Source organism: Sabethes cyaneus, chromosome 1, assembly GCF_943734655.1.
Source record: "Sabethes cyaneus chromosome 1, idSabCyanKW18_F2, whole genome shotgun sequence".
Lineage (NCBI taxonomy): Eukaryota > Metazoa > Arthropoda > Insecta > Diptera > Culicidae > Sabethes > Sabethes cyaneus.
The window spans coordinates 30593353-30665441 of record NC_071353.1 but is presented as its reverse complement, the minus strand read 5'-3'; the positions used below and the strand labels follow the sequence as shown (position 1 = coordinate 30665441).

Below are 72089 nucleotides of genomic sequence, written 5' to 3'. Positions count from 1 at the left end.
GATGCTAATTTGACTTTCCACAACCATTTCTCGAACATCATTGCTAACGCAAATCGCAATCGTTTTATCATGCGTATGGCTAATGGATTCCGTGATCCATATCTCTAGCATCACCTTCAGCCATAGAATAAGCAAACCATCGATCTGATCATTTTCGTATCCTTATGGATTAAAAACCAACTGGACGGCAGAGCTCGTAAATTCGCGAAATCCCACGTGATCATTTCAACTCAAAAGCTTTTATTGCATATATTCGGCCGCGCAACAGATTCCTATCCTGTCCCAATAAAATCTTTTCGGAACAGGCCCCTTATGTTTTATGAATTCCAGTTTTCGTGCATAAATTACACGATTTGACGATTTGTGTAACGCGGTTTCGTCACATAACCGGATAAAACGGGTTTATCACGTTTTTGACATTTTTCAAAACTTATTGCCACTCGTGCTATTATGCAAATTTTACAGCAGCATAAATTCCACGAACAAGTTACTAATTCTCAATCAAATTTATAGATGTGAAACGAAACGGATTCAGGGCGGTTTGCTTCTGAAGAGCAAGAATAGGAATAATTCCAATACCGACCGACCAGCGAAAGAAAATTAATATTTTCTATTCCAATTGCAATGCAGGCAAGTCGAGGTCTGGGTTTTCACTTTTTCGCCTGTTTACATTTATTAATTCCAGATTATTCCGACTTTAAAATGTAAACTGCGAAATCTCATTATGACCATCTTTAAATCAAAATGTATCAAATCAACTGTAGAATGTACTTTAATTACATATTTGATCTTTTAAACGAATTTCAGTAAAATACAATTCTTATTGTCCATCCTTTTTTTCATCCATGCACACCTACTTTTTAATCAAAGACTTCAGCAAATTTGAAAAACAAAGTCAAGAGCATCTCTAAAACGAATTTGAGTTGAGAAGATACAGATCCAAAAGTTTCAGGGCCTTCTAATAAAACATTTTCCCTGTAGGCTCGTAAGAAAAAAGAAACCCGAGGCTTTAGAATGATGCATAATTCAGCGATAAGATTTTCTTTCAAAGTTGTTCTACTGGACACGCCACTCAAAGTTTTTCAATAGGGCCATCCCCGTATCCTACTCGTTTAGGCGATTCCGGTTCGAGATAAATGCGATACAGTGCGTGTTGCTATGTGGATACATTAAAAATAGCTGCAGAAGCTCCTCCTAGTGACGGACTACATCAATACCAACGAGCTGAAGGATGAATGATGAATCCACTGTGCTGCTGTTTCAAAGCAACAATCAAAGAAATACGGCTAAATCTTCCATATTTAGATGGCAGAGAGTAATCTACTTAGTAATATTTTTGGACCTAAAATAAAAAAATTTGTCAATCAGAACATTCAATCAAAAAATCTGAACAGCACACACTAACAGGCATTATACTTTCTAGCAAAACGTCGCAAAGCGATTCGCTATAAATTTTGCTATGCCATGCAATAAATTCACTCGTATTTCATCTGATAGCAGCGCCAGCGCAGGTGAACTATTGTTTGAGTCTTGGCTAGAATGGAAATTTGAAATGATCGTTTTTGTTGGCGATGAACCTATGCTCCAGTGTTACGTCTGTTAGTCTGTGGTTTGAGCTATCAGTTCGTGTACATTTAACCACAATTTCTCTCTAAAAGGAAGCCCACAATTCACTACTAAAAAGTGCCATAAACGTGTCAATAATTTGTTCATAATTCTATATGCCAAGAATTTGTCGGTTGATTGTTGTTCCGAAGGTATCATTTTCCTCCCCGAGAAATCACGCAGTTTCAGTTGAATGCGCCTGAGGTAAATAAAAGCAATTAAAATAAGCAACACTCTGACTACTAAAGTTAGTTGACCTACGGGTCCTAACTGGTTCAACAAAAGGCTGAAATTAGCTACAGGTTCATTAGGAAATGCTTATTAACACTTTCATTTTATGTTTGACGTCAATTGGACTAGAGACAATAACAGTCGTAATAAATAGGTATATCGGAATGACGTACAAAGTGAACTGCATATGGTTCAGGTACAGGTCTTTCCAATTAAACATTCTGTATAGATATATTACATCATCCATTCTCTGCTAAGCATTTAGATTGTCAAACCGTCGAAGAATGTGTTTATGTTTACTATCCGATAACTTCAATGTCTGATTTTGGACTGACTGTGATGCAGTGGTGCAAACTACAACATGACAAAATTGGTCATAAATTAATTTTGATTTCAGTATATCGCAGATGCATGCTATCCGTGTGATTGCATGACTTGTAAAACCAGTTAGTTGGGCCAAAGTTGCTCTAATAAATGTGGGAAAAAACCATTAGTCACCTAACGGTGAAAGGAGCCTCTGTTGTATGTTATCAAAGTTTTCATTTTTGGGCACTGGCCTATATTCCGAACAGAATTCAACTTTCTGTATACTATTACTATCTAGTGACCTTTCAAGGTCATAACATAAGTTCACGATAGCAAATTATTTTACTTGCAAAACTGCTCTTTACAATTTTCAATAGGGTTTATTACTAGTTCCCGTTGTAGTAAGGGAAGCCACTTCAATTTTCATCATTTCTTGAATGGATTCTATTGAATAAAATAAAAGTTATTGTGCTGATTTGATTCAAACACACTTACCTTTCCATCCCTGTACTTTAATTTCACTAAAAAGCGATTACTATAAGCATTTTATTGAAATTACGCAACTGACATTATTTTTGAAATTCGACGAACCGTTTTTAAATCCGTCCATCTAAATTTCCGTTCGTCCTAATCAAATATCACAACAATGCATGTGGTTACTGGTACAGTATATAAGCGCGTAGTAATTACAGATTATTTTTGTAATCTTTTATGTGTTAATTAGGCCATTACAAATATTTTAAAAAGTTTTTGTCCCTCCGGTGTTGGGCACTGACAAAAAGAATTTTTCAATGGAGCAAACAAAATATGGATTTTAGGCATTTTTATTTATTTATTTATAAGTTTAAACGTGAAAAACAAATCTATTTTGTTTTTAATATAGATGTTGCTATTTTCCATGCAAGAATCTACGAAAAAAGACAAAAACGAAAGAAAACTTTTTTTGACCGATTTTCGCTGTTTGAATTTCCATTCCTATTTCATACTAGAAGCGATAACTCAACTCGTACACTCATTTTTCAAGTTCTTCAAGCTGTAGAGCCCACAGACAATTGATTTTATAAAAAATTTAACTCATATCCTACAAATTATTTTTTTGCCCCCCGATTTTTCAAGCCTATTTCCAAAGGGGGGAGGGGGGTGACATAAAATGATTTGCAATGGCCTTACGTAATCAATTAAGTATTTTTCGTGACGTCTAAGACCATCTGCTTTTTGGATGTTTATGATTTTGACACTTACTGGTAACGACAACAGGTACTAGTAGAAGAGAGGCAGAAATATATTTGCTTTTGATCACAAATTCTTTGACAATTGCTTACGCGATTCCGTTGAAGTGTGAGCGGGTACCAGAAGTTTTTATTTCTTCTTCTTCTTCTTTTTCTTCTTCTTCTTCTTCATAACAATGTAAACAACAACAAACTACACTATTTGAATATAAATAACTAGCTGAGCCGACAAACTTCGTATTGCCACAAATTGCAAGCCCCCCAGTGGGCGGCGCTTCCGACGGCGGGTCACCGGCAACACTCGCGACCGTCTCGTCCTGAATAATCTAGTGTTACTATACAGTAGACCCCCGTTCGTTTGAACGATTCCTCATGCAAACTAACGGGGTTAGTTTTTAATTTGAACAACTGGTAACCCTAAATATGCTGGAACTTGTGTGAACTGGCTGCCCTGCTCTTCGTTATTGTTTTGGTGGTTTGATTCAGTTGGTAGTTGCAAGCAGCGAATATTTCATTCTCCGATCGGATTTCTACCATAATCGTTGGGAAAACGCAATGTGAAACAGTTTAAACACGGTAGATCAGCACAAACAAATCGTGTTTATGTGCATTGTCTGCATTGACAACATTTGCTATATTGAGAATGACGTTTGAAACATTTTTAATTTGCACGTCGTGCAAACCAACGGGATTCAAATTAAAAAGTGTTCAGATTAAAAACGGTCAAACAAACGGGGGTCCACGGTAGATAGTTTTTGTGGTTTTGTATTGACTAATGTTTTATGGAAGAGTCTCGAATTTCTCGAGTTCGATTAGTTTTTGAGTTTCGCCAAAATTTCTGTTTTATTTGTATGAGAGTCCATATCCCCCTACCACAGGGGTGAGAGGTCTCTAACTATCGTAAAATAAATTCAAGACTCCAAAATCTCCCACATACCAAATTTGGTTCCATTTGCTTGATTAGTTCTCAAGTTATAAGGAAATTTAAATTTCATTTGTATGGGAGCTCCCCTCTTAAAAGGGAAAGGGGTCGTAATTCACTATAGAACATATTCTTGCCCTCGAAAACTCCCACATGCCAAATTTGGTTCCATTTGATTGATTAGTTCTCGAGATAAGAGGAAATTTGTTTTTCATTTGTATAGGAGCCCCCCCCCCCTCTTAAAGTGGGGAAATCCATAGAAAATATACCATAGAAAATATTCTTACCTACAAAAACACCCACATGATAAATTTGGTTCCATTTGCTTGATTAGTTCTAGAGTTACGAGGAAATTTGTATTTCGTTTGTATAGGAGCCCCCCCTCTTAAAGTGGGGAGGGGTTCTTATTCACCATAGAACATATTCTTGCCCTCGAAAACTTTCACATGCCAAATTTTGTTCCATTTGCTTGATTAGTTCTTCAGTTATGAGGAAATTTGTATTTCATGTGTATAGGATCCCCCCCTCCTAAAACGGGGAGGGGTCCCAATTCATCATAGAAAAAAATTTTATCTCCAAAAACACCCACATGCCAAATTTGGTTCCATTTGCTTAATTACTTCTCGAGTTATGAGGAAAATTGTGTTTCTTTGGTACAACAGCCCCCCCTCTTAAAGTGGGGAGGGGTCCTAATTTACTATAGAAAATATTCTTGCCCTCGAAAACCTTCACATGCCAAATTTGGTTCCATTTGCTTGATTAGATCTCGAGTTATGAGGAAATTTGTATGGAAGCCCACCCTTTTAAAGAGGAGAGGAGTTATAATTCCCCTTATAAAGAGGGGAGGGGTCTCAATTTACCATAGAATAAATTCTTGTCACCGAATGCCAAATTTTGTTCTATTTGCTTGATTAGTTGTCGAGTTATGCAGAAATTTGTGTTTCATTTGTATGCGAGCCCCCCCTCTTAGTGGGGGGAGGGGTTTCTAACCATCACTAAAACCTTTCCTGGCCCCAAAAAACCTTTACATGCATATTTTCATGCCGATTGGCTCAGTAGTTTTCGATTCTATAAGGAACATACGGACAGACAGACAGACAGAATTCCTTCTTTATAGGTATAGATAAACAATCGCCGTATATTGCCTTATAGTAGTCAGTAGGTGCGTTGTAATTATAGTTGTTGGAAACCCCTTGGCATCTACCCACACGGAAGTTAACACGGCTGCCAAATTGATAATGTCATGGTTTCCAAACTTTTTTTCATTTAAAATATATTTTGTCGAAATTTTTTGTGTTGTCAGTTAAATAATATCTTTTACCTTTGTTAAAGGTTTAAAAATTGGTCGAAAAACACGAAATTGATCCGAGGCCCGGAGGGCCGAGTCACATTTACCAATCGATAGAGCTCGACGAACTGAGCAATGTCTGTATGTGTGTATGTGTGTGTGCGTGCGCGTGTTTGTGTGTGTATGCGTGTGTGTGTGTGCGTGTGTGTGTATGTGTGCAGTTCATTTTCTATTCCTGTTTCTCTGATATGGCTGAACCGATTTATGCACTATTAGTCTCATTTGAAAGGTATTATTGCCTAGTATATCACTATTGAATTTTTTCGTGGTCCGATGTTTCGTTTAAGAGTTATAGGCAAAAATGTGAAAAATACGTGACAAGCTTTTCTTCGGAACCACACAACCAATTTCAATGATATTAGTACCAAATGAAAGCTTTTGATATCATAAAAATATTTCGGAAGTTTGATTGAAAACAAACAAGTAGTTTAAAAGTTATGCTTAAAAACGTGTTTTGACAAGGTAATAATTATCGCCTGTTTCTCAGAGATGGCAAAGCCGATTTATGCGCTATTAGTCCCATTTGAAAGGTAATAAAGCCGGATAGATCACTATTAAATTGTTTATTGATTGGACTTTTAGTTTGAAAGCTATGAACAATTAAAGTTACACGTTAAAATTTACAATACTTTATAGCGATTTTGACCAAGATAATCTATCTAGTTTCAATTGTTTAAGTATTAAACGAGAGGTCTTAACACTGCAAATATTTCTGCTGGTTCTACTGGTCAAAAGACATTTAAAAATGATTGATGAAATTTATTCAAGAAAACTTTAATGACTGGGAACAAACCTCAAAAACAGAATAATATGGTACAAATGTGTAATTTTTCAACGGGTGTTTCTTTGGAGCGGTTGATTAATAAAATATAGCACATTTTCCTACACTTTAAGGGTGACCGTGAATCCGTCTAAAAGGGTGACACAAATTTTTGTTTTTTAAACGCGTCCAAAAAAATAGCGTCTTCACAAAAATTGTAGAACACACTAAAATAAGCAACTTCGATGCATATAGTAACTATCTATCCCTTACTGGATGCGAAATTTAATGATTTGTTTAAAGAAACCACTCTTAAAGCAATTCTGCTCAAAAAATTTGCACACGATGTTTTCATTGCTTTGAAATGTTCTACAAAGTAGGTTATTTAGTAGGTCAAAATACACTCTGAAGATTGTTTATAGCTAGGATGCATAACTTATGATAACTAGAACAGCGTAACAAACAGTTGAATAAGGTACCGAAGACGTATCGATTTCTATATGATCATTTCCAGCTCAAAACGCTAAAAAAGCCATTTTTTCTCGACTATTTTCGATTGGAACTGGAATGTGAAAATAGTTTCTTTATAAACCTAATATTTCCATGTTTATCTATAAGTAAATGAAAATAAAAAGATTTGACAAAACGGTTCTTTCCTTTTTAAATGAAGGTACTACCACTAATCGTGAGGGTATCAATCGGCACCAAATTTAAGATTTTTGCTTTCTGACCTAAAATGACCAATCGGCAAAAAAATTTTTGCCGGTTTTCGGAAGCTACATTATTTGTACTTCCATTTTTGTTTCGTGCTAGAAGCGTTAACACTCTTTTTTCGAGTTCTTCAGGCTGTAAAACCCACAGATAATTGATTTTGTACAAAAAATTTTTACTCAAGCTTGTTTGTTGCCCCCTGATTTTTAAAGCCAATTTTGAAGGGGGAGGGCGGGGAGACAAAAACTTTAGAAATAATTGGCAATGGCCTAACTTGAGAACGGCTGGGCCTAAAAAACAGTTTAAATGAGAATTTAGTTCAAAATGATGCGTATAGAATTTGACATTGTCAGTTTTATGAAAATTACAAATTCAAATACAAATCAAAAGCAATATTTGACCTCGAAATGCCCATATCAAATGACATATACGATGGTATAACAAAGGTTCTTTTCACCACTAGGTGGATTAAATCGGGTTTTATTTTTATGAATAAACATGCACCGGTGATTTAATCAACTAATTACAGTAAAATAAATCTGTTTTAGACTTTCAAATTGCCAATAACTCTGTAAATAAAGTGGTAGATTTATTTCACATAATTTGCTGATAGACAAACTGGCAACAAGGATGGCGACATAATTGTTTTGATCGAAGAAACAAATTGTGAGAAAAGAAGGATGATTTTAAAACGTTTAAAAAGTAAATTTCGGAATCATGCACTCAACAGTGATGTGAGATTGTGAAAAATATGTGATCAGAAGAAAATTTTGATACCAAATTGTGATTTCAGGTGATGGTTTCAGAATATTGTTAAAGTGAAAATTTTGAAAATCAAAAAATGCTATAGGAACTGTGGGTAAAACCGACACCCTAACAATTTTCAGAGACATCTCATGTCGATTTATGTCAATTATCGACTAGCAAACATCACAGAATCTTAAATTGACTCTTGATTCTTCGTTCTACAAGGTCTGTTAGCTACATAAAGGGTGTCCCATATCAAATTGCACCACGGAAGAAACGCTGTAGAAAATTACCCAGTTGACCGATCTTTTCAAACTTTCAGACAATAAAATATAACCCATTACTAAGCTTTTGGCATACTTATTTCATTTAACTTTAATACCATAGCCGTATGCTCAAACCTTACGCTTAACTTCTCTCATAAGGTTCTGTACGACATCTGGCTGCAGCTTCTTCTGTTCGGAAACCCACTTTTTCTTCATGCCTTGGTCCGATTTGACCTCCTTGGGGTGCTTCCGTAGTGCCTGTTTCATAATAGTATTTGTCGATGGGCCTTAGTTCCGGTCCTTCTTGACGTAAGTCTCATCATCCATGGTGAGACAATGAGGCCTCGTCAGCATCTGGGTGTACAGTTTCCGGGCCCGTGACTTTCCCACCGTATTCTGCCATTCGTCACGCTTTGGAGCCTTCTGCACTTTGTGCGTATGCTCCGAAGTAACAATTTGGGTTTTATTACACTCTTATTATGGCACTTAAGACCAAAATTGGTCTTGAAGACCGTCATAAGAGTACAATAAAACTCACATTGAAGCTTGGGGCTGTCCCTCCCAGTTCTTGGCACTTTGAACGAAAGACTTAGACAGATTCAACCGAACCATTGGGGGTATGAAATGGGGAAGACTAATGAGGAAGCGTCTAACATAACTCCAGCCATCCCAAGCCCCTACTTAGCGCGTGCACGTGGGTTTTCCCGGTAATGCTCTATTGAGTAGCCAAGCTGGGAGGTGCTATGGAAGGTGGTTCCCGGCTACCCAATCTCAAAACTGCGGGTTTGGATGACGGCTGAGCCACACGAGCTTGTTAGTAGGTAAGCTTAACATAAGTTATTTTATTTATTTGTTTCGTTTTAGCTCATGAAGCAAGCACCTTCTACTATACAGTGAAAACTCGGGCCGAAGAGAGTTTAAATAATGCTCATGGAAGAGGAAATGGAAGAAAAAATTAAATTAATAATGCAAGCACTCATGTAAACTCAAATTTAGCAACTCTATTCCATTCGAAGGACTGCTGGTGAGATTGTTCTATTTTTGTCCATATATCTTCATATAATGTATATACACACATTTTATTACATTGCCATATACCATCATTATCGTAAGGGGGAAGGAGCATCAGGGTATCGAATGAATCGAAGACTGGATGAGGGATGTGGTAACCAGTCATATAAGGTCGGAGAGGATTTTGACGCGCCCTTCTAGCACACAAATCATCACGCAAGATAAGTTTGCACGGCGAAGTTATGTATCTAGAAACCGGAAGTCTACGCTGGAAGGAGTGTCTTATATTCATATAAGCAACATTGCTTATAGATCCACTCAACCCCTTTTGGTCCTTCACGAACAGCATTGACATGAAAGTTGCTGGGTAGATAAATTCGATTCTGCAGTAATTCTACTTGCATACAATGGGAAACCCTTGAGGTGATGGTGGCTATCCCTATACATACATACACATACACATCCCTGACCGAACCATTGGGATTCCGCTTAAACACTTTCACGGCACGCTTGTGATCCTGATCACTAATAGAATATTCATTATGACCGCATTTCTTCTTCCGTTCGATGCTCAGAGTTTCGTAGTTACGTTTAACCACACGATTCACAGTTATGTGCTTGATTTCGAGTGGCTTTTCGGGTGACACCATTTTTTCCAATTTTCGAAAAACTGACAGCGATAAAAATGCAGTGTAAACAATACACTCTAAACTACTTCTACCATAATTTTCAAGAGAAAATACTCAATGGGTAATTTTCTACGGCGTTTCTTCCGTGGTTCAATTTGATGTGGGACACCCTTTATTTTGAATGTTTTTGATTTATCATGAAAAAGCAAACTTTATCTCGTCACGTGTAACAAGCAGTAGTGCGGGTAACATCGACAGCCAGTCAGGGAAAAGCCGACACCTCATAAATATTAAGTGGAAGTTTTTGCTAAATAAACATCCATGATTCTCGGAGAAGGTGTCTTTTATATGGCAAGTGACAGTGTGGACGAATCCCACATACTATCTAGACATGCTATCTAGAAGTATAATGTCAGTTTCGGTTTTACCCTGACTGAAAGTGTCGATTTTGCCCCGAATTGACATAAAATTGCAAAACAAAGTTTTAGAGACTCAATAAACGCAAAATATCGCCTACCTATTTACACAGCAGACTAAAGAATAATCTGTGATGAATTAGGCATGCAAAAAATATCGAATTTTGAAGATTTTTTCGACTAACGCTTTTAATCCACCTGCGAAGTTTTACTAGGACTGTTTCTTTAAAGCTGATTGGTTATGTTTTGTTGTTTGTTTTGACAACGGTCTTTAAATAACTCGAAACGTAAGAAATAACATGTGTAAACAAGATGTGTTGGAAAATTTGCAAAAAAAAACAGCAGGGGTGTCGGCGTTACCCACAGTGTCAGTTTTACCCTGATTACCCCTACTGCTATAGTCAGGTGGAAAGCACATGAAGGCTCGTGGTTAGTATATTTGGTTAGTAACACCGTGTTGTTAGTGCCATCATTAAATACGATCGAAAGTGACAAAGTGACCGACTAGAAATCCCAGGTCAAACAAGAACTGTATTTACGGCGCGCTGTTGCGCTAGTTTGCGTTTGAACTGGACTGTGCCAATATTAACCCTGGAAATTTATCTTCATTGTCATGACGACGTGATGAGAAGATCCCCGTACCTAGTCAATATTTGAGCTACGACCTTCTTCGACTTGCACAACCGATTTTGCAGTTTGCTGAGTTGTAACTTGAGTTCTCAGTGAATTATTCTATTTCCATATATGAACTCAGCTATGTCGCTTAAGAACTCCGGTGAGCTAGCAGTTTCACGAATGGAACCAATGTAATTATTGTATGGCACTAATATTTGATTGAAGGTCTCTGATGAAATCTATTTGCACTCCTGCGCGGCGACTCTTAACATGTTGCAATACGTCATTGTTACTTTAAACTCCTTTGTGATTTGCGACAAAAATCAATGGTAACGACAGAATTTTCTTTTGTCAATTTATTAAACCTTATTAAATTAGATGTTAAAGTAATATTGACAAATAGTTGCCAGCTACCAAATTTAATTCAACTATAAACAGCCGCACTTATTGTGTAACATCATCTTATAGACGCATTTTACGCTACTTTGACGACGGCCTGGTTCTTCTTCAAGGCGTTCCTTGTCTGACAAGACGTCCGAACCAGCCAAGTGAAAAGCTCCGAAACATCTGCCATCATGGTTCAACTCTTGGCCGTCCAGCGAGGTCAGTGCGCTGTGGTGTTTCCCATCAGCCACGCTGGTTGCCGAAATGCGGTTTTGGCCCGTTTGACAAAGTTTAGCTGCTCTCACTATGTTGCATGTTATGTAAATCCCGCAGCTCGGATTTGATTTTATTTCGGCCAGCCAGCCAGTCAGCCAGTTTCTCGTATTTACGATTCTCTAGATCGGTTACACCTGAAATGGTAATCAGAGACCTTCGAAGCGAATGGCTTTAGCAGCTGGGACTCGATTTTACTTTGTGACTAACGCGATAGATTGAGATTGGCTAAAACGAATGCAACACTGTTTTTGAAATTAGTTGACAAAACAATGTATTGTTTAGCTTGTAGACTTTCAGATAGATGACATATTTTTTATTTTTTTACTAATTACACTTGTTTCATTGATTTCTCCGTGCGTTGAGCATAGATTTGCTACTAGGTTGTAAAGGTCGCAATTTGTGCGGAATAAGAACAGTGGATTCGTAACGCACATCACACGCCCTTCGTCCCAGGGATGGATAGTTTTCCATTTTCTCTTTTCAGATGACCATTGCATTCGCCAATATTCACAAAAACAGTTCTGCAAGCGCTGATTCTCCTTGAGCAGCCGTGTAAAAGTGAGACTTAAGGTGAATGCTATCCTCGTTGCGGCTACGAACGAAGGAAAGTTAATACACATCACTTTCCTTCGGTTCAATACCCATCCGTTCTACCGGATTTGGGTGGTATTAGATTAAAGTTACAACTGCGAGCTTACTGAATTGTTGCCGTTTGTGATCGTACATTCGCGCCACATACTGCACTTACAAACAGTGGATTTCAATGCCGCCGGTGCCTAGCCGTGTCGATCAATAATTCCCATTTTTTGTTTGAATTAAAGTGATCAGGTAAAACTACACTAAAATTGCTTACCATTGGGGGAACCTCGGCTGCTTCCAAGGCATAGAGCGGTACGACCGTCATCACCAGTACCATCAAGTTTAAGATCAAGTGCAGAAAAAGTTGATTCGAACGTACCGGTACGATCGTCTGTGGCCGGCTGGTGGTCGGAAGCGAAGGTCTCACCGTTAAGATCTTCTAACGCTGCCTGCGTTACAAGTGGTCACTTCTCCCAGCCGCATGCTGAGCAGCTAAATTGTTTATAATTAGATGATTTGGAAGCACGCGGAGTGGAAACAATAACAACAAGATGTTTGCAAAGACGTACCGAAAATGTTTCTTCGCCAAAAAAATTTGTCCGAGTTATTCATGTTTTACGATTCAAAATTGGTCTTAAAACGACAATGTTTCACAGGTTTGTTTTACTTTATGAAAAATAAAAAATAGCTGTCAAAATCGCAGATTTTATTTATTTTAAAAATCAATTGATAAAAAATGAACACACCACAACAAATTGCACCACGGAAAAAACGCTGTAGAAAATTACCCATTCGGTATTTTCTCTTAAAAATTTGGGTAGAAGTAGTTTAGAGTGTAATGTTTACACTATATTTTTATCGCTGTCAGTTTTTCAAAAATGGGAAAAATGGCGTCTCCTGAAAAGCAACGTTGCGAATTTATTTTACTCAAGCACCCGGAAAATCCTAAACTCTCTCATCGGGACATCGGAAAACAACTCGGAATCATGCAGTCAATAACGGTGAGACATGTGTCACTACGAAACTCTGGGTATCGAAAGGAAGGAGAAATGCGGTCAGAGTGGATGTTTTATTAGTGATCAAAATCACAAGCGTGTCGTGAATGCGTTTAAGCGGAATCCCAATGCTTCGGTCAGAGATGTGACCAAGAAGTTGAATCTGCCCAAGTCTTTCGTTCAGATAGCCAAGGACCGGGAGAGACTGCATACGTACAAAGTGCAGAAGGCTCCAAATCGTGACGAACGGTAAAATACGGTGGAAAGTCACAGGCCCGGAAACTGTACACCCAGATGCTGACGAAGCCTGATTGTACGGCAAAGCGGGCTTCCGGCAGCTTAGGGGCCTCTGTTCTTTACAACCCAGTACAAATTTGATGTTCCGGAGGAAGTAAGGAAGCAGAAACTTTCAAAGTTTGCCAAAAAATACATGATTTGGTAAGCGATCCGCTCATGTGGGAAACGGGGTGTGCCCTTCGTGACTACCAGGACTGTAAACGGGCAGATCTACGTCAAGCAGTGTCTACAGAAGCGTCTGCTACTGTTAAAGCAACAAGAGGGCCCTACGATCTTCTGGCCAGATCTAGCTTCGTGCCGCTATTCAAAGGATGTCCTGGAGTGGTACGAAGCCGACGGTGTCACTTTCGTATCTAAGGCCTGAGCTCCCCGAAAGCCCATCGAAAAATATAGGTGTTATTGTGAAGCAGGCACAACGGAAGCATGCCAAGGAGGTCAAATTTGAGCGAGTCATGAAGAAAAAGTGTGTTTCCGTACAGATGAAGCTGCAGCCACATGTTGTACAGACTCTTGTGAGAGGAGTTAAGCGTAAGGTGCGAGCATACGGTTATGGTATTGAAATTGAATGACATAAATATGCCAAAATCTTACTAATGGGTTATATTTTATTGTCTGAAAGTTTGAAAAGAATCTGTCAACTAGGTAATTTTCTACAGCGTTTTTCCCGTTATACAATTTGATGTGGGACACCCTTCACAGTTCTTTTTGCTATAATCGATACGATGAATAATGGGGTCTATCCTTTCTTCTAAGCTTGCTCTGCTTTACCCACTCGTTCATCGGCTTGAGAATAAACCCATGCTAAAGACAGTTGACATCGAATGGTCTGATTCTAGTAAGATACGAACGCACCACCACTCGCTCGCACTCGCGCACAGCCTTCAGGTCCCCGTGGAGTATTGTCCTCATTTCGTGCCCGTAAAGGGCTACCGGACTTATCAGCGTTTTGTACATAATGCGTGCAAAATATAGGAGGGCGAAGCTTACCTTACTTACCGGGGTCTTGTGAATTTCGTAGTCAACGCGACTTCAGGTAAGAATGTGTCTGCGTAGTTCTCTGCTACAGTTCCGACGTCATCAACAACCCGAAGTATACAAATTCGTCCCCGTCGATTACAACAATATGCAAGCTCAACCGCGTTAGTTTCCTTCTCCTAACAGGCACTTGGGTTTTGATGTATTCACCACTAATCCAACTTTCTCTGCTACACATTTCAGCATTTCAGCTTGGTATACTGCTCAGTAACCACTTGGCACGTCATTCCGACAATGTCCAACAATGTCAATGTCCGACAATGCCCCCTCAAGCTTCGCTCAAAAAGCGTCCTTATCGTCCTCGTCTCTTCCTAGGTATGATCTATACGCACATTGAAGAAACGTCATCTAATCCTCAACTTGCACATACAGCTGTCGTTTAGCCATTGAGCTTGTGTGTATTGCCGCAGCTCTGGTAAATGGTATATTCATTCCTATACGAATGTACCGTGGACCTTTCCCATAATGCGTCATGTAGCACTGCAATATCGAACTTCCGGTCCCTCAATAAGTTGGAAAGAATTCGGGTACTTCCTATAAAATTGAGAGGCTTGTAGTTCCATGTTCCAAGCTTCCAATCGTAAGTCCATTTTCGTTGCCTTAATCAATGCCGAACGTTCCGGCATTATGTACATTATGTACATTACTGGCATTACTGGCAAAGTACTGGCATTTTTTACGGATGGCTTGTAAGGCCTGCCAAGAACTAAGAACCACTAGCAATGGCACTTCACTGAGTAATTTCAAGGATTCAGAATGAGGGGAAACTACCGGAGGACGCTGATCAACGTTGCCTACAAGGTGCTCTCCCAGATTTAATAACGTCGTCTAGAGTTCATAGGGCAGTACCAGGCGGGTTTTATAGAGGCCCGTGCTACTACTATGAATCAAATTTTTGCTCTCCAAGAAATCCTCAAGAAATGTCAGGAGTACAAGGTGCCCACGCATAATATTTTCGTTAATTTCAGGGCAGCATACGATACAGTCGGACAGGTAATGCACGAGAACGGCTTTCCGGACAAACTGACGCGACTGATCAAGCTACCATGGTGCGAGTAATGCATTACATATCTGTTTCGGAGGCATACTCGAGTCCTTTTGAATCGCGCAGAGGGTTGCGGCAATGGGATGAACTACCCTGCATGTTATTCAACATCACTACTGAAGGTGTGATCCAGCGAGCGAGCAGCGAAACGAGAAAAATGATCTACAGCAAGAGTAGCCAATTCCTAGCATTCGCAGACGGCCTCAACGTCATTACTAGAAAGCTTGGGCAATCTTCGCCAGACCAAAAATGGAGGCTAGCAGTTACTGCGTTACAAATCAATACGTCGAAAGCCAAATATATAGCAGGCACTAGCTCCAGAAAAAACAACGTTGGCCTCCCACGAACAGTGACTATTGACGGCGATGAACTGGAAGTGGTTGATGAGTTCATATACCTATTTGGGATCTCTGGTTACTGCCAACAATAATACGAGTAGGGACGACGCATTCAAGCTGGGAGCCTACTTTTCCGCTTCGATCAAGAAGCATAGGCCGCCGTATAAGGCTGAGGATGTACAAAACGCCAATCAGACCAGTAGTCCTCTACAGACTTGAGACTATAATTTTGCTTACGGAAGACATAAGTGCACTTACCGTATTTGAACGAAAGGTATTGCGGATTACTTTTGCCGGACAACAAATGGATAGCGGTGTGTGGCGTAGACGTGACCATAAGTTACAGGCACTATTCGGAGAGATTCCCATCGTGTACCTGGCGAATGTTGGGAAATTACGGTGGGCCGTCCATGTCGCAAGGATGCCGGAGAACTGTACCGTGAAATCCATTCTCTTTGAGAACCCCACCAAGAATAGAGAGGCCCAACGTGCTAGATGACGCGTCCCGAGTGAAGCCGACTTGCGTGTGTCGAGACACTCAACGAATTGACGACGAGTAACCCAAGACCGAATACAGTGGAGAGGAATTCTTGATACGACAAGAGCTACCTGGGCTCTTTGCTGGTATAAGGAGATAAACGGGGTCATTCCGGTGGTGTAGTGATTAGCATTCACGCCTCTCATGCCGGCGAGGTTCAAATCCCGGGTTCAAATCCCAACCCCGAATGACCCAAGCTGTTAAAGTGACTATAATCTAAACAAAAAAAGGTAGGTAAGTTGTAAGGCCTGCATCAAGCCCCTGTGCCGCCGGAGGATCATCGTGGCAGTCAAACAACTGTTAAGCGAAATACACTTACACTGTCAGCATACGACCTTAGTTTCCATCGGGGTTGGTTACCCCACTTCCACTAAGGTTGCTCGTATTACGGTTGGTAAAAGGTAAAGAATTTTTCCTTCATTATTCAATACGATCTAGCAAAAAAGGGACGACTTGGACCGATGCGATCTCAATTAATTTCGGTGGCCAATATATTACTAAACATCTACAAAATTTGATTTGCTGCTTTTGAGCAGTTTTTACGTTATTGACATTTGAAAAATGCATATTTTTTTAGAAAAAATGCCTTCAGCTACAGAACCGAACGAGATAGCGACTTGATTCCTTCAAACAAAATGTGCATTTTCATGGTATGTGAAAGTGCTCAGAAGGCTAGATTTGTGAGAAATAAACACGAGAGGAGATATTAAGACAAAACGGATTTTTTAAGTCCACCCCGTCCAAAAAACTTTAAATTGCTCCATCCTATCAACCATAAGAGATAGGACTTTCATTTCTTTAACAAAGTATTTCAAAATTTAATGTTCTTTAACTTTGCTGAACATTTCATTCAGCTAACTTAAGCCATAAAAAAGTTTATATTTTGCACTCGCTTACTATGATATCCACCCTAATGTCATATACACCAAAAATGCAGAAGTTCAAATAACAAATTTTCTCCGAACATACTATATACCTAGGACTAACGGTTTTAGCGTAATTACTTTTGTCCACCTAGATATGAGTTTCATCTCGAGGTGCGACGGTACGCATTATCCAACCGTTTACCAACCACATAATCCAGCCGCTTACGATTAATCCTAGACAAATATATTTTGTGCAGGGTGTTACCCCTCATATTGGCCGGCGCTTCCGATGCACAGTGGTTCAAAAACGAAAGTTAAGTGGAAAGTTACTTTTGCGGCAGCAAAGTTGTTCAACTCTAAAAGACAATTAATGTGAAATTAATGGCCTAGTTCCAGTTTGGGTTGTAAGCATATAACACATAATAACTTTTTATAAAAAAGAGATAGAAGAATAATTTCTTCGACAAAATTGTAGCTAAAGAATATATAAGTAACTTTGCCAAAGACATAGTAGGCGTATCTTTCATAGTTGTTGACTCACATGGTGTTTTATCTAAAGACCTACCCAAAATCACTTTTTCGCTAATTATTTCCAATTTATTGGTTTTATTGCATCATAATATTTTACAAACTTCTCTTATCAAAAGACATATTTTTGTGGAACATTGTAGTTAAAGAAAAAAACAGTTTTTTATTTTAATAAATGTTTGAGATAAAAATTCAAGCTTTCATAAACGGCCAAGTTTGATTTTTTTCGTTTGCCCCTTTTTAAGATATTCTGTTCTAAAAAACACTGGCAAAACGTTAGAACTCGTTATACGTATGAGTTTTTAACATACAATGTTCCACAAAAATATGTCTGTTGATAAGAGAAACAACTTTGTAAAACATTATGATGCAATAAAACCAATGAATTTGAAGTAATTAGCGAAAAAATGATTTCGGGCAGCTCTTTAGATAAAACACCATGTGAGTCAACAACTATGAAAAATACACCTACTATGTCTTTGGCAAAGTTACTTATATATTTTTAGCTACAATTTTGTCGAAGAAATTATTCTTCTATTTCTTTTCTATAAAAAGTTATTATGTGTTATGTGTTTACAACCCAAACTGGAACTTGGCCGTTAATTTCACATTAATTGTCTTTTAGAGTTGAGCAATTTTGCGGAACATTATGGGAAGCTATTTTGAACCACAAAAAACTTTCCACTTAATTTTCGCCTCCGGACCACTGTGCGATGGTGGGTCGCCGGCAACACTCGCAGCCTGCGCCGTCTTGCCCAGGATAACCTATGAAATGTCATAAAACAATTCTTCAGAAATTATGCCAAATATCTTTATGCCAAGTGGTTCCTTAATGGTTAGGGCAATGTTTTAAGGCCAAACGGTATTATGTCAAACATATTGTAGCTTAAACATTAAATCGATAAGCTTCTTGTTTCAAGACAAAAAGAAGTTAGTTCGCCTCTTCAAAGCGCAAAAAAAATACGGAGAGTAATCATTTCTAACGATTGCTGTGTTGAAGTTGGTGTTGGACTTTGATGTTTTATTCACATGCCAGTTGACGTTCTTTGAATAAAAAATAGTAGATTACTTACAGTCTTGAGAAAATAGTTATAACATATTAAAATTGTATGTCGGAAAAGTATTTTAATTGGCGAAAGAAGGCAAATAGGCTGAAATAGGCTCGTGGCTCGAGCAACAAGTTCCTAATGCATAAAAGACAACAAATCACATGAACTTTCTGGGTGTCAAGTTCATCTTCGCTTTTACATCAACAGGGCAGGCGATTTTCAGAACTTGGCTATAGCGTTGGTTTAATTAAGCACTTCATAATTAAAGTCATTTGTAGAACATCAATTGTCCCTGTATCCGTGATGGCACGCGAACAGCGGCATCCATGCATGCAAACATCTCTACATCGCTTTCCGTTCGTAATGAAACGAATTCATCCATTCATTTAGCACCGTATAGGCGTCACGACGCCGACAGACCAAACGCAAAACAACGTTGTCAAGTTCATTCGTTTCATTGGTTGAAGAACGATTTTCCATCTATACATGAATTTGGTAGCGCTTTCTTGGGTCGGCTTTTGGTGACCCCTCCGGTTTGAGGAGGGCTGAACACGTGAATCTCTGCCATCGCTGCCGCTACCACCGGCGACCGCAACGACGACGACGACTGCGATGGCGACGCCGACGACAATGAAAGTGGGTAGGTATTCATCATCCGGCAGCGGCAGGGTTCGTCGCGTGTGCATTGTTTCGCTGCGTACTGTTGTCTCTTTTGGAAGCAACTTCGATCTAACAGACCGCCTGTTCCTTTAGTAATACTTTAGCCGCTCAACGGCACGGCAGCATTTCGAGTTTCGGAGAATCGGAATATTGGCAGCGGTCATCTGCTAACCGGGGGTCCTTTTCGGTGCTTAGTGCTCTTATTGTGTTGGGAAGATCTAACACTTAATCCGTTTGTGACGAAAAATAGGAAAAAAATCTCTCTTTGTGAATTAGGTATTGAAACAAGAAAACTGGTGAATACTAAACTCAACTGTAGAGATCAACAACTATGCAAACGAGTGTTATTTAAGTGGATATTGAACAAATAATCAATCAAACATAAGTCTTCGACAAACAAGCGGATATTACTTTTCAGAAGCAGATCATACTCAAGTGAGTAAGGTTTTTATTAATATCACACGAGAAAAAATATATAAAAGTTTAAGTGCAAATTGCAAATGCAACAAATTAAAACAAAAACAGTGACTGTGAGAAAATGCATAAAGTTGACATTAAAGGAGCAGCTTGGTGATTTTCAACTGATGATGTCGGCTGAATTGACGAAATATTCGGCAGCTCCAGGACTCTTGATCTAGAAGAATTTAAACTGAAAAGTACAGTGAAATGCCGCAAAATAAAGTGACATGTGAAATTTCTAACATTATAACTTGTGCAATATCGTCTGTAATTTACGCTCTAACGTTCAAAAGGTCGTGTGTACTGTTGCGGATAGTCATGAGAAATCCTCCACCAAAACAATGGCTTCATTCAGAGTAGTAGAATGACATACACGGATGGGCTTGGTATTTAGCCCATCTTGAAATTACTTAATTCATCGGATTTTGGGTCAAATTTATTATTGAAATAATTATTTTTTAGAATGAGACACAAATTAAATGAATACACCTTGTACAAATTTCAATTTCCAATTACAAGAAGTATTGATGGTATTTTTATTATTCAATTGCGTTGTACGTGCTCCCGCCATCTTTCTGCTATTTACATACACAATCAGGCACGTAAAAACACAATTTAAAACAGTATGAGTCAGATCAAATCATCAGCCCCGCATAATTCTTGTTTAATTCAGACACGATGTTACAAATAGCGCATAGGTTACTCTCAATAGCACTAATGACTGCCTTTTGCGAAGTCAATATTTTACACAATGGCGTACATTATTTTTACGCGACTTTCAGAATTTACACGATTTTTGTCTAATTTTGGAATTAAAGGGACTGTGCTCTACGTGGCTATTTTTAATAATCAAATCTAACAAAATCAATGGATTATGCAAACATCTTCAAGTTGTAAAAATAGATCTGAAGTTTTAAAAGAGTATCTTGCAGGTAATTTTTTGTACAGTATGATCTTGCCCTTCTGAGCTGTGGTTGACCCCAAAATTATCATTTTGGCCCATTTTTTTCTATTTTCTACAAATTATTATATTATGTCCAATAATTGAGATGATTGATATTTTTGCCGCTCAACCGTTAAATATTCATAAACGTCTACTTTTTTTTACACCAACGTTTCGATCTCAATCTTCTTCAGGGCTTCTATCATATGCATTAATTAATTGTAGTTGCGTAAATTAATTTGTCTGTTACTTACAAGAAGTTGGTCGTCTTTGTCTAAATACTTTTAGCCTACCGTGTTGTCTTGGTTTGGCTTTGGTACACTGTGTTCTACTGAATGATGTTCAAATGAATAATTTTATTGATTAATTTTTACATTATTTAATTGTAATAATTTTGTCTATACTCTATAGTATTGTCTAAACTGACTATTCTACCATCTGTTAAATCTGTTTACATTTACGGTTTATCTGTATTTTATATTTCTGGTAAATAAATTAATATTGACGGTTTGCTTTTCTCCATTTCTTTGCAAGTAAAAACAAAGCACCATGCGTCTCCATAGCATTATCGTAAGCTTTTTTACATTTTATTTCACAAACAAAGCACAATCTTTAAAATGTCATGAAAAACAATCTCAACTTTCTAGAAAAAAGGGGTCCTTCTTGGCTTCTAATCATAAAACTTTGATGATTTGGTGATTATAAAACATCTAAGCTTTAAACCACTTCTTTTGTAAAAATTATTGAAATACATTTTATTTGATATCAAAATTAATAAAAGCGGTTCAAAAGTTATACAGCAAGAGAATGAATGCTCTCCTTCTTATTTGGACCTCCGTGCAATACCATAATGGCAATCACAACGTAAAGATGTGGTTGTCCTCTTTGAGATGTTTCTTGCGACCACCCCGAAGTTTTTGTACTACCCTGCAACGCAGACGCATTTGGTTGTTTTATACATCTGGTGCATGAACTTTCCCAAAAATCACAACCCAAATGTCCATCGTCACCTGTTGATCATAACATTCGGTTTGGGGTTTGCGTCTTCGAAGACGTAATCAATCGTTTTAATACGGTCAACCGGTTGATTTCCATAGCGAACCGGTCGTCAACGATTGAACATAGGTTCCTACTTCCTTTGAATATATATAAATTTTCAAGTTTTTCCAATGACTTACTTTCGATTATCATTTTCTCAATCATCGGTTTCGAATACTAGTAAGAATAATATATAACGAATTGACCCACAAGGAATATCAATGTTGAAAATTTCTTTTACAATCTGCCAACTTATTTTTCTCTTCTATTTTTTGCCAAGTCATTTCAGTTTCGCACGAACGTATCTCAAACGGATTTGACCTCGGTGTGGTCGTTACGTAAACAACGTTAAATTTCCAATTAATCACTACCGAGCGAATTAACGACCGAAAACTATTCCACAACACACGAGGGTCCAACGCTCCCACTAGTTGCCGCCCCACTGGCCTTGGCGTTAGTTTTGTCATTTTTCCAAAATAAAAGTAATAATAATAATAAAAACTAAGTTAGCAATGCAGACAAAACGAGCACGCAGTCTAGCCCTCCTGCGGCAAGCTTCCGTGCGTGAAATGTTTGGCCCCCACAAAGGCGGGCTACACGGGTGGTTACGTGTTAGCGTAACGTTTGAATTTCAAACCAGTTGTCGCAAGAAAATTCGTTGTCAACGAACCAGCAAGATGTGGATCGATGAAATTTTTAGATGTTTTAGATCGGTGTTCACCCATTTTTGTTCATGAATTCATTCGGCGGCTGTTTCTTTCGGGCACTAGGGCAAAAACACGTGGTCCATCGAGTCACATGGTTAATGCACATAATTTGCTTGATAATTTGATTTAATTTTACACAGAACAGTTTTCTGTTGGGTAAAGTTCTGTGTTTACTTTTATACATGAGGCACTGATTTTAGAGAGTACTTATAATAGTAAACTACTCACAGTGTTCAAACCGAGATTTCTCATGAAAATAAATCTACGAAAACGAAAAGAAATAAAACATCGAAATATAAAATCAATTGAACAAATCAATCGTAATAGCAAAAAAATATCAAACGGAATATTAAATACCAAATAGCACACTACAATAAAATCAAACTAACAAACATGTTTTTATGAACCAAATCTTTATTTTGTTTTCGTACAAAATTGTGTCAGTCAGCGCCTGCGTAATAAAAAACGATTGTGACGATTTAAATCCTGATGATGTCAACGACCATTTGATCCAACCAAACGAATGTGAATTGATCATGAGACGCAAACACAAACAAAAAAAAAAACAATTCAGTTTGCAATTAAAACCTGTTCGTTCGAAACAACGTTCAAATCTTCTAATCAACAAAAATGGGTAAACTTGTCCGAGACTTACGAGTGCCACTCCAATCTACTGAAACTTGAGTTTTTTGTTGCAATGATAAAAACATTGACGCTTATTCGGATTCACAGAGGGGGTTGATGTCGAATTCAATGTTCCTGCATAAAAATAATTTTGTCATGATTTTGAACGTTCTCATTTTACCTATTAGATTAAAATGTCAAACACACAACACAAACGAAACTACGGCGGTCTACAAAAATAATAAAGAATAATGCACAGCGATTGTTCCACATCTTATTGTGCGAATGACGAATTGTCATAAATTTAGTTCTCCAACGGCAGGAAGTGACATGGATCAGACATGCAGTCACCATCAACAATTATTTTCAGCCAGAAGCATTTTTAATTTGCTAACACCCTTCGATGTCACTCACACCACTTGAAAAGCTGACAGCTAACGATGAATAATCGCAAGCTTAATAGACTGATGCTTCCTGAAGACGACCATTTTGTATATCAGCTTTATTCTTCATCAAGCTGTATGAGAATCATAAAGAGTGTTGCATTCAAAATTTGGTCAAACTACAACGCGTGTAAATTGATCAAATTTTGATCAAATAATTCTGCACAACCACCTTGCCTACTCGTCGCTCAACATAAATTTGGCTACAATTATTTCTATCTTTCAACAGTTTTTAGGATCTTCTTCGGGTTTCGTTTGACGATGGCTCAACTTTTTGAGACTGGGCGCATTCTTGGGAGGATTGGGCGCGTTGGGAGTATTCTTGTCCTTGGGCAGACCATTCCATGGCCTTTGTTCCGTAATGGCAGGCCGATAAATCTGGCCAAAACGGCACGGAACAATCGTGTTGCTCGAAGAAAGGCAGACGACATTGTTCCAGGTATACGTAAATTTGCTGATTGACGATCCCGGTGGCAGTGAAAATGTCGACTTTTAAACCACAGGTACAGATAGTCTGCTGAATCTGATATTTATTAGTGAGCTTCGACAGTTTCATCTGCATGAAAATATCTGCATGTCTGCCTTCTTTCTCCTTTCGATTGCCGTAAAAAACTACCACCCACAAAGTGAAATGAAGTCGTCCATCGCCTTGCAATCGAACTTCGTCAGCGTCTTCGTCTTCGAAATCGATTTTTAGTTTTTAAAATGTACAGCTTTCGGGTTCGTGTTTAGGTCGCCTTTATCATTGGGGAAATCACCACCTTCTCATGAATCGATAGGCTAGTTTTGACGTAGAACTACGTCTTACCGCAGGGTTTCAATCAAAAATTTAGATACAATCTAGCATCACAAAAGAATGAAATATTTTGAACAGCGATACTTCAGCCAATTCTAAACTAGTTTTGAATAGAGAAAATCAATCAAACAGTTTCAAGGTAAAAGTTTTCATTACATTTTCTGTGTGATCGCATTGCTGCCCAGACAGGGACGACAATTTGATATACCTTTTATTTCTTGTAGCTTCGATTATTGTTCGATTTTTGTTTGTTTATTTCTTCTGAACCTAGAGACTAATATGATGTCCTGAAAGTAAACCGATCTGGGAAAGTGTGACCCAGCGACGCCAGGTTTTACTGAAGAAAGATCCGAACTGTTGTCATCTGTGTTTTTATCACGGAAGAAAGGGTTATAATTTCGCTTCAAACTAAGAAAGAGGCAGAATTTAATTACATTTTAAATCACATTTTTTGACATAAAAAAAGTTTAACCGACATTTATGCTTCATTGGAGGTTTGTTTTTTTTTTAGTTTCACTGAAAAGTGAAAATCAATTAAATGGATGAACCCCGCTTCATTCCGCCTAGACGTGTGGTTTTTTTATCGCAATAGTATTGTTCTTTATTGCATTTGAAGGAAATTAATATAATTTACTGTATCTTCGACAAGGAATAAATGAATTAAAAATTGTTTTCAAAAAGTGCATTTTTTCAGCTGCTGAAGCGAATTGCCACCTCGCTACTTTGAGCACTGATTACAGGATTTCTAAAAGTCAAGCACTCAATTTTAACATACCATATTATAGTAGACATGTGAGCACTTGCGTCATTTGACGCCATGGTCACAAGCTTATAACCGTGATAATTTGAGACAAATCAGTAAAATTCAGGCATACTTAAGAAAGCACCTCAGTAACTAAAATACGTTCGGCTTTTTTAAATTAGTTCCAGCGTCTCAATTTTCAATGTAAAAATCAGAAGTTTAATAGTGACTTTCGGTGGTTGGAGCTTGAAGAATTAAAGTTAACAAGAAGATTAGTATGTCTATTTATTTCCCACTAAGCTAACCCATCATTTGTAATTTATTATTTATTATTTATTTATTTGCTTCATCCGACAAACTGTCTCAATGAAGATTTGATTTGACTGGGAAAAGCCGCCTAGAGCAACATGTTACTCAAAGCGGCATAAAAACCCAGCATCTTTTAATTGAACAGAGGCAACACTAATAAGGTAAAACAATCAGTGATACGACCAGAATGCTTAAAATAGGTTTCTTACCCAACATTTCATTTTCCCCGAATCATTCAAGAGGTCTCGACTTTCGTTATTCGCCTTTTGACTTGACTTTTTTCCGTTTTTCATCTTTCATGTTTTGTCGTTTGGCTTTTCGGTTTTTGTCTTTGGTATTTCTTCTTTTTTTGTTATACACTGAAGTCGCTTTTTATGCGGTTTTTTACGCGACTGTGTGTGTGTGTGTGTGTGTGTGTGTGTGTGTGTGTGTGTGTGTGTGTGTGTGTGTGTGTGTGTGTGTGTGTGTGTGTGTGTGTGTGTGTGTGTGTGTGTGTGTGTGTGTGTGTGTGTGTGTGTGTGTGTGTGTGTGTGTGTGTGTGTGTGTGTGTGTGTGTGTGTGTGTGTGTGTGTGTGTGTGTGTGTGTGTGTGTGTGTGTGGTTGTGTGTGTGTGTGGTTGTGTGTGTGTGTGTGTGTGTGTATGTGTGTGTGTGTGTGTGTGTGTGTGTGTGTGTGTGTGTGTGTGTGTGTGTGTGTGTGTGTGTGTGTGTGTGTGTGTGTGTGTGTGTGTGTGTGTGTGTGTGTGTGTGTGTGTGTGTGTGTGTGTGTGTGTGTGTGTGTGTGTGTGTGTGTGTGTGTGTCACTTTTCAATCTCACTCATTTTTCTCGGACCCTTAGGTCGCTATTAAATTTTATATTGATCGGACTTTTAGTTCAAAAGTTATGTAGGGTACGGGAGGGTATTTTCAGCCCATTAAGCGGAAGCCTTAACAATATTCAGGAATTACGTTGAAACTATATTTATTCGAGACAAGGTTTTTATACCAGTAGATAGAATTAAATTTACTGAATATCGGCGTGTAATTTGGTCTTGATGAAACGCTACTGCATTTGAGTTATAGTCGCGAGAAATGATGAAGTCGCTGCGGTCAAATTGAGCGCATTTTCTATAGTGGTGGCTGTGGATTTAAATCCGGCAGGCCGAAAAAGCCTGCACAGAGATCGCTGTTTTTCAAAAACAGATCAAAAGAGAGCCTGATGGATAACGTGTCGGTATTGCCTACATACTGACTCATTGAAGATAACTAGTTTTGCAGTGACAACAGCTTGTTGCTGGCGCTAGTGTATCATTGAATCGTTCATATATACTAGCACCAGAAGCAAGTGGTTGTCACTCAAATACTAGGTATGTCAACACGTAGTAGTATAAATAGAGCACCATATGCTGAAATTGAAAGCAAAATGCTGCAAATTGCTAGTGAATGAAAATCAATTTATATTTTCATATCAGAGGGGAATTTTTGTGTTCGGCTGTGATAAAAAGAAGTAGAATTGTTCTGTGATACCGTAGTCATAGCTATTCAGTTTCTAGAATAAGTAAACGTGATCATAATACACGTAAGCGATTGCTTCGGTTTTTTTTTCAGCCTAATTACGTGCTAGTGGAAAAACAGTGGTTTAGTTGTTTGAATATTGAATAAAATTTAACAGATTACTTACATTTTTATGGAAATAGTTATAACACATTAAAGCCTATGAATGCTACATTCGTTTCAGTATTGTTATAAAGCGGCAAAGTTTTTATTTTGGACAGCGCTTGTTTCGTGAATTTCATAGCTCCTGAACCAAGCATTGCATGACGATTTTTACGAAAGGTTGCGAGCGAATGTTCTACACTATCCTTAAGTGCCGTAGGATTAATTTCTATATATCTTTGATAGCTAAGCTTAAAATTATCTATTTGTGGGTAGCAGGTATATTTTATCTACATTATATGGATGATATTGTTGTCCCCGTTTCTTCCTCCCCAGTAGATTGTAAAATGTATCATTGAATTAATTATGTTTAATTTGGTATATTTTAATGAATCATCTCTGCGGCAAATGTTGCTCAGTGGGCCAGGCCGATTTAATATTTATTTTGTATAGACATATATTGGATACACTGCATTCATAGTAAATATTAATACAGACAAGAGAGTGCGTTTGAGATTAGCTCTGACAAACACCAGGATCAAACTGGCTGGGATCTTTCTTGAGGATTACCTACGAATGGCCTAAATAACAAATGGCATAATATATCGAATTACCGAATCATGAATGGCTGAATCACAAAAGGCCGAAACACGAATGGCCGAATGTCACATTTGGCTGAAAATATTCACGGCCTTCAACTTGCACAAACATTAGGAACATGCTGTCCTTCCTCGCTACCGCTCGTTCGGACTTAACTAAGCGATAATCCCTACTAGTCAGTAAACCTAGGAAAATGCATGCAACTAAATAGAAGTAGTTTCTGCAGGGGGGCTGCCCCCCGCAGTGGCCGGCGCTTCCGACGGCGGGTCACAGGCGAACACTCGCGGCCTGCGGCCGTCTCGCCCTGAATCATCTAGGAAACATTTGCAAGTGACACGGTAAATAGGTATTGCACCTGATAATGATCGTAAATCATTTGTGCTTAAGAGAAGAAAGAACTTTCAATTGTCTATACCCTATAGTAAATAGTTGTGTTACTTATTGTGTTTTTTGTTTGATTAAAGTTATTTGTTAACTGCTTGCCAATTTAAGTTTTTTATTGAATAGTTTATTTAGGCATTCCGAAAAAATTCGGCCTTTCGTGTTTCGGCCTTTCGCGATTCGGCCTTCTGTGACTGTTGTTGAAATTCGGCCACTTGAATTTCGGCCATTCGTGATTCGGCCATTTGTGTATTGGCCATTCAGTACCAGCCCGTTTCTTGATCATCTTATCATTATCGACGCCTTTTCGCGGACTTTTTAACAGCCTTTTCTTAGTATTCGTCGTAGTATCTCTCTGTAATATTATTATTATCATTTCATAGTCTTTTTGAGACCAATCCATCTAATTTTCGTCGATTTTTGAATCTTTTTTTTTGTATTTTTGTCGCTTGTTTTCGGCGGCTTGTTGTCGCTTTTTGTTGCTGTTTTGGCATCGTTTCGTAGTTGTTTTGCTGCCTTTTTCGTTTTTCTTTCCTAGCTTCTCAACATCGTTTGTTCTGTTTGTCGTTAACGGGGCATAGTACTTTTTACACCATATTTTTGCCTTATTTCAAATATTCGCGAAAAGCGAATCGATTCGGGTTTTTTGCATTTAAACATTGCATTTTATACTAATATTTACAATTTAGTTTTCATAGGTGAACCTCTTCCCCTCTCCCCTACGGCTCGTTAAACATGATCATTCGAAAAAAATATGATTTGCGGTACCATCGATTAGCGCTTCTGGGCTTATCCGAATTGAAAAATTTCAAAACGATATGAAAGTATATCAAATTATCTCATGTTTGACCCATTCTTTTTCTAAAATTCGAACGCATAACGAAATGGCGGACATTGAAACGTAAAAGTAAGGTTTTTAGTCGAAAAATTTGACTTTAAACATTTCTAAAAAATATAAAAATTGCAATTTCCAAAAAAATGGGTCAAACACTTAATAATTTTATGAATTTTTAAACAAAAAAAAAATTCATGAGAATTGCTTGAGCCGTTCTTGAGATATTTATGGTACCGACTTTAAAGACTTGGTTTCGAGAAAAACGACGTTGAAGTTTTTATTCGCTGTGTTATTGCTCCAGACATGCGCGGTACAAATAGCTATAATTTTGTATTTTTTTGCAATTCATCCAAACGGTTTCAAACACATATGCTCAAAATGTTAATCTTTCGATATGATCAATAAAAAAAATTTCGATTTTTTTAAATTGAGAAAGTACAATGCCGCCTTAAGACAACAATAGTGCCATCTTTTACTTGTCTTTTCGTCATTCTCTGTGCATCTTTGCGTCGTCCCTTTTGCTTGTTTTATCATCTGTTTGACGTCGAATGTCTCTTGGTTTATTGTTGAGTTTTTGTTACTGTTTTGGCGTCTTTTCGTCGCCTTTTTATCATATTTTTACGCTATTTCCATTGTATTTTTCGGTGGTTCCTCAACTTTTCATCGTGTTTTCAACATCTTTTTATTACTATTCCGTCATCTTTTCATCACATTTTTGTCATAATTCCGGTGTCTTCTCGCCATTTCATCGTTGCCTTTAGTCTCCGTATTTTAGTCATCGTTTCATCGCTTTCTGAAGGTTTAAATGACCATCGGATTTTTATTATCGCGTAAAAAGAGCATATGGATAAATCCGTTTATCTGGCATCTGGGTGACTCCATTACCTTGAACGATTGCACGGACATGATGTAAGAATTTATTCAAAACTGAATAAATCTTAATCTTATAAGAAATAAGGTGCCGTTCCTTATCTTATTAGGCAATGTAGTACTTTGGTTATTATAACGTCGTAATTTCCAGTATAAAGAACAACATTCCAAAATAGGTTATAAATACACTCAAGTCCACCATCCACCTAATGATGAAAGGAACCTTTGTTGTTTTGGAAAGGGAGGAAGTGTCTGATGCGAAGAATGATTAATTGGATGAAATGGACAATTTCGATATAAACCAAAAATATATAGGGGCCATGACAGGTGGGGTTCGCACCCACGTTTTTTGGGTTGGCACCCGAATGTTTTACTAACTGAACTACCGCCGTCCGTTGTATTAAATGGCCTAATGCTTAGTTTTGTTTTATTCTCCCAATTCTATCGCCCCCCGTATACGCACACAATTCACCTGCAAAGATATTATTTTTATATGTTGTGAAGTTCCGAAGAAAATCGTGTCAAGGAATCTAAAAAATTTCCTTGTAACACTAAACGAAACATGAAACAACGAAGCAATTCACTAATACTAGGCAATACTAGGTAATATAGGCAATATACTAGGCAATACTCTGCTTTTTTGGATAAATCGAATTAGCCATCTGCGAGAAACAAACGATACATACACACACAGACATTGCTCAGTTCACCGTGCCTTGCGATTGGCTCGGATCAATTTCGTGTTTTTCGGCCAATTTCTATGCCTTTGTTATGGCATAACAAAGGTAAAACGTCATCCAAAGGTTTGTGGGTTGCGTTCAAGATTTATGTAAATAATTTATCATTTCATTTCAAATAAATTCTGTGGTAAAATATCATTTCGAAGCAGTAAACGACAATCGAACAGAACACCGCCAACTCGTATTTTACTTAGAGCTTCATCACAGACAATCGTGCGTCTCCATTATGAACGAGAAAGTCTGTCTGCTATTCACTGGAAAGACGCAAACAACAGCCAGATGAACATCGTTGTCGTTGTCGTCGTCGTCGGCATCGTCGTCGGTGGCGGCGGCGGTCGTAACTCGAAACAATCGAGCCGCAAAACCCGCTCGTAAAACTTCTCGCTCGCTCGCCTGTGACAGTTGGTTGACAAAACGCATCAAACAACCAAATCGATCGACCGGTTGCGCCATTTCGCACTCGCATCCGAGCGGTGCTAAATTGCTGGAAAATCTGTCACCTGCGGGTACCGCAAGCAGTCATAACAGCTCAGATCCGCTAGCAGTGCGCTAAAAGCTGCCTGCATAAGTTGCTCGTCTCTGAAGTGCAATTGGTCTCACAGTTTCCTTCGAACAAAAACAGTTCGACCTTCCGTTCGACTAATAACAGTGGAAACGTAAATTTTAAGATCCATTCAACTGATTACATGTCATTTGCCGAGAAAAGTAACGCCTCACATTGCCATGTACATTAAATATGACTGATGACTGATTGAATGGTTGAAGAATTCTACATTCATTCACGCTCAAGCTGTCGCCCCGAAAGGCTAATTATTAGTTCGGTGGAATATTGTCTTCATTTCGCGCATTTCATTGTGGATGTAATAAGAAAAAGATCACATCTGCCGGTGGAATATTGAGTTCATTCAAGGACCACACCGCGGCCCAGTGGTTCTTTTGTTGTCCCAGCCGAACGAGCATAAATCACTCGGTTGATTCTCGGCCTGCCGCTGCCGGCCGGCCGGCCAGTCGCGTCCACCTTGAACGTCGCTGCCTGTCGTGCCTGTCGCATGCAGCTTCCCTTGGTTTACTCGATCCGTGTAATATTTGCACTTGCAGTCCGAAGCAAATAAAGCGTTAAAAGTGCAAGTATCACACACCACATATCTGTACACTACACCGTGATGGATACTTCTAGGTTAGGGCTGCAAAAGGTCCCGTTTCAAGGGTTCGCTTTTATTGGTTTTGCACTATCCTTCGCTGCCGTCGCCGTCGTCGTCGCCGAGTGCAGCAGCAGGCAGCAGTGACGATGACGGCGCTAAAATGACACACGCGCAATCCGCCTGAGTAAATGCGCAATGTTTTCGATCATCTTGATCTTGAACCGTCATACTTGTTGCTGTCCAGCCACGAGGAGAATGTGCTCGCAATTGAAACAAACATTTACAAAGCAATATCAGAAAAAAATACTATCAAATTTTATAAATCTTTTGTTAATTTGAAATGACCGATTCTTTTAATTTTTTGTTGTTATCAATAATGTCAAATAGTCGAGAAAAGTCTTTTTATAAGAAACAAATTGAGGATGGGATGCGCAATTGAATTGCAATTAACGCCAACCTGAGCATGTAGATTGAAAATATGTAATTGTAAAGCCACTGGATATGTGCTTTGGGTGTGGTTGTCAACTTTCGTTGAATTCACGATCTGTAAAACCCGCTTACTAAAATATCATTTGCGAATGATTGGTCGTTCGTCAGCCTATTTGGTACTAAACCAAGAAATTAGCAATTTGCGCCCAACTAAAAAAAATTTCCATGATTGAAAACATTGTTTATTATCTCACCGCTTCACATTTTACTTCAGCAAGATTGGCAAAGCGTCACAAGCTTCATCGATTGAATTTGCATTGAAACAATTCTTTCTGTTTCCCGATCTCACAGGAAACGATGGGAGCCGATTCCCAGAAAAAAACGATACCCTGCTCCAAAACCACGGAACTGATCGACGCGGCCATGTCAGCGACAAAACGAAGCCCATCACCACCGACCTGCAACACGTTTCCCACGCTGAGCCAGCTCCACGACGAGCTCGCGAGCTCGGATTCTACCCTGGATGCCAAACAGTTCCAGAAAGCCCTCTCCAATTGTAGCGACCTGGCGCACGATGCGGAAGTGGACAAGAAGCTCAAAGAAATCGGCTCACAAACGCCAATCCTGCCATCCGAGATCGGGACGGATTTCAACTTTAAACGGGATATCGTGTGGAAGAATGTGATAGGATTTGCTGCACTGCACATATGCGGCTGGATCGGGCTGCATTTGGCCTTCTGGCAATACTGTGATTGGCGAACCACTCTCTACAGTAAGTAACTGAAACAAGACATCAAACGAACTCATGCAAAACTTATCATTTCATCTCGCAGCTGCTTGGTTGATGTACATGTCTGGCCAAGGAGTCACAATGGGAGCCCACAGGTTATGGGCCCACAAAGCATTCAAAGCGAAGCTCTGGCTAAGAATTCTGCTTCTGTGGCTGCACACGCTGGCCGGCCAAAACTGCCTGTACGTGTGGGTTCGCGATCATCGACAGCATCACAAATTCTCCGATACCGACGCGGATCCCCACAACGCCAACCGTGGATTCTTTTTCTCCCACGTAGGTTGGCTGCTATCCCGCAAACACCCCAAGGTAACCTATTTCGGCTTCAAAGTTCTCAACTTCCAGTTACTAACGAACTTGTTTCTTTCTACTTCATGCAGGTTATCGAGTATGGCAAAAAAATTGACATGTCTGACTTGGAAGCGGATCCATGGATCGTCTTTCAAAAGGAGTAAGTAGCCTCAATAACAACATGTTGACCACCAAAATTAACGAAAAGGAAACTACCGACCAGCCTTCGTCTGTTCTGATGTTCAAGTTCGAGAGCAAATTCATTAGAGACGCGCTCACTTTCCGCGATGCAGTCCGATGAAGTTCAAGCGGACTTGACTTCACAAAGCGTTATGCATCGACCTTGCCAAGTAGATACAATCGTTTGATCGTAATTTGGCGTTGCTTTTCTCTACAATTTCGGCAAATGCTTCGCACATGTTCATTAACTTACGCGTACCGTGCTTGAATTCCCATATTTTACGGTCTGCTTTTAATACCTATTTAGGATGGTTCAAACGTGCAAAACGAATTCTTTTATATATTACTGGCGTTCAACCAACGCTAAAGCAACGAAGCTTCTTCTGAATCAACCTAAAGTAATTTTTTCTTTTGCCGACTGTCCGTTCAACTTCAGCCACAGCACAGCGACGTACACTCCGACACTTATGAATGGAGTGAGCATGAATAGTAAAAGATATCAACAAAATAATGTTAGTTACAGTGCAGCAATAACCGGCATTAAACCGAAATTGACGTAGTAAACTTGACATTGAAGTCGGAATGATTGATGCCAGTGGGCAGTCCGCATCGTAGCACTTGATCTCTCGCACCGGAATCGTTCACATTAAAACGTATTAAATTATTTTTGGATGATTTCGTTCTACGCTAGACAAACGAAACCTTCTGACGGTCAGCAGCATGTACCGAATTGACATCAAGAACAGTTACTTTGTCAGAATAAATTTGCTAGCCTAAAGTGAATAACATTACAAGTGGATACAAGGTTTTCTATATGTTTGTTTTGGTATGCTTTTGGAATCTACTGATCTGGTTTCTGTTCTGATGATTTTCAAACTATATTAAGCGATAGTCTTCTGGTTTTGAAACCGTGCAACAATTGGTTTAAAACTCGTATTTTTTCCTCCTTATGGTTATTCATATTACATTTTAGTCTTGCTGGCCCTCTACTAATTTATACCATGTCTCTATCGGATGTTAGAATGGAAGGTAAACACGATAATCCTTAGCTCCAAAAATGACTCCTTTTTACAGAAAGGTTTTAGCATAGGTACATATTTTTTCCGCTATTGTTTAATCATCGCTTAGATACAGTTCTCCTCAAGCTCTCACATTCGGCTTATCATTGCAAAGAAAAAGCGAAGAGATAAGGAATTAAATCACTTCTTCAGTTACTAACACAGACATTGGGCAACGTTAAATCTTTTTTTTTGTACAAAATTCAACTTTCATTTTCAAATGGCTATAATATCTTACCCTTTGTGTATTTTGTGTTGAAATTTGGGGTAAAATTAGTTCAATGTGTATTATTTACACTGTGTATGTTGCACAAGCAATTGTACAATCGGAGAGGAAACGAAAGAACAGCAACGAGAAAAACTAATTTTGGGCCCGTCCCTAGATAGGGGAATTGTATATAACGTGCCCCCTCCCCTTCGTTTTTCCCTAAACAAGCGAAATTCAAATGCAAAACCACCCAGAAACCATAGTATTTGATGAAACTAGCCTACTATGCAAGTATGGCAGTTGTCACATGCTGTAAAAACAAAACAACATTATACCGCAGGTGGGGCATTTTACCCCGCGCAGACGAGAAACACAACATTTAGGTGGTTTTATTAAATAATTCCAAGCATATTTATTCCACAATACTAATTTAATTTATTTATTTATTTATTCATCTACAACATATAGTTGCACAGACTGTTTACTAAATGAAATAAACAATTGCAATTGGTTTGCAGCTCAAATACCAACATATACTCGCAGTTGTAACATTAATTTGGGGAAGCATAACAGAGATATATCCATTTATTCTTAGGGGGGCACATTATACGCAATTCCCCTACCTCTAAACTCTAGATCTCTCTCAACGTGCCATCAACAAGAAGCTAGGAATGATACAATTTACGGTAAGTTGTGTTATGAACCATTTGACTATCGATCGGAGGGCAAAAAGTGGCCGAAATGGATCTCCGTATGGTGTAAAGAGTCACAAGAACCCGCAAAAAAGATACAAAAAATGCGAAGAACTCTTTTAACGATTATGACTTGACTTTTTCACAAATCGAGGTTTTCCACGGAAAATAAAGGGTGTTGCGATTAAGATTTGGTCGACCTAAGATTTATGCATTTCGTTCAATTTTGAAGATGTGTGGGTGCAGAATTATGCCTCTATTTTGATTTTAACATTTGCTCTTCAGTTATTAAAATGACGTCCAAGCAAGAGGAGCAACGCGTCAAAATTCTGCTCGCGCAACGCAAAAATCCGAACAACTCGCACATCGAATTAGCGAAATCGGTAAAGGTGGCCAAATCGACTGTCAGCAACGTAAATAAATGTGTTCTATGAACGTTTCTCGTTTGTTTTACAAGAAAGTGAAGCAAACTCGAAAAGATCCGGCGAGAAATTCGTCAGCTGAAGAATAATATAGCCGCCGGAAAGGACCGACTCCCGGCAGAGCTCTACAAAAATGGCCAAGAACCGCCAACAACGGCACTTCATTGGATGGTTTCTAGGATTTGGGCGGAGGAGAAACTACCGGAGGAGCGGATGGAAGGTGTAGTCTGTCCCATCTACAAAAAGGGCGACCGGCTAGATTGCAGTCATTATCGCGGCATCACGTTGGTCAACGCCGCCTACAAGGTGCTCTCCCAGATTTTGTTGCGTTGTCTATCCACAATAGCAAGAGATTTCGTAGGGCAGTATCAAGCGGCCTTTATGGGCACCCGGGCTACTTCGGATCAAATTTTTACTCTCCGACAAATCCTCCAGAAATGTTGAGAGTACAACGTGCCCACGCATCATATTTTCGCGGATTTCAGAGCAGCATACGATACAGTTGAACGCGAACTGCTATGGCAGATAATGCACTGACGCGGCTGATCAAAGCTACTTTTGAGCGAGTGATGTGTTACGTGCGCGTTTCGAGGACACTCTCGAGTCCTTTCGAATCTCGCAGAGGGTTGCGACAAGGGGATGAGCTGTCCTGTATGTTATTCAATATCGCTATTGAAAGAGTGATCCGGCGAATCGAGAGGAACGATCTTCTGCAAGAATTGCCAAGTCCTAGCCTTCGGAGACGATTTCGATATCATTACTAGAAACCGTGGAACGGCGGAGGCAATCTACGCCAGACTAAAAACGGAGGCTAGGAGGATAGGGTTACAAATCAATGCGTTGAAAACCAAATGTATGGTAGGAAGAGGCTCCAGAGAAAGCAACGTTTGCCTCCCGCGGACAGTTTTGACGGCGATGAACTGGAAGTGGTTGATGAGTTCGTATATTGGAGACAATAATACGAGTAAGGAGACAACGACGCATGCAAGCTGGAAATCGTGCCTACTTTTCCCTCCGCATGACGCTTCGATCTAGGAGCATACACCGCCGCACAAAGCTGATGCTAAAACGCTAATCAGACGGGTAGTCCTCTACGGTCTTGAGACAGTAACTTTGCTTACGGAAAACATACGTGCACTAGCAGTATTTGAACGAAACGTGTCGCGGACTATTTTTTGCGGAGTATAAACGGAAAGCGGAGAGTGGCGGAGGCGTATGAATCACGAGCTACAGGCGCTGCTTGGAGAGATTCCCATCGTACACCTGGCGAAAGTTGGGAGACTACGGTGAGCCGACCACGTCGCAAGGATGCCGGACGACTGTGCAGTGCAATCCGTTCTCTTCAAGAACCCCATCGGCACCAGGAATTTAGGGGCCCAACCTGCTAGATGGCTCGACCAGGCTGAAGTCGACTTGCGTGTATTGAGACATGCAACGAATTGGCGACAAGTAGCCCAGGACCGAGTATAATGGAGAGAAATTCTTGATACGGCAGGAGCCACCCCCGCTCTCGGCTGCTAAGGTAGTAGTAGTAGTAAGTAGTATGAACGTTTCTCGATAACCAAGAAACCTGGATCCGGAGGAAAATCGAAATCCGGAAGCCGCCTTGACGAGAAAATGAATGAACAACGCTTTCAAGTCACTTCAAGAACCCCAACCTCTCCGTCCGAGATATCTCAAACAAACTGTGTCGTCTACAACCGCGAACCGAGTAAAAAATAAACCGGATTATTGTCTTATGAAAAGCTAGTGACTGCAAATCGTGACAGTAAACAAAACATGATGACCAACTCACGCTCCCAGAAGCGGTTCAGGACGATGGTGATGAAGGCAGACACGGTAGACTTCAAACAGTTTCCTGGGCTGGAGTTTCATACGGCAACCGGAGGGGAAGAGGCGGTGACATTTTCAAGCATATAAAACTGTAAAAATTGACTAAGTAATAACTGATTTGGCAAGCTGTTTGTACTTATAGACTTTTGGTCTGGAATTGGTCTTGAGATATGACATGGGTTTGACAAGCCAGTCGTCGTATGTTCGAATCTCAACTGAAAAAGACTACTAGAATCAATCGAAACTTCAAAAACGGACACTGATAGAGCCTGCAAGTAGTAGGCGAAATACGTATCTGTCAAGTACAAAATGAATAGTGGAATTTTATAGTGAAAACAGTGTCCAACAAGGAAATCAACCAGAAAATTTACCTGAACGAATGTATGGACAAAAGCGTGCTGCCTTTCCTGGAGCAACACGTACGTTGGTAAAAAAAAATTGCTCTTTCTGGACTCTACACTACAGTAATGACGAAAGATGCGAAGGATACGTCCCGCGTAAATTCTGAAATTCGCGTAAAAAACACGCGTAAATTCTGAAATTCGCGTAAAAAAACCGCGTAACTTCCGAAATTCGCGTAAAAACAGTCGAGTAAAAACCAAACCGCGTGGAAAGCGACTTCAGTGTATATTAATATTTTTTGAAACGGTGGTTCTACAATTGATGAAGGGACGGTAGGGGAGAGTAATGAAGAATTTTTTGAATGGAGGGGAAAGAGTGGAAAGGTGAGGGGGTGGGAGGTTATTGGTAGCTACGCTTAACAAGTTGTCGTTGTGACTCTTACCTGTCAATTGTAGAACCACCGTTTCAAAAAATATCAAAACTACTTAACCGAATCACTCGCTGGGAAGTGCTCTGTCTACACTTCTTACGCGCACAACACCAGATTGAACGTCCGAGCAACAGCAAGTTGAACACTAGTTTCTCACTGATAGCAGTGCACTGCACAGGATAGCGGAGACTTCTTCTAACAGCAGCAAACGCACAGTAGCGAAAGGCATTCAAATCTGATTAGGACTGACGAGAGCAATGATCGGTCATATACTGGAGCTTCTCAGTTTTCCGCATGTTAGTTACATAAATTTACAAAAAACTGAAAAGCTGGCAACACTGTTGAGAAAAACTCTTATATACTGTATAAATGCTTTCCCGCTATGGCAAAGCATTTTTATATTGCATGAAGAATCACTGCTTCACGAAAAAGTTATTTTGCCCTAAGTTTTACATAAAAAATGGGAGATTGCTTGCTTTAAAACGCTGTATCTCGGGATCGGCAAAGAATAGCTCAGGGCAATGAGTAATTTCCTTTAAAAATGTGAAAATAGTATCTTCCAAAACCTAATATTTCCGGAGATGTAAGCAAAAGAATATGAGAGGTTTAGTCAAAAACGGGCATTTTCCTTAAAAATGGAGGTGCTCCCATTAACCGAGGGAATGTCCGATCGGCACCAAATTTTGGATTTTTACTCTCTGACCGAAAACGAACAATTTAGTTCAAATCCATGAAGGTCGATTACCGGGTGTCGGACACTTCGCGTGGAATGACCCGTATGCTTGTCAGGTACTGTCATTATATACGATCTAATATCAACCTGTGCACGCTTTTTAGGATTTGTTTACGATTCCAAATTTATTACGAGATATTTACGATAATTTTCATACTTTGACTGGCCTGCCTGTTACTTAAAATCCATGAAGTGTAAAAATTTCAGTGCAGCAAAAACTACAGCTGTTTTTGTTATATTATTGCTGACAAACACACATTTCTCTTCTATCTACACAGGGAGTTACACAGGTACACAGGGTAGCTTGGTGAAAATATTGCAGAAGTTGATAGAGCCTTAAATAAACTCTAAACAAAGAGTATACTAGCTAGCTCACTTCTGTTGCTACCGTGTCAATCGCACGCGGTGATCTAAGGTACTATGCGTGATGTATGGATTCGTGCAGTTTTTAGATACTAATTTAACACTCAACACGATACGTTTAAAATTATGGCAACGAAACCATTTCACGGCGAAGAACAAATTATAGAACGGCTTTAAATTAACAGATAAAAGCAATCACACTTATCTATCACGCTTTTTTAGGCGAAATTTGATGAAAACGCTTTAAGAAACACTAATTTCAAAGCTTTTTGCTAATGGAAAGTCACTAAATTTCATGAAGTAGGAAACTTAAGGGTAAGTTTCAGAACAAAATTTTTTCAGCTTTCGAATGAAAGTACCAGAATTGAGTTAGCTAGCATACTTTTTGTACTAGAGCTAATTTAAGGCAAACAGAACTACTACAGAATACTAAAAATGTTTAAAAACTCTATCCCGACTCAGATTTGACCATATGGGTAGAAGAATTTTTTTCGTCAAATATGGTGTTGTGGTGTTTTTTTAAAGCTGAAATGCAGCAATAAAAATAATTTTTAAATTTATTTCTAAGAAATGAACTATGATCAAGGTCGAGCATTTCCCCTCGATTCCTTCGGTTAGCGCACTGGCCAATTATTGCCAAATAGATCCAATTAGTTTCTACTTCAGCGTGACAAAAGATAATCCAAAATTATTTGCTGAGTCATTTTCCAGACTTCGAAAAATAAACATTTTTTTCTAACGAACAAACATTGGTTGGTTTTGTATAAAAACGAGTGCAAGGTCCATTATTATTTGTTTCATGGTGATCCTGGTTAAACCCATTTCAACGTTGCAAATTGATTGCCTAATTATACACTAAATTATATTCGGTTATTAAAAAGTGAGTTGAGTGAACGAACAGTCAAGTGACAACCCACAAAAATAACATTAATTGTAAATTGTCAAATATTTTCTTTTTTCATCTTTCGCTAAACGAAGCCTAGCAAACTTGCTTAAACCATCGAATTAGGTTTAGTCGCTTGTGTTAGTTCTCTTTCGTAGCAAAACCAACCACAAATCGATAGCTAGCAGTAAACTATCTCTAATGCAACCACCAAAACTTGTATTTTATTACATAACTTATACAACCTACGATCCGACGCAGTCGTTGCTTTCGCCGAAAATTAGGTTCATTGGCCGTATCTAACGGTGCCAAGGTGCACTAAATCCAAGGTTATATCGCTAACACTTCAACACTGAATGTTGCATTTTATTTCTCAATCCGTTACTGTCTAGACAATGAAATCATTGCATTTGCTAAACTTTCTAGTAATAGGTACCTCCAATTGCAGTCAAATAGGAGAAAGCCTAACTTACACAGCACAATACCAAACCAAATGTCATTTTCCACCTATTAGCGGAACTCCATTGTGAAAATCATACATGCATTCCCGTGTCCTCTGCTCGTGGGGTCACAGAACATTGAAGCACGCGAATCTTCCGGTACTGCGAAACATAGTGTAAAGCGCACAGGGTGCCGCTGTTCGTCACCACCGTTTTTACGATCCGCTAATGTTTCGTTTTTCAGTATTTTATGAGACAGCACTGCAGCAACAAGTGCGGTCGCCGTTGTGGTGTGATGTAGACATCACATCAAAGTTACGACGGATTTTACGAACTAAGGCAAACTAAGGCGGTCATCGGTGACCGAACAATAGGATGATTGCAAACCTAGCGGGCGGCTTTAGCGTGTTTAATTAACTCGACCTTTGTTTGGAACGAAAAGGTTACTGCGCTCTGCTATATAGGCCGGATTTGGTCCTAAATAGTTTCGAACAAACTTTCAATTTTCATAGCGAATAAATACAGGTATACCTCGATAGTACGTACCCTCGTTAGTACGTACCCTCGATAGTACGTACCCTCCATAATACGTACATTTTGCTTCGATAGTACGTATCCTCGATAAAACATACATTTTGCCTCGATAGTACGTACATTTTGCAGCAGCACTTTATTTGTTTCATTCCAAGCTTCACAAGGCGAAATCATTGATTTAAAAAATAAAAAAAATAACTGCTATATTAAATCAATACCACTAAAATATATATTTATTCAATAGGTTATGCAAATTTGCAAATTTCATGCAATATTAAGCATAATACAACAATGTTTCAAAGCCTAAAATTGTGATTCGATAGTACGTACATTTCGGTAATACGTACGCTAAACGAAGCAAAGGTGTACGTACTATCGAGGTATACCTGTATAATAATAAAGATATTCATCACTTACCGAAGAAACTAACTTCATTGTGCACCAATACTGGCAAAATACATTCCTTCTGCTATACTGTAACGATGACATAATTACAGTCCAGCTAATGTGTCAGGAAATCTAATCATATTAATCAACTCATTATTCTGCCGGGAAATGGAAAAAATACAAATCTAATGCGGTGCGGTTGCCGGATCATAATACACTTTGCAACGGAAACCCCACGAAATCGGATAGAACATTAAGCCGAAAACAAAAAACCAAATTCAATTAAAATTACCCCCGTCATGGTTTGGTCATTCCGATCGATTAATTCGTCGTACCGTGCCGTGCCGGCCGCCATCGGCAAAGATTATCTTTGAAAATCACTGAATCATTCAATGCACGCTAGCTGTGCGGAAGGTTCTTCAGCATTCAGAGGAAGATCTTTGCGCTGAAATTATTCTCTTCGGTAATGATTTGAAATCTTAACACCAGACACCACAACTCGAGCATACTTGTACATACTGATTTGACCAGCTGACAGCTGTCTGCTTGCTGGCAGAAACTACGCAAACGAATGCTCCACGACCGCACTAGCCGTTATTAATTATTGTTCACTTATTATTGCTGCCACTGAATAAAAACTTCTGTTCTGTACATACCTCGTAGTTCACGGCTCAGCTTGACACAAAGACCGCAACCCGTCCGTGGCAAGTGGTTTTCTGGCCGAAAATTACAACAAGAACCAGTGCTGACATTGAGTTTTTACACTTCTCGTCGAGGAAAGGGTATATTTTGGGCCCAAAAATGTGCGTTTTCAGTCATAAAATCCATCTATTCAGATAACTTGGACTGAATTTCTATTTTTGCTGGGTTTCGTTGCAGTTTTAGATAGCTACATTAGCTCAGTTATGTTCTATTATTTTTTATTCAATTATTATGTTATTTTTGTTAATTATTTCGGTGTGTAGCAATAGTGCGGATCACGTTAGTTTTATTTTTGACGTCATTTTCAGCCTGGAATGTCAAATAACATTTTTTAACCACTGAAAGACTAGCAGTTAACCAGCAGATGGCCTTACCCGTTAGAAGGTAATTGGTCAACTTCAAAGAGAGGAAAGAGGAAGAGGCCACCACATTCTATTAGACCAACCTCGTGTTTTGGTCTTGACCTGAAAAATGCGGTCAGGCATATAAATTAATATTTTTTTGAAACGGTAGTTCTTTTACAATTGACGAAGGGACGGTAGAAGAAAGTAATGAAATTTTAGAGTGAAGAAGAAAGAGCGGAAAGATGAGAGGGAACGATTAGAAGCTACGCTTAACAAGTAGCCGTTGTGACTCCTACTCCTAGCATTGGACAAAAGGTGGGCCAGTAGTGGAGCTACTTATCTTACCTCAAAATCTTATGGTTTTGGAAATACTTCTAACAATGTAGAGCTTGGGTGGATCTCGTCGTATCAAAAATTGCTCTCCACTCCTGGGCTACTCGTTACCAATTCGTTGAGCGTCTCAACACACGCAAGTCGACTTCAACCTGGTCGACCCATCTAGCACGTTGGGCCCTCTATTCCTAGTTCTTGAAGAGAACAGATTTCCTGCACAGTCGTCCGACATCCCTGCGACGTGGCCGGCCCACCGTAGTCTACCAATTCCCCAACCCGTAGTCCCCGATTAGTGCCTGGAACTCATGGTTCATACGTTTACGCCACTATCCGCTTTCCGTTTGTACTCCGCCTAAAATATTCCGCAACACCTTTCGTTCAAATATGGCAAGGGTGAAGAGTAGGCTCGATTTCCAGCTTGAATGCGTCGTTTAATTTCCTTACTCGTATTATTTCCTCATTAATATCGTTAAGTGGCATGCTATTAGCTTTCATCTCTCAGTGATTTCAATAAACAGCAACTAGCAATGCCAAGCTCTGCTTCAATTGTCATCGCACAAACGTTATCGCTAAGGCAAAACGTCAGCAAGGCCTAATCTCGAAAATTAGCTCGGGATTTCAACAAATATCATTGCTTGACGGCTATATATTGTTCACTGGTGCGCCAGCTATTCGCTTGCGCCATTTTTCTTACACGCTTTCATCCACTCTTTTTGGAAATCCTGGTCGTTTTTGAAGAACTTCTCTGTTTTCCAGAGCTTCCCCTTCACAATCGCACATCTATTGGACGAATGTCTGGCAAGTTTGGTAGACTTGCTTCCTTTGGTACAAAAAAAAAAAAATTTCGCGTAATGGCGCGATGCCAATCCCAACCAAAATAGAATGTCACTTTTCCCGAGCAGGAGCCAATACTTCATCCATACCTAATGAATATCAAATTCAGCTATCATATCTAAATTTGATATTCATTAGCTATCGCATTTTTATGAAGAATAACTTACGAATATCTCGATAAGATATGATACCTCAACATGCTATTAATAAATTATTCTACATTTTTGTACTATACCATATGAATTACTGAACCAGCTATGAAGCTACAAAGATGTTGAATTGAAGAATCAATTGATGTCCCGTGTAGCAAAAACATTTGGTATTATTTAGCTATTGCAATAACAAAACCAGTTATTATTTAAGTGTTTCTAGAACATTTTTAGCTATTATTTTAGCTATTTTACCTCTTATGTCAAGCTCGTCAATACCAAATTCAAATATGCAATTATTCACCAAAAAATATCCGGATCAGGAATTCTTCAGTAATTTTCTCCTGCTCGGGTTGTGTGGCCGGAGGAAGGGCAGCAAGCGCTTCTTGAGGCATTCTTATTTATAGGGGAATTGTGTATAACGTGCCCCCTGGCCAATTTGCCCCCTCCCCCCTTCGTTTCTTGTTAAACAAGCAAAATCAAATGCAAATTTTGCAATTCGTGACAGATTTTTCGGCCTCCCAGTTGGCCTCGAGGTATGATGCTGGCCTAATAATCCAGTCGTCGTATGTTCGAATCTCGGCCGGGAGAGGCTGTTAGAGTCAATAGGATTGTAGCAACTGGCCCTGCAATTGTCCTGTACTCGAACAGCTGGCCGCGAAGTCTGTCGTATAAAAACAGAAGGTGAAGTTTCGATAACGGAATGTAGCACCTAGGTTTTGCTTTGCTTTGACAGATTTTTCGGGTCGTGATTTTTGGGTAAAAATGGGATCGAATGGGTATTCAGGAACGATTGAGTTTTTTTGGCGTAATGTGACCATGCTCTATCCAGACAAAACACGTATAGTCCATCTGCATGATGTTTTTGTAGAAACGGGATCAAAATTTTCTTCAAACATTCGTCTGCTGCATCTTAATTGATAACCAAACCAGAGGGCTTGTTGTTGAATAAACGAGAAAGAGAACGATGTTCTTCTGCATCCATAATTTTGGCTGGTCTTTCACAACCTTGCTTGCGAATAGTTATTGGGCATCTTGAAAGGTACTACACGTGACGTTGTTCGTCTGTCAGCGTGTTATCCGCGATTCTCAGCGTGGTTTTTTTGGGGAAAGACCCCGTTCCTATGAAATAGACTAATCTCATATTTCTAGTCTTGACCTTGTTAAGCGTAGCTACCTATTACCCACCCCCTTCCATTCCACTCTTTCCCCTCCATTCCCAAAACATTTTCATTACTTTCCCCTACCGTCTCTCCAACAATTGTAGAACTATCGTTTCAAAAAAATATTAACATTAATGCCTGACCGCATTTCAAGGTCAAAGACTAAAAACACGAGTTTGGTCAATTGCAATTGGTTTTCAGCTCAAATACCAACATATACTCGTAGTTGTGACGTTAATTTGGGGAAGCATAACAGCGATATATCCATTTATTCTTAGGGTAGGATTGCCAAGTGGCCGGTTTTTGGCCGGCCTGACCAGTTTTTCACTTGCAAAGCCGGTGGCCGGTCAATCCGGCAAAAAGGCCGATTTTCCAACATATGAATCCGGATTTGAGTGTTTTTGCCAGATTTGTAAATTTTCCTGCCATTTGCTATCTTTACAACTGACTGCTCATCTCATTTACACGTAAAACGGTTAACCGACTCCTACTTTCTCTCTGTGCCGGTTACATGCTACCAGTGACTGCCCAAATAATAGGTCATTAACACATATTTCTCATTCCAGAAATCCTTGAATATGCAATAAATATCAAAATGCCAAAACGACCTGCCGACACCCCCCCCCCCCCCCCCGCCATTTTTTAAGGCTGAACCGACCGGCCGGTTTTTGTAATTTTCAGACTTGGCAACCCTATCTTAGGGGGGGGGGGGGCACATTATACACATTTCCCCTATATTTAGCCATCAATGGTGCCGGTCGGTATATATACGACTTGCTGAATTTACCGGACCCATTGATCGCCTGCCACACGAAGTACTTCTTGGCAAATTTGTCGACCTTCTTGTTCTGGAAATCCTCCGGAACATCTAGGCGGCACTTGCCGACGAAAAACTCAAGGTTGGGGATCTGCTTGGCGTCCGTTCTAATATACGTCTAGTCGTCCATTACGATGCATTTCGGCTGCACCAACCACTCGCGGTAAAGCTTTCTGATGCGGGATTTGGCCACCGCATTCTGTTTATCGGTTCGGTTAGGCACCTTCCTTACCTTGATGAAATAAAGTCCGGTCCACTTCATTATCTGCTGCACGAACCAGACGGAAAAATTGACCTTCTTGGTCAAGTCCCGAATCTAAAGTTTGGGATTGTGCTCGAAGTATTCTCTAGCCTTCCTTGCCTTCATGGGGTCGGTAGTCTTCGCTTGTTTTTCGCTTCCAGCTCGCCGCTGGGTCGTCTAAGTTTCCTTAAGCCATTTTACCACACGGGACACGGTCGATTTCTAACTGTTTTGCGAACCACCTGTGAGATTAGCCTAGATTTTTCACGACCGCGCCCATAATTTTTTGTCGAAACACTGCTTGCTTGGAAGTCATCTCGATAACCACTTGACAGATTATCACGACATCTTGCACAAGTAAACATTACACTCTAAACTAATTTTACCCAAAATTTCATCAATTTTAACTGTGCAATAGAAAGTTATACACAAAAGTAAGTGTTTAGCTATTGTGAATCAATTTTCGCTCAATAGGATACCGCCTCTAATTTTTGATAATAAAGAACAGAAGTTGGTGCTAGTGTCTCATCTTGCGCTATGCGTGAGAGTATGCTTGAAACTATCAATGTTCCCCTGTTGAATACAACAGTTGTCGTTACTTTGCATAAGAGAGAAATTTTGATTTTACTACCACTAGAAAACCGCCATCTCTTGAAAAGCAACGTTTCGTGTGGTGTCCTATTAAAATAACAAATAACATGAACTTTATTTGGTATGTTTTCTCCATGATTGATCAATTTCCCTAACACACAATCAAGTATATACGGACTGGCTACTGTGAAACAATTTTCGTGCCTTGACGGTTGCAATCGCAGCAGACAAGAGAGAATATGTTCGACACTGAAAAACAGATTCAGGCTTTCGGCTATCATTATTGCCACTAACATTCCTGTTTTGAAGGTTAGAATTTTCTCCCAATTTTTTTATTAGAGCTCGAAGAATGAGAGAGATTTTTATAGCGGCATACTCCTATTTTGGCAATGGCGAAAATATTCGTTTTTGACATAACAAAATAACTCACATTCTAAAAATTGGATAAAATGCTAATAAGTTTTGACATGTTTTCTAAAGATATGACAACAAAACTCATGATTTTGTGATAATAAACAAACATAAAGCAATTGTTCAAGGCGATAATATTATTTCTCGGGGTTTGTTTGTTCTTTGGTATTCAAGATTTTGTCACAAAAACTCAGCTAACGTATTTCTATACCAACTACACGGTTATGTCTCTGGAACATAATCCTTCTGATTTTTTAAAATAATTTTGCTATCTCACTCAAGCTATAACATTGCAGAACGTTCATGAAAGAAATATTTATATCGAAGGGGCCATTCGAACCCATCAGCGGTGCGTCCTTAAACTTTTTAACGCATACCGATCAATCGTCTCTGATCACAGGTTTCATAATTGCTTATCATAAATTAACCACCCAGGAAGATGTATGTTACTACTTTCGACAAAATGGGGCAAGAGGGGAAACTCTAGAAATAATGTGATTTTTAATTGTTAAAACTGGACAATCAATCGCAATAATAAGAATTTAAGTTAAAAATACCGTTAATGTTTATTGTTATCGTAACTGTCTGGGTATTTGCCCTATGAAACCCAATTAATTGTCGATAATCATTTCTCTTTAGCCAGCAGTGGTGTGTAAATTGCACAATTGCCCGTGACATCTCCTAACCTTAAGTCCACTGCTTGCAGGCAGCGATAATGCGGTCTAGGTGTAGGACAACAACAAGCTCCTCCCTAGTGTCGTATACATGAGAAATTTATCGACTGCCGCAATACAACAACGTTTCACCGGTAAAGAGACGATACACTGTTCTATAATTAGTCTTTTTATTGTTATTATCATTATTGCATCTTATTAGCAATGAAAAAACCTTCGCTCTTACCCAGATTCGGGTGCTGATGAAATGCTATTTCACTTTCAACAAAAAATTGACAATACGACTAAATATTTATTGCAAAACGAGCTAAGTTTCATAACGGATTGAAATGTCTACATTATATATTTATAAGTTTATTAAAATTAGATACCTAATCACGATTTTCTTTAACGTTTTTGTATTAATTCTAATATTACCTTTCCTATATTTTCAGCCACTACAAGGTACTGTATACCATCTTTGCCCTGTTTGGACCGACTGCCATTCCAGTGGTATGCTGGGGTGAAAATCCTTGGTATGCTCTATTCGTGGCGTTCTTTTTACGCACCGTACTCAGTCTGAATGCCACCTGGTCTGTAAACAGTGCTGCCCACATGTTCGGGATACGTTCTTATGATAGGTGAATTTGAAATTGGACTGACAATATTGTTTACGACCACCTGCATGCAAGTACTTTTTTGTTCACAGGACAATCTGGCCAGTGGAGAGCATGTTTGTGTCATTTATGACGGTTGGTGAAGGCTGGCATAACTACCATCATGCCTTTCCCTGGGATTACCGTGCATCCGAGTATGGAACGCCACTAAACTTAACTGGAACACTGATCGATTTGCTGGCAAAGTATGGTCAGATCTGGGATCGAAAGACTGCCACACCAAACATGGTAAGGACCTTTCCAAATAAGTTTGTGTAAATCAGCCAAATTACAAAATGACTTTCGCTGCAGGTCAAGAACCGCGTTTTACGTACGGGAGACAAATCTCATCACACTTACGGCACGGATGAGGGTCGCCAAGCATTCACAACCCTGTTCGGTATCTGGCGACATCCATCCAATCCAACGTACAACTCGATACATACACCGAAACCAAAGATCATCCAGAGCGATGGTTACGCCTTGGGCGAGGAAGAGCTGAAAAAATCGGAAATGGACGACGAGGTGCTACAGCGGGAAGCAGAGGAAATGCTGCGTCGCCAGCAGGAGGAGGAAAGCCAGAAGACTGAAGCTAACAAAATCTACAGCAGATTGTCCCAGTATATTAAGGAAGGACCACGCACTCTAGAGAACGGAGGCAAAAGTCAGCTCAATATCGATGGCAACGAGAATGTGATAAAGCGGAAAACTGTAACGTCGAAATAGCCTAGAGAAAGAGAGAGTGATAGCAAGTCAATCATTCATAATTCATTAATTTAGAATCATCCTCTCATCAACATTAGAGTGGAACATCAAAGAATAGCTATTGTGCGACAGTTCCTCCCAAGTAGGATTATCTATTTATCGGGATTAGAAGTTTTTGGTACCTCAGATTTTCTAGTTTAGTTAACATTCAAATTTGCAATCACGATTGAAGAGTGTTCTTACAACACTATAAGTAAAATCTTTCTTTATTTCTTCCAGTGAACTAAAATAGTTAAGCAGTTTCGTTATTGCTTGAAAAGGTATTTGATAATTAAAAGACAAATTATGGGATCGAAACTGCATTTTCAAATTCTCGTTATTCATACTAGAATATTCCATCGATAGTGATAATAATTAGCTAAGGTAAACTCTCAAAAATTGGAGCGTTCCCGAAAATGACATCTTTTTCAATAGACAGAAAAAGAAATTAAATAAATATTTTTATTTTGAAAAACCAAAACTGTTTCACCCATATTTCAGATTCGAAACGCATTTCTCCTTTAACACAACATCCACAAGGTCTCACAGAGCTAATCTAAATATCATTTTACATCGATTTGATAGACGCAACTTTTATGGTATAGGGGAAGACGGGGTAAGACGGGCCCCCTAAGCGAATAAATTGCTAGCATAAAATGTGTACGAAAATTCACCTTTTCTTGTTCCACACATGGAAAAGCATTCATTTATCTACCATTAAAAATTATATAAAGAATTAATTAGTCTATTTTTCCGTAATTCTTCATCAATTTTCGAAACGTCTAAAAATTACTCGTTCACAACCAAGCGGGGTAAGAAGGACCACCAAAGGAGTAAGACGGACCATGGCGGAGTAAGGCGGATTGTGGCAGATTTGAAGGTTTCTTTGAGTTGTAAACACAATTTCAGTATTATTAACTAAGTAAGAACAAGTTCTTAAGGGGTTTTAGGTACATGCTAAAAGAAGGTATAGTTTAATTTAGAGACCTGCTAGAAGAAGCAATTTAACTACTAGTTCAATTTTGAAAATAAGAGTAGACGTTATTTTACTCCACTGGTTTTTATTTACTCTTTTCTTGGCGTTATTTTGTTGATTTGTCAGCAGAACTTTTACTCTTTGAATACGCTTCACTTTAGGTGAAGGCAAAGAAGGCAACACATTAAATGAGCCGTTAAGTGACTCAGGATCATCGAATTTTGATTCCATTAGATCCAAATTTACATTGACTTTGTTATTCGAATGCCACTTGTTGGCTTCTTTTGACGTGGGAGGCTCTGTGTTAGACAGGATGATCTCAGATTCAGGAATAATTTTTATTACAGGTGTACTCTATTTCGAAAAAGACACTGATGAAGCTTGCAAGTCGTAAACGAAATGCGTATCTGTCAGAATAATAAAAAAGTGAGTCAAATTCAACAGAAAAAAAAATTCAACAGATAAAAAAGTGAGTCAAATTCAACAGAAAATTTAAGGATTTCTTGGCGAAATCGATGTGGTCCCTCTTACCCCGCCGGGCCTTCTTACCCCTTGTTACCCTATATGGTAATAGTCTAATAGGATAGCTTTGCAAAATACCCTCCCTGTCAAAAATTCACCCCAACAAGTTGCTTTCAATAGTTTTGATTTTAAGTCCAATGAATTACTTTTCCAAAATATTAGAAAATCAAAAATTCCGTGACATATTGCTGAAATACGCCAATTTGAATTTACAGTCAGATGAACGCCAATAAACTTTAGACAGGAATAGACTTTTTTTATTTTTTTTACATTACTTACTTTACTTTACTTTACTTTACATTACTTTGTCAATTGTACAAGGATGGTGAATGACCAAATGGTTAAAACCACATTAAAATAAAAATAACAAAATAATTGCACAAGGAATGTGCTAAAATAGCTGTACTAGGGTAAGGGATCTACCCTTACCCCACCAAAATTTGCGTCTGTACGTCCAAATAATCAAATTTTTCAAACTGGGACTGGAATTCGAGTGTTTTGTTTCCGTCTAGTGAAAACAGATACGAAATCAAAATTTCGATAAATTGTGTTTATTAGGACACTGAATTCATGCAATATGTTATTATACAAAAAAAAGGCAATATTTCTGTCCAATTTTCTTTTGTTGCAGTGAATATTTGTTTTTTATGATGTAATTAAAGACGTTTAAAAAAGTACGAAAATTGAAACGCGAAACTGTTTGTGTTCTAGATTTCGACCGGTCGAAAAAGCCTGCTGTATGCTTTCAAAGCCGCTTGTTTCATTTTTCGACCTCGTTCAAAAGCCATGGAAGTGGAAAGTAACCAGACCCGAAAGTAATTGTATGATTTCAGGCGTTTTCCGGGATTGCATTTCAAACATTTTCCATCTATCCATTCAAAGCAGAAGGGCATTTGAAATAGTCTACAAAAAAAGGTTTACGGTTTAGTTTTAAAAAAATAATACCAACGTGATATTACAGAAATGTTGCAGTTATTTTTCAGCACTAAATTCATCAATTTAAACAACCCTCGACTTTCAAAAGACATTACTTTGTACTTGGGTCGAATATTAGAACACGCAAGGGTCGAAAATTTGCCCAATGGGTTATTGAATTGAAACAAGAAAATCAATGAAAAATATACATCGTACACTTATTTCCTTTTAAATGTCAATTGAATATACATCCTTTTGTACTATTCTATCAGATTTTCGAAAAAATAGCGCTATTTGAACGATATATTGCATTTTGTTAGCCATTCGTTGGTATCATAGGTCGAATTATAAGACCCTTACCCTATTCAATTATTCATCAGAAGTCAAGAACCAAACAAATCAAAATTAAAAAAATTAAAATTAAAATCAAAATTAAAAAAAATTAAAAAAAAATCAAAACATATAAAATGGGATACAATTGTGAACGCTTCCCAGGTGCAGAAATGCGCCCGAAATAATGCTGTGTAAGTTTGCTGCGTAGGGTAACGACCCCAGAATTCGCCCCTTTTATCGGGTTTTTATGCTGTAAAATGTATAAATCGCCATATTATTATAAAATCAGCCCTGAACTCAGACAAGTATGACTATATATTAATATTCTATCTATTTTGGCTATTCGGAATAGCGAAAATTGAAATTTGATAGTAAAAGACTCAATTTTGAGCAGGAACCTCTAGTACCACATTTCGCCCATAGCGATCCAAAATTCGTCCCCCATGTGACCCAAATTTCGCCCACTTGTTATTTGTTGCAAATTTCCCAAATAACCTCAATTATTTTGTTAGAATTGTTGTTACTATTATTTAACGTTAAGATTATGTCTATTCAGTGCTTAATATGGCAATCAATTTGTATCAGGAATTCGTTAAATGTAAATCTAAATTGAAATAAACTGATCATGATCACCTCCTGATACCTGATTCAGTAAAACTAAAAAACACAGAGAAGGTGGGTTTTTACTAAATGTTTATTTTCATTGCAGTAAAATAAGGCTTTTGACACTCGTCAAAGCTATTTAAAATGAATGGTCCTGTTGGTTCTTTTTCTGGTCATTTGTTGGAACTGGAAAATCTTGATATTCGGCTATATATATTGACTAATCGAAGGTGAGACTCGAGTCCACAACCTAACCTTTTCCCCAAGAAATAACTAAGCTTAACTGCTATGTAGTCAATAAAAAGATGAAGAAAAAAAATTGTTTAGTAAATCACTGTCTGTAAATGGGTATGCCGGTTTACTGTATTAAATATTCCTGGTAACTGGTAAGCATACTCATCTTACCTACTCAACTAGGATATTTTTTGACATAACTTGGAATTCTTAACTAGTATTTTTGGTTAGACCGGGTTTGTAATGCTAAGATATTAGAGTTTTCATGATATTATCGAAACAATCTATTTTATCACCACGATTATTTCTTTGTTGTCTGCATTGCACTTTAAATACTTTTCAAAGTATTCTCCATGACAACAATTTTATTGCGCTTATATGCTTTAAAATAGTAGACGGATTTTTCGCGTGGTTTTCATTAGTCAGATTTATTCTCATGACAAGAAAAATTGTGATTTTTGAGAATATTATGCGCGTGTTACTATTTCGTGCAGTTTTAATCTTATTATCAATTTCGATGTCGATTATTGCTAATTCGACATTTCGTTTGGTAGAAGCCCCATTAGCCCATGTTTAGCAGGTAATTCTTTTGTTAGATGAATTCAAATGAAGATATGATGTGCTTTCTGCATCAAAATATTATTTATTTGATACTTTTACTCACCATTTTGATAAACATAAATCAGCGAACAAACTAATCGATTGTGATTTGCTTTTGCTTATGTGTGGCATATTTGTATATGTTTGATAGATGAGGGCGAAAACTAGTTCACGCAGTAAGTTCGGTTAAGTATATGCAGATTCGACCCGGGCGAATTTTGGAACTCACATGATTTACAATACCCAGTTTTCGCCCAGTGCATTTATGTTCTATTTTCAGCAGAATTGCGAATAAATATTAAAATAAAAGCACAATTATGAAATTTGAATCAGATATAACCAAATTGATGCGAAAAAAGTGCAAGGAGATACGATTTTCCATTACTTTTCCTCAATTTTATTTTTCGTGCTCGTTCTTGAGAATGGAAAAATCGCGTCTTAAATACAATACCTATTTTTCAAACCACATTAAATCATTAACATACATAAAACAACGCAACGAATTCTATTCAAATAACTGAAAACTGAGTTAAATTGAATATAAATTGAACTAACAACTTATAATTCAACTATATATAGAGTTAAATCACGGGAATACCAATGGGAGGGCGAATTCTGGGATGGGAGCGAATTGTGGGGTTCTTACCCTACTGCTATTTGGAAGCTTTTTCGCCGGCAGGGAAGTCTGTCTATATGCTGGCCTAAAATGTTAAACAGATGGGTACATACCGTTCTGATTCAAACGTCGGACACTTAAGCTATGCTACAATTTTGTCCCAAGCAAAATGTTCGAAGGTTTTATAATTTCATCATATGGAGCAGTTCAGCAGCAAAAAATTTTATTCATTTCCACCACCTCCACAGAAAAATATTGAAAATGACGATAAAATCGTGTTGAAAAAATACTAATAAAATGCAGTTTGGTTCTGATTCAAATTTCGCACATTCCAACTACGAACATTCCTGTCTCAGACTTCAAATACGCGTAATGTTGTTGAAAACATCGTGCAACTTAACTTAATTAAGAGAATTTTAAAAATCTGCTAAACGTGGCAAATAAATAAAGAACGCTTTATTTGCTGACCAGATGTCCCGAATTATGCAGGACTGTCCCGGATTTGAATAGCTTGTCCCGGATTACTAAGTGTCCCGCATTGATTGAAATTATAATCGAAACACTTTCTAAGGATGAAACGTAGGTAATTATGTTGTATTTCATGAAAACCCTCGAATACTTCGTCTGACCAATGTCGCTGATGACTGCTCTCTTTATCTTCAGCTTTTGCTTCATTATCCCGCAGTGTTTCAATGTAGGATGGACTTGGGGACAATTTGATGCACTCAGCTTTGTTGAGATGGACTGAAGTCCATTGTCGTTGTACCATTGGAACATGCCGTTGCTGTAATGGCAGCAGGCTATCATAGGTTTCCACTGGTGCCAAAGGAACAGATAGCTTGCCAAAGCATGACTTTTTTACGAACTTATTACCAAAAGTGAATCTGCTACAAACTTTACCGCAAGTAAGAGCCTGTAGAATTGAACCCTTGAGGTTGAAATAAGCTTTCTCTGATATTTAAAGGGTGTCCCACATCAAATTGCATCGCGAAACACCTGGAAAACCCTCAATTCTCTCATCATGAATGATGAGAGCTACGCCAAGGCGGACTTCCGGCAGCTTCCGGGGCTACTGTACTTCACCCCCCAGGACATGTTTGAGGTTCCGGAGGAAGTAAGCATGCAGAAACTTACATAGTTTGTCAAGAAATACATGATTTGGCCAAGAAATACATCATATGGCAACCGGAGTCCGCCGTTGACTACCGGGACTGTAAACGAGCAGATCTACCTCAAAGAGTGTTGACAGAAGCATCTGCCTTCTCTGTCGAAGTAACACGAGGTCCCTACGATCTTCTGGCCGGATCTATTTTCGTGGCAATATTCAAAGAATATATTGGAGTGGTACGAACCCAACGGAGTCGCTTTCGTACCTAAAGACATGAACGCCTTAAACGTACGGGAACTAAGGCCCATCGTAAAATACTAGACTATTATTAAGCAGGCACTACGGAAGCATCCCAAGGAGGTCAAGTCTGAGGAAGACATGAAGAAAAAGCGTAAGGGGCGAGAATACGGTTATGGTATTGAAGTTGAATGAAACAAATATGCCAAAAACTTACTAATGGGTTATATTTTGTTGTCTGAAAGCTTGAAAAGGAACGGTCAATTAGGAAATTTTCTACAGCATTTCTTCCGTGGTGCAATTTGATGTGGGGCACCATTTATTTATCATCGAGTCAGAGTCAGAATATCTCGAAACCAGAAACCACGTTAGCTTTAAACTGCGAAAAAATATACCACGCAGCGCTATTTACAAACAATAAAATGCTGCCAAATATTTGATACTAGAAGCGCCGCTAACACCAAAATGAAGTACTCCATTTTTATATGATGAAAGCTTTACTACAGAACTAATTTAGCAAATAAGCTATATATGCCCCACATTCGTCCAGAAAAAATCTGGCCAGTTTACTATAATAGCTAGCACTAAAATCGCTAAAATCACTTCAAAATTGATAAAATAATGCCAACGAAAAAACAGCAACTGTTAGGCAAAACGCTAAGAATAAGCTAATCAAGTGAAAATCTGAGTTTTCACTTTTTTCTAGCGCCTACTGATTCCCAACAATTTTCTACCGTATGGCAGGAGGGTGATTTCAATGCCCAATTAAAGCTACGAACCTGTACCAGACGAAAACAGATGAGTTATACATATCTGTAAACTACGATAGGTATCGATCATTTCTCTTTTCTTGCTTGGTACTGCTATAACAAAAGCTCAACAAAAGCTCTGAGGAGCCCTCCCATAAAGCTCCATAACATTCAAGTTCAAGTATAGCTTCTGTTCTACCATTTCGAAAGCACAAAGTGTAATAATCAACTGGCTCTTCAGAGAAGTACTAGAAAAAAGCGCACAAATAACATTAACATCATTGCTCCATACCATGCTGCATCAAAATCCGGACGGTACCAATATCCGGACACCTTCACTAATTTGTCCTTATTAAGTAATAATATATCCAATTTATGAGGGGTAGCTATGTGGTTTACTTTGCAAATATATCTAAGATCGTTTAAACATAATCGGTGGTTAAGTAGGCTGGGCGAAGTAACTTAAATAAATCCAAACGTAACGTTGGTGTCAAACAGTGTTTTTTTTCTGCGAGTTTTTTAGATTACTAAAAAGTAGTGCTTTCGCGATTTAAGGTTTTGGGAACTTATTATTAAAAGAATCCAATTTTTTTAACTTAGCATCGACAAAGCAGGTAAATTTTAATTAATTGAGACGGTGTCATTCATTAATGTGTTAAAATAAGGTGTATTTTTGTAAATAATTACGCTGTCCGGATTCAAAACCATGTTTTTGAATCCGGACATGTTTGACTATTAATGGTAGCTGCCAAGGTTTTTCTTAGAAAATGCGAAAGGACACGTTGGGCCAGGCAGAAGATGTGGTCCAAGAAGGAGCCTCGATCCATGGAACCGGCAAAATATTTGGAAATTCAAAATACTTTAAGGCATTTAACGTAGAAGTACATAGTCACTTTCATTCTCTGGTTAGGTAAGTGAGTCAGTGTCGTACTTGACTAGAATTGTACCGTTAAGGACACAAAAGTGCAATTAAAAGTAAAAAATGTGCAGTGAGATGATTGTTTAATACTACATGTAACAAGTGATAAGTTGTTTACTTATAGGCATACATTTCTTAGACAAAATATGAGAAAGTTTTGCCTGTCCGGAAAACGATTCAAAAGTGTCCGGATATTGATTCACTGAGATGTGAGGTGTCCGGATTTTTGAACAAGACAAACCTGTTTATTTTTCTTATTTTAATGAATTTTATTGAGTTTTATTGTAAAATTGATGTGTTATTGCAAATTTAAGCTTAATATTTGATTATAGTACAAAGCAATTACTAGCATGTTGCGAAATTATTGTTTACGGAGCATATTAAAAATATGACCTGCTTAAGTGTCCGGATATTGATGCAGCACGGTAATCGATGTTCGTCATCGACGAAAAAGCACCAGCAGAAAACATATATAACATGCTGGAAATTGACACACTAAAAATAGTCGATGGATGTTAAGATTCGTTGTACCAGAAACTCATTTGTTCAACGTGTTTCAAAGAAAAACAATTTTGTTAATTGTCAAGTAAGCAATAGGACACCATACGAACCGTTGCTTTTCAAGAGACGGCGCTTTTCTAGTGGTAATAAAATCAAAATTTCTCACTTATCTGCTAACTACCAGAAAAACAATCACTAATCATATTTTATTTGTAATACAGTTACTCTGTTATACTTAATTTTCATGACTTCTGCCTAATTTTGATAAAAAAAAAACAAACATTTCCTATACCTCTCCATGGCATCTTACTACCAGTCATCCAAGAGCCCTGAAAAGTGATTTGACACCGTACGAGAGCCAGGGGCGACATTTGAATATGTTTGCGACATTTCAATTAGAAAAAATTAAATTTCGCAACATGAACGTAATAAATAAAAACAATGTTTACCAACTATTTATTGGTTCAGGTGTCAAACGTTATATTGCGATTAGCGATAAACACAAAAGAAACTGAGATGCATGAGAGAGTAAAGTTACTGTGTTGAAGAGATTTATTGTCGCGCAAAATTCAGCTGTTTCCGAAATTTACAATATGCGTTGTATTCATTAGGGAAACACTGATAGTTTCAAGCATACTCTCACGCATGGCGCATGGTGAAACACTTGCGCCAACTTCTGTTATTTATTATTAGAAACTAGAGGCGGTGTCCTATAATATTATCAACTGCACGGGATAAAAAGCAAAACCGTGATTAAACGTCCTTAAGATTTGACCCTTCCTTTATTTACATATCCCCGATAACGATATTGATGTCCCGTGACAAACAACCTTCGAATGTTGCATCCAATCGCGCGTAGTATGCTTGTTTCTCATCGTCGGGTCTCGTCTACCTTTGTACGGGCAGTGCACGTTGATAATGCTCTAAATGAAAAAACGGCTCTTTATCCTCAATCGTCACATCTTCACGTTGATGCACCACGTTTCTTAATTCAGCCGCCCGCTCTAGATCAGACGCTGTCGTAAGCCACTCCTAATCTGACGTACAACCGCTCGCTTGATTAAGGAATCGTCAAACCATCAAGAGCCGCCCCTGACATGGGAACAAACGCTCAAGACTGCCAACTGCTATTCCTCATTGCTACACTTAGCGTTCGCATGAGTGTCTCCTTCCCTGTCGGTATACGACCTTCACAGACGAGCTGATACAATTGAAACAACACTACAGTACTTTATTTTTGTTTTCGTTACGTTATATCGAAGCTACGCTATATTGAAGCAAAAACGAAATTTATTTATATTTAAACAAAATTGATTGCAAATGAAAGGGGAGCTTTTGAAACCGTTAACTTCCGATTGTTATGATGATTAGCCTTGTGGATGTGGTTTGAAAGATAAGAAATAACGAATGCGTAAAAAGAAAAGTATGTAAAGATTTTGTTAATTTAACCCCTCTAAGGTCTACATTTTTTTAGCACCGTAAAACTCACCGTAGCTGGCCATAACTCTTTTTAGCTTACCAAATTTGAGAATTTTCCCGAAAATCTGATATCTTTTCATAATTCCTAGAAGGCGTAGTCGTAAGTCCCCGAATTGTTTAAATCCGAATTTGTTTGAATTTTGTGAACTTATTCATTTTAAGAAAATTTTAGACCCGTATTTTTTTGCGTTTAGAGTACCTATTTCTGAGCTACAGTGACTCCAAACATCGTCATTTTGTCAACCTTTCCATTTCTTTAAAAAAAACATCTTGAACGACTGAACCGAATTCAAACTTAAATACAAAGTAGGGTACGGGAGGATATTTTGCCGACATACAATTTTAATATGTTATAACTATTTTCTCAAGACTGTAAGTAATCAACTATTTTTTATTCAAAGAACGTCAAAACCACCTGCTCTTCCGCTAGAACTAGGCCATAGGCCGAAAAAATAGATGCCATCGCTTAATGGGCTGAAAATACCCTCCCGTGCCCTATATAACATTAATCTTTGTTAATAAAATTAAAATCGGTTATTTTCTATAAATTTTCAAAAAATCACGATATATCCAGGTTAAAGTTATGTTATACCGTGTAAAGCTATATCGAACAGACTCGAATGTAAAGTGACTAAAATTAATAAAAAAAATTATAAAGTGTCTTTCAATCGAGGTTGTTTATTTCGAGGTAGGTATGAATACCGTGAACGGTAAATTTTATAGATTTTAAGTTTTAAGTTTATAGACTTTATGGATTTTATATATTTTAAAGATTTTATAGATTCTATTGATTTTATAGATGTTCGCAATTTTAAAGACATTATAGATTTTTTAAATTCTATAGATTTTATAAATTTCATAGATTTAATAGATTGTATAGATTGTAAAGATTTTATAGATGTCATAGATTTCATAGATTTTAGCAATTTTAAAGATATTTTAGATTTTATAAATTTTATAGATTTTATAGATGTTAAAGATAGTTTGGTGAACGACTGAATAATGCCTCATAGTGGTCCTTAGCCTCTTATCCAGCAACTCCTATTCCAACCTTAGTGGTGATCGGGTAACCGACCGCGAAGGAGACTCTGTGTGGTCTCGACACTATAGGATGTCATCCCCATCGCGAGACTCGGCAGCGTGACCCTACTAAGGCTACAAACTTTTCTACTACGAACGATCGAGAAAATTCGATTCGAAACATTCGGCGTAGACAAAAGTGATGAAATAAGGACATGGACCGGATGTTTGATGCCTGGAACTGCAAATCGCTAAACTTCGTGGAAGACCACAGGGTGGTGCTCGATCAGTTAGAACCACTAAAGTTTAGCATCGTGGTACTGCAGGAGATCGAAAAGGCGAGAAGATTTGGAGGATCCGTGGCGGCAAAGCCCAATTTTTCCAGAGCGGTGGAGCGACCAATGAGCTGGAAACGGGCTTCGTAGTGTTGGGCAAAATGCTGGATCGCGTAATGGACTGGAAAACGATCAACGAGAGGATGTGCGTGTTGAGGATAAAAAGCCGTTTCTTCAACTACACGTTTATATGCATTGTCCACACGAAGGTAGACTAACCTTAGAGGAAGTTAACCTTAGAGTGCCTACAAACGACAACAGCGTACCGGCTCCCGTTCTCGAAGAGTCACGGATCAAATTTTTAGTCTCCGACAAATCCACCAGATATGTCGAGAGTACAACGTGCCCACGCATCATATTTTCGTAGATTTCCGAGCAGCATACTGAACAGTTAAACACGAACAACTATGGCAGATAATGCACGAGTACGGTTTTCCGGACAAACTGACGCGGCTGATCAAAGTTACCATGGATCGAATGATGTGCTACGTGCGCATTTTGGGGACACTCTCGAGTCCTTTCGAATCGCGCAGATGGTTGCGGCAATGGGATGGACTGTCCTGTATGTTATCCAATATCGCTATTGAAGGAGTGATCCGGCGAGCGAGCATCGAAACGAGAGGAACGATCTTCAGCAAGAATAGCCAAGTCCTAGCCTTCGGGGACGATTTCGACATCATTACTAGAAACCTTGGGACGGCGGAGACAATCTACGCCAGACTAAAAACGGAGGCTACTAGGAGGATAGGGTTACAAATCAATGTGTCGAAAACCAGATATATGGTAGGAAGAAGCTCCAACGAAAGCAACGTTTGCCTCCCACGTACAGTGACAATTGACGACGATGAACTGAAAGTGGTTGATGAGTTCACATATGTGGGATCTCTGGTCATAGCCGACAATAATATGGGGAAGGAGATTGAACGCCGCATTGAAGCTAGGAAGACATACTGGCACTTTTGTATTTGAACCAAAGGTATTACGGACTAATTTTGGCGTACTGCAAACGAATAGTGGAGAGTGACGTTGGCGTATGAACCACGAGTTGCAGGAACTACTTGGAGAGATTCCCATTGTACACCTGGCGAAAGTTGAGAGACTACAGTAGGCCAACCACGTCGTAAGGATGCCGGACGACTGTGCAGTGAAATCCGTTCTCTTCAAGAACCCCACTGGCACCACGAATAGAGGGGCCCAAAGTGCTAGATGGCTCGAGCAGGTTGAAGCCGACATGCGTGTGTCGAGACGCTCAACGTACTGGCGATGAGTAGTTCAAAATCGAGTAGGAGTTCAAGAGAGGAATTCTTGATGCGGTAAAATCCACCCCGGCTCTATGCTGTTAGAAGAAATAGAAAATATTTTATAGATTTTATAGATTTTATAGATTTTATAGATTTTATAGATTTTATAGATTTTATAGATTTTATAGATTTTATAGATTTTATAGATTTTATAGATTTTATAGATTTTATAGATTTCATAGATTTTATAGATTTTATAGATTTTATAGATTTTATAGATTTTATAGATTTTATAGATTTTATAGATTTTATAGATTTTATAGATTTTATAGATTTTATAGATTTAATAGATTTTATAGATTTTATAGATTTTATAGATTTTATAGATTTTATAGATTTTATAGATTTCATAGATTTTATAGCTTTTATAGATTTTATAGATTTTATAGATTTTATAGATTTTATAGATTTTATAGATTTTATAGATTTTATAGATTTTATAGATTTTATAGATTTTATAGATTTTATAGATTTTATAGATTTTATAGATTTTATAGATTTTATAGATTTTATAGGTTTTATAGATTTTATAGATTTTATAGATTTTATAGATTTTATAGATTTTATAGATTTTATAGATTTTATAGATTTTATATATTTTATAGATTTTATAGAATTTATAGATTTTATAGATTTTATAGATTTTATAGATTTTATAGATTTTATAGATTTTATAGATTTTATAGATTTTATAGATTTTATAGATTTTATAGATTTTATAGATTTTATAGATTTTATAGATTTTATAGATTTTATAGATTTTATAGATTTTATAGATTTTATAGATTTTATAGATTTTATAGATTTTATAGATTTTATAGATTTTATAGATTTTATAGATTTTATAGATTTTATAGATTTTATAGATTTTATAGATTTTATAGATTTTATAGATTTTATAGATTTTATAGATTTTATAGATTTTATAGATTTTACAGATTTTATAGATTTTATAGATTTTATAGATTTTATAGATTTTATAGATTTTATAGATCTTATAGATTTTATAGATTTTATAGATTTTATAGATTTTATAGATTTTATAGATTTTATAGATTTTATAGATTTTATAGATTTTATTATTTTATTGATTTTATAGATCGACAATTTTATCAGTTTAATAAAATCCTTCAAAAAAGAAAGTTAGAATGCGTATGTAAAATGCAAAACTTGTCTGATCGCGTCGATTGTGAGCAACGAATTCTGAGTACCCAGAATGTTCAACGCGAATCGGTGAACATCGTTGCTCGGACCCAACGGTAGGGCAAACAAGCATAAAATAAGCCAGGCAGTTAATATCAATGTTCTCGAACTCAAACGCATTTCCAAATCAAATGGTACCAGTCCATTATGTTGCACTCAAACAACCAACTTGGTAAAGGCAACGATAAAAAAGGGTACACTTACTTTCAGAATACCAATAGATTTAACCGACAGTTTTGTGCTTGGTTACTCTGCGCATAGCTCGCAGTTGGTTGAAAATGCTGGTTGCAGTGTAATAACCCAGCTTAACTCTAGGCCACTAAGCCAGCCAGCACCGCACCACGACCTCTCAGTCTCGAATCTGCGTTCGGTGTAGACAGGTGTGCTTTTCCAATCCTGGTCGTCGGGTCGCTGAAACCGTCCAGCTCAATTCGCGCGTCGGCTTTCCGAATGTGTCTTCCACCACGTTTCTAAACTCGGTTATGCTCAGCTATGTATGTCGCCACAAAATCTTCGTGTACATAACAACTAAGAATAGTACGAGCGGCCACGGCCATCAATAATAATTGAAAGCGAAATCGGCTACTTTTATTTTCTTCAGTATATTGTGAAACCGTAAAGAGTAAAAAAGGCGACGTGAGGGGCTAAACAGCTAAACAGCAAGGTGCATGTAAACCGCTGTCTGTGCGAAACAGTGTGTGAAACAAAAAGAAGAGAAAGAAGTGCGGATTGTAAAACATACTATATTTTGGAACTCAAATACATAGTGCCAAAAGTTTAACATTAACATCGCGAGATAAATTACATAACTAGTGTCCAAGTCATTAGGAATGGTGTTAGTGCTCCAAGTGAATGTGGAAAAATCGCCAGTTTACTGCTGACTCATTAGGTACACTGCAAAAAGCGCACACTGGAGCATTATAATAACGTTGCCACACCAGAGCGCTACCAATGCAACCAGCCTGAATTTGGAGCACACGCCGACCGTCTCAACCGCTGTGTAGATTGCAGACCACACGCGTCACCGGTTAGAACCGTTAACAATCCGTAAGTTGAATATGTTCTTCATTCTCAGATTCAGCCACCAGATGTTTGACAGAAGCGAAAAAAATAATAAAATAATGCCCAACCGCGAACCGTTTTAATGCACGTGAAAGGTAAATGAATCCAAACATGCTTTCAACTCGTTTTCACGTTCTTGGAGCAACTCGGAGCTTGCTGCTCTCTATGGGTCGCCTACCGAATCGAAACTGGACGGCCTTGCGGTGTGATGCAACAACAGACACACTATACACAGGGGCGAATAAGGTTGGAAGATAAAATAAATGAAGTTTTTTTTTCTTCTTTTTTTTTTGAAAGCGCCGTTCAAGGTGGAATTTTAGAGATGTAAAGAGAGACAATAAATATAATTTTACTTTCGTTACGCCGCGCCGCTCGAGCATTTAGGTTTTTTTTCTTGTCACGATGAGTAACTGGTTTGACGGTAGGTGAATCTGGCGTTTTAAAGCTCTCCGGGCCCCTTTGGGGTTAACACAATGAACTGGTTTATTTTGAATGTCTATTATCATTGAGGTGATGGTCAACGAACTGTTCGGCCAACTTTCGGGTTTCCTTCTGGTCTGCCCTTCGCCGTACGCTTGTGGTCCGTCCATTGCAATGACGGTTGCCATTTGACAGTTGCACTGACCCACCCACCCACGCCCACAATCGAAACAGAGGATCTGACGCAAATATGATGAAAACAACAGCCAGGTTGTGTATTGCTGGATAATTTATGGTTGAGAATGAATTAAAAACAAGTGATTGTGATGTGATATTTAGATTTACAATGCGATCCAATATCTGAGTGCTGCAAAAAGTGATTTTGTGAAGTTTGCAACTGCACTACTCCAAAAAAACTAAAATTTCTGCATTCCCTTTGGGTATGATTATCGTACGCACCAAAAAATATTAGTACGCACCTTGTTGACGTTTTCACAAGAGAAACTGTCAAAGGAAAAGAACAAAAAGCCTGTTATAGTCTTCTTGACAATATTCTCGGTAACACAAACATGAAAATTAGTCGGTACTGCTTTCTAGCGACTATAAAAACACACACGCAGTCGAATGCTATGAATCGGATAGTAAACTTGTGCTAGATTGCTTCAACGTGGAGAAGTTTGGCTCTTTTATTAGCACTGCAATGTTAAATAGGAATCAGCTTGTACGAGTTTTACCTAATGCTCGACCGGTAGTTTAAATTCCTAAAAAGTTCTTTTCTTAATGCACTTTGTATCGTTCACGTCTCGCAAATGTTAAAAAATTAGAATTATTCGACTACCGTGTTATGTGTGTTACAAATCTTAATTGTTTCCCGTTGATTAGATACCATCAAGTGTCCATAGTTGACTTCAGCTAGAATCAATTAATCCAAGTGCTACTACATATCATTTATGGTAATTCAAGAACATAACAAACAGTTCTAGTGAAAGTTGTTATTACAATACAGGGCAGTATTTATTCATAGATCACTGCTGAACAACGATAACTAGTTAGTTAAATATTCCTATACCTGAAATACCAGCTTGTAAGCCGTCGGGTTAGAATCGCACTGAAGCTTAGAACAGCTGCATTCTAGAACCGGAAAAAAGTGAGTTTTTATAAAGACATATTTAATACACACCTTCAAAATATGTTCGCTTATTCGCTTGTAAGTTTCTCCAAAGTTTCACTAAACTTTTTGGATTTCGAATATTGGGTGTAACTGCAAAAATCAAATTCAACCTGCAATTTCGGAATCGAGTTTATTCGCAGCGAATGCTAATTGGAAGTTGAAATTAAGTGTGTTTAATATTATTGCCTCCCAGTTGGCTTCGAGGTATGACGCTGGTCTAATAAGCCAGTCGTCGTATGTTCGAATCTCGACTGGGAGAGGCTGTTAGAGTCAATAGGATCGTAGCAACTGGCTCTGCAATTGTCCTGCACTCTAACAGCTGGCTGCGAAGTCTGTCGTATAAAAACAGAAGGTCAAGTTTCGATAACGGAATGTAGCACCTAGGCGTTGCTTTGCTTTGCTTTAATATTATTGTATTTATTTGGCAATTTCTTTTCATCAAACACGAATGCTACGAATTGGCGTTCGACGTAGCAATGTCATGAATAAAAGTTGACACGGTAACGCTAACTGCATCAAGCGTCAGTGCCCTACCACAGGCTAACAAACGTAACGTTAAAGCCAATATCGCCAATAAAAAACGTTCATTTCAAAAGTCTATTCAAGCCAAGACTCAAAAACAGTCGCTGCGCGAGACTTCCGTGTGCATATGCTCTCGCTGCAGTCAAATAACAATAAACTCATAGCAGAGCGGAAGTTTACTGTTAGTTTGCGAATGCTGCAGCAGATGATGCTAATGTTTTTTTACTGCTAGTGTTTGGATTATCACCGACACAATGTTTTGTTTGAAATTTGATGCGCTGGAAGTGATACGTCTGCTAGTGTTGAATAGCAGATAGGATTGATCATCTTCTTTGCGAAGTTCACCCGAATTTTTCACTAAGTACTGGATCCCATCCATCGTAACCATGATAAGCCTGGTCAGCTTCCCGGGAAGCTTTTGTCGGTTTACAACACGATCATTGCGACTTTAAAATTAATTAGTAGGTGGTACGTGGCATTTCTGGAGAAACCGCCGCACGGTAAGGATTTGGTCCACTGTATAAACCGACCTTCCATCAAACGGGCCTGATAACTTCCCACAAATCTTTCGGCTATTACGACAGTCGATAGAACATAACTTGGGAAAGTAGTTTTCAGGTGGCAATAAGGATACTGATCGCTCAGTAGCTCTCACAATCCAGCTTGTCACCTATCTTGTTAAAAAGAACTTACGAATAACCCCGTCCTTCCACTCCCCCAATAGTAGTAATTCCGCTGACCAACTTCTTAACCAACTTGAAAAAAGCTTCGTTCCAATACTATCCTTTCCAGCTGTGTATGTACCCGCATATCATTCTCATAACGAAAATTACTATATTGAGAAAAAAAAAACGATTGAAATTATTACAGTTATTTGGTATTTATTTCATGTTACGCGTAATTATACGTGCCAGCTTTGTGCATAAAACATTTACTTTACATTATTGATATTGTCATAACCATTTTGAACTAATTTTCACGAGACCAGTGACATTTGATTCGCTATGTTGACGAAGTGGGTTGGCTATTCCGGAGTAGATCTGGATTTTGTGAGGTCAAGGGAGGAGGATTTAGGATTTAATACAAAATCTAGCAATATGGATATTAAAGTTCTTGGAATTGGTTCAATGGGCCATCATTTGATGTTTCGGTTTCCTGTTTATCCACCCCATTTTTAAGCAAACCGGACGTACCACAAGGCAGCAATATAGGTCCACTATTTTTCTCGTTATAATTCATTTGCCATAGCTTTGCTTCTGGGTAATGATTGTAAGTTAGTGTACGCAGACGTAATTCAAATTGTGTATTATTCTCAATGCTAAGCTCAACTTCAACCTGAATCGCTCAGCTATTGTCTCAAAAGCAACTCAGCAGCTCAGCTTTCTTTCGAAAATCGGGTGAATCCATAAGATTGCTGAACTAAATATATATGGGCCAAAGCAACCATATACGGCGAAGTACACATTTTTCCGAACATGCTAATAAATTATTTCGAGATTATTTTTTATTTTTCTGAATTTTTATGAATTATTTTTCGAAACAGTAGAAAACATTATATCAAATATGGAACCCAAAGTAAAATTACATATTTACGGCGACTTCAATCAGCGCAATGTGGACTTCATTGTAGACATTGACAATGAATCCATTTTGCTTCCAGTAGTAGGCGAAAATGAAACATTGCATTACATTTCACTATAAATTTTCACAATTTGGACTGCAGCAAATAAACTCAGTCAAAAATAGTTAAAATAATTATTTGGACTTACTTTTTACAAACTACACAGACGACTTTGCTGTGATGTGGAAAAATTAAGCATTTCACACAGCAATCGAATACTCAATTTTCACACACAATAGCTCTTACCCTACTGACTTGGAATACGAAGAAGTGCCGGAATATAGCAAAGCAAATTTAATAGAAATTAAGCGTAGACTATTTACAACGGAATGGCAACATGTGTTCTGTACTGTAGAAAATGTCGACTATGAAGCAGAAATATATTCACCTTTTTCTTGAAGTGTCTTTTGCACGAAACTGTGACAATGAAAAGAAGAAGACAAAGTCAACATAGTAAATGGCTAGTGTGAAGAAGTAGGGGTTATTTCTAATTCCCGTCGTAGTAAGTAAAGCCATACTAATTTTCATCATTTGTTGGATGGATTTAATGAATACTCCAAAAGTTCTTGTGCTGATTTGACTAAAACACACTTACCTTCCGATCCGTGAACTTTGAAATCGCTGAAAAGCGATTATTAAAGCATATTATTGAAATTACACAACTGACTTTATTTCTTAAATTCGTCGTTCCGTTTTGAAATCCGTCCATCAAAATTTTTCATCGTCCGAACTAAAAATTACAACAATGTTTACGAAGCTAACGCGCATGTATTTGTGTAGGATAGAATAACAAATGTTATTCTACTAAATTTCTGCAGGTCAGGCAAGTTTTCCTGGTTGCTGCTGAGGAAAATGCTGTTATTTTTAATAATTTGTGTTGGATAGGACGGGAATAGGCAATTACGACGATGTAGCAACATACCCTATAGAGTAAGGAGGGGTAAAAGTGCGATGCGGGTAAAAGTGCGATTCAGTGATTTATCGGTGCAGATTCCGAGTAAATTTTCTACATTGGCATGGATGGGTGACTACTTGGACAGCTTGAATCTAACGTAAACTTTGGTTGCTTACGAAGCATAGTGGCTGAGTTATGTGCAAATGTTATTTTAGGGCGGTTTTGATGTAATTTTTTGTTATATGGCAAATACGATATCAACAGGAAGATATTACTTTTGAAAATTTGTAGCAGCGTTTTACATCACTCACATATCTGTTTCGAAAATACGGTGAAAATAATTTACAAAATATGTTTCGCTTTTCCGTAATTTAATCTAACCCCGTCAAGCGCCTAGCGGGGTAAAAGTTCGATTCACGGACGGGGCAAAAGTACGATTCATGGACGAGGCAAAAATGTATAGCTAATTATATACAGCTTTAGGCACTATATTACAGATACTACAAATAAAAGATCTGCAGAAAACTGTGTGCTCTACAGATGCTGACCGAAGAAAAACAATTTGTTTCCACTGATGAAACAAAAAACAAACGTTTTAGAAAGTTTCGATCTAACGGAGGCTGCAATACATCAACGCAAAGTAGGAAAGGTACAAATTGAGAATATTCCTTACCGAAACATAGCGCAGATTGAAGATAATATGGTTTTGTTAACTACTGCTGTGCTAATTTCATGGATTCTAGCTTCGAACTTTTGTCCCGCGGTATTCGCACCTTTGCCCCGCTAGTGGGGTAAAAGTGCGAATCAGCACTTGATCAGAAGAAAGAAGAATTTATTTTGCAAAACACTATTACCGCAGATGATTTATAGTTGAATGTGAAGACATTGAGTTACTGCATCACTATAAAATATATTATGTTGTTGTCCTTCTTTATATCTCACGAAAATTGATGACAACTTCAAACATCGCACCTATGCCCCGCCCTACTCTATACAACATTTACCGAAGAAGACCGCAACCAGGAATATTTGTCATTTATCCCTGAATTTTCCAACGACATATCTGTCTCTCAACTATCAGAACGACGTATTTGAAGCACTCAAAGGCCTGAATGCGTCAAAAGGACTGGAGCCTGATAGAATAGCACCCGTATTTCTAAAAAATCTGGCCGAAGTTGCTACATCATTACAACGCCTATTTAACATGTCTCTGAAAAATGGAAAATTCCCGGAAATATGGAATTCGTAATTAGTCCCTATCTTCAAATCAGGAACAAAACAGACATCCAATATTACCGTGGAATTGCCATTATCTCTTGCATTTCTAAACTATTTCAATCAATTGTAAATGAAAAAAAATTCAGCAAGTAAAACACAGAATTACAAGTCTGCAACACAGCTTCTTTAAAAGCCGCTCTTCTGCCTCAAATCTTCCAGAATTTGTAACTTTTAGTCTGTATGCAATGAACAATGGCAACCACGTAGAGGCTATTTACACGGACTTTAGTAAGGCATTTGATAGAATAGAAATACCATTACTAGTCTTCAAATTAGCGAAAATTGGAATATAACCGAAACTCTTGGAATGGCTTCATTCGTATTTAATTGAACGCAAACAAGTTATTCGCTTTGAAAATGCCCTTTCGGACCCAATTCAAGTTACCTCTGGGGTTCCTCAAGTTTCCCACTTAGAGCTACTTCTTTTCATTTTACCTTATTTTATTTCCTTCTACTTAAATGCAATGTATTCAACACTTGGTGCAACAAATCTTTACTAAACCTGAATGTAAAAAAATGTGACTCAATAGCATCTAGCAGGAAAATTCAGACTCCCTTTATTGAAATATATTTAGGAAATAGTACCCAAGTAACAATTCTAAAGCCACTTGGTTTTACTTTAATTTTATAAAGGTTTTATTGCGGTATTTATCATTACCTCTGGTTTTATTGTGGTATTGCGCAATACTAAGAGGATACGAGTCCAAACACACTTATAGCTAGCTAGAAAACCATAATAAAACTGTTAATAAAGCAAATTTATTCTGGTTGCTTATATTACCACGATAGCACTAGTTGACTGCACCACGTTTCTTATAAACTTACCATAAGTATGGTGTAGCAATACAAAATGGCGCACCAATCAACATTGATCTCATCGCGGTTTGCTTTTCAAACCGCAAGAAATCTGTTAGTTTTAAAGTTTAGCGTCAAAATCATTTTTTCATGCGAGGCCATTTTGCCATATTCTAGTATTTTGTTTTAGTTCGCAAACAAAAATTCATCAAGGCAAAGTGTTTTGCAGAAAGAAAGTTATTATCAATCGGTTTTCCTATCAAAGGAAGCAAATAAAATGATTTTGCTAGAAATTGAGATTCACTAACTGAATATATTTATTTCTATATATTTATAGAATTATATATTTATATATATATTTATTATTGAATATATACAACCAGTTTTCGAAAATTGCAAAATTTCAATGACGCGTTGATTTTCTTCCACCTATCATCAGAGCCGTAGCGTCTAGCGTGGCATTGTGGCGCTCTTGGTGAAAACTAGATCTAGCGCTCCCTCGTTTCCTAAATCCGTGTTCTTTCCGATAAAATTTTGAACCACCAACCAGATGCTGAACCTACACGAAATCCTGGAACACAAAATGGGACCAGATTCTGGACCACATTTTTAATCAGATTTGATGAGTCAGATTGGGGATCTGGAGCAGATTTTGAACCAATTTTCAATCAATTTTGACACCAGCAACCAGATTTTGGATCAAGTTTTGAACCAGATTCCGGACCAGGACTAGATTGCGAACCGCATTTTTGATCATCTTTTGTTTCAGATTGTAGAACAGATTTGAACAAGATTCTAAACCAATTTTTGAACCACATTTTTGATCAGATGTTTGACCAGGTTTGGATTAGATTTTGGACCCAGATTCTAGACCTGGTCTGGACCATATTCTGGACCTGCATCAGATTTTGGACCAAATTTGGACAATATTTTTATTGCATTTGGACCAGATTTTGGATATTTTGATCAGATTTGGACCAGATTTTGGATGATATTTTGAACTACATTTTTTATAAAATTTTGGATTAGATTCTAGACCAAGACTCGTTGCGGACCTTACTCCGATTCTGGACCAGATTTTGCACCAAATCCGGAAATTAAATTATTAAATTTCCAGGTTTCGTATTCTACTAAGACGCTCCAAAAACTTCAATCAAATTCGGGTCCAGACTCTAAAACTGGACGGAATTATAAACCAGGTTTTGAACTATATTGTTGATCATCAGATTTTAATCCGCTACCCAAATTTTGGCGCAAGTTCTGAACCTGGACCGTATTTTGTACCTGGACTAGATTTCAGACCACTTTTTGCCTTTCTACTATATAAATATATAGTATAAAGGTATAGAAATCACTTGGAAAACCGGAAATG

The 72089-nt window shown here is 38.2% G+C and overlaps 1 protein-coding gene across 1 annotated transcript; it reads left to right on the top strand.

Moving 5' to 3' along the window:
* The first annotated feature begins 19520 nt into the window (after window positions 1-19520).
* Window positions 19521-49717, top strand: LOC128745270 (acyl-CoA Delta-9 desaturase-like). The gene is made up of 7 exons (XM_053842298.1): window positions 19521-19821; window positions 32430-32850; window positions 32912-33177; window positions 33249-33319; window positions 48358-48543; window positions 48612-48807; window positions 48871-49717. The coding sequence occupies exons 2-7, from the start codon at window positions 32436-32438 to the stop codon at window positions 49282-49284; spliced, it is 1548 nt and encodes a 515-aa protein (XP_053698273.1). The 5' UTR covers window positions 19521-19821; window positions 32430-32435; the 3' UTR covers window positions 49285-49717.
* Window positions 49718-72089: the final 22372 nt, after the last annotated feature.

What these genes read in the sequence shown, in the direction of transcription:
- LOC128745270 (XM_053842298.1), top strand. Translation starts at nt 32,436, where the DNA reads ATGGGAGCCGATTCCCAGAAAAAAACGATACCCTGCTCCAAAACCACG. An exon ending in TATCCCGCAAACACCCCAAG is followed by an intron (nt 33,178 to 33,248) that starts GTAACCTATTTC and finishes TACTTCATGCAG; the next exon opens with GTTATCGAGTATGGCAAAAA. An exon ending in AGACTGCCACACCAAACATG is followed by an intron (nt 48,808 to 48,870) that starts GTAAGGACCTTT and finishes CTTTCGCTGCAG; the next exon opens with GTCAAGAACCGCGTTTTACG.